At 32.5% G+C, this 72,089-nt stretch overlaps 1 protein-coding gene across 3 annotated transcripts; it reads left to right on the top strand.

Moving 5' to 3' along the window:
• Nucleotides 1–2,532: 2,532 nt before the first annotated feature.
• LOC127729201 (multidrug resistance-associated protein 1-like) lies at nt 2,533–50,721 on the top strand. Of its 3 annotated transcripts, none has more exons than XM_052236893.1 (30): nt 2,533–2,810; nt 10,117–10,296; nt 11,326–11,451; nt 14,262–14,390; nt 15,422–15,550; nt 16,232–16,293; nt 16,733–16,867; nt 19,987–20,226; nt 20,902–21,082; nt 21,959–22,279; nt 22,754–22,891; nt 23,385–23,531; nt 24,455–24,539; nt 25,166–25,235; nt 25,932–26,058; nt 27,338–27,514; nt 28,396–28,563; nt 29,194–29,383; nt 30,203–30,299; nt 30,636–30,732; nt 35,204–35,435; nt 36,300–36,610; nt 37,380–37,579; nt 38,718–38,838; nt 39,674–39,775; nt 41,165–41,308; nt 42,820–42,978; nt 43,240–43,406; nt 44,487–44,681; nt 46,365–50,721. In XM_052236893.1, exons 1-30 carry the CDS (start codon nt 2,769–2,771, stop codon nt 47,158–47,160), a joined length of 5,268 nt encoding a protein of 1,755 aa, XP_052092853.1. In that variant the 5' UTR covers nt 2,533–2,768; the 3' UTR covers nt 47,161–50,721. The 3 variants fall into 3 exon arrangements, with proteins under 3 accessions (XP_052092853.1, XP_052092852.1, XP_052092854.1); XM_052236892.1 differs by having other exon boundaries at nt 2,533–2,793; XM_052236894.1 differs by lacking the exon at nt 23,385–23,531 and having other exon boundaries at nt 2,533–2,793.
• The last annotated feature ends 21,368 nt before the right edge of the window (nt 50,722–72,089 follow it).

A 72,089-nucleotide genomic window follows, 5' to 3' on the forward strand; every position in this document is an offset into this window, starting at 1 on the left:
CTAAAACATATAGTTATAAATGACAAAGTGAATTCTTTTGTTTCGGTTCGTGAAACCCCTCCCCCTCAAAAATAAAAGCAGATTCAAATCAGATTAAAAGTTGAAGTAGCAGGTGCACAACGTCATGTCCCAACTAAAGAAGAATCATTGCACGTTTCTGGGAATTCCGTCATTTTGTTTTCAAGGAGTCGAGCCAATCTGTAGTCATAAGCGAATTTAGAGGGCCTAGCTGACAGAGGTGTAGAGCGTTTTTGGCAGCAACTTAGCAAAAAATTATTTTTCTTAAAATCAATATTCGTATAAAAAAAAAACGTTTGAGCAAACTGATTTAAGTTGAGGTTTCAAATTGTTCCTACTCTAAAAGTCTTTTTGAGTTTGTTGCCTGGGGTATGAATAAATTGAGATCAAGCATATCTCGAATATGATAGCCAATGACCAAACCATATAAACCAGACTGTAATTGATTTTCCAAAACGGTCTTCGTTCGGAATTGACAAATACTAATATAGCTTAGGGTTTTTGAGCTATTTTCAAACTGGCTGCAAACAAATAATCATGATTCATTTCATAAACTTCTTCAAAAGAAAGACTGTTTTCACCTTTACATTTCGACTTTAGCCAGGAAGCTATCTCTAATTTCCAAAATGGCACCTCAGAATTGAACAAACAGTGTTTGCCTCTTATCTAGCATGTTGTACAATCTAATCTAAATATAGAGATGTGTTTTCGTTATCCTCGTATGCTTATATGTATGAGCACCCGAGTTAAGATAGATCTTAATTTTAATTAGATTGCATGTTGTAATGTTATGATCGGAGGAGAGAGGGATGGGAGAGAGAGAAATTATTTCTTTAACAAGAAAATTATACCCCACATAGAACAGCAGCTTCATTAAGAATATATATATCAGTTTTTCTACATTTTATATTAAAAAAATGAGGTAAAATCATGCTTCTTTATGTAACAATTATCTGATCGTTCATGCCAAAAAGGCACCTAGGCAAATGTGAAGAAATTTAATGAAATTAATCATAATTATTTGTTTGTGTACCCAGTTTGAAAATAGTTCCAAATTCTAAGCTGTATTCTTATTTGATTATCCCGAACTATTTTTTTTTTTTTGAAAAATCAACCAATCAATCAACGAACTCCAACCAAACTTTTGGAGTGAAAGAGTTTGAAACCACAACTTTATACTTTAACAAATCTCACTTTTCATTTCTAGCTCGTCCTTTTGTAAGAAAACAAAAATGAAATGAAGTTGTTGTTTTGTTGCTTTTATACGGTTGTAAATCAGAATAAGAACAAAAATAAGAATTTTGTTAGTCTAAAATACAAACAATAGGATTGTTACTTAATAATAAAAAAATCCAACAACATATAAATAACAAAACGATAGAAGAAGACAATACAAACATGTAGCATTGAAAAAAAAGTAAAAATAATTCATATTTATTTCAATACTATTTTTGACAACATGCCTCCTCTATAAAGCTATCATTTCAAATATCTTGATAATATATTACATTATAATACAAGTCATGAATCATTCACTATTCACATGTTGAAATTATAGTTGTTTCTCTCATTATACATTTCCCGTATACTGTTAACAATGATTATCAATATATCATATTCTTCACAAGAAAATGAAATCAAATTTGTTTTCATTACTCATTGAATTAAAACAGGGGACAATATTAGAAATTCCATTAAACATTTTTATCCTAGGTTTATTAAGTTCTGTACATATTATGAAAAATGTAATTCATCTTCCACCTCTTTGTGTGACAGACAGAAGGAAGCAGGAATAAAAGGGTAAATGCAGTGTAGTTCATGTCCAGTACGCAATTAAAAATGCTGTTTTTGCAATCGCCTGTCCGATGAATATATATTGATGTAGATTTAAAGAAAAATAATATGTGCTATTCTGGGTGTGTGTGTGTGTGTGTGTGATGAATTACAAACGATGATTTTTTTTTTAATCGCCTATTTTGTTAACGTATACAAAAAACGCTTCATTCATCTGTAAACTAGACCCTCTAACCGTGGCTTGGCCTATGAATACAGATGGTTGCAACATAGATATAATAGCCATAGATATGGCTATCTATGGTTGCAACTTCTCGAAAATGAATTGATGGAATTCCCAGAAACTTGCAATGATAGATGGGACATGAAGTTGTGCACCTGCTCATTTACTTTTAATCTTATTTATTACGGGGAGGTTCTATACATACATGCACGACAACAAAAGAATTGCCATTGCCATTTTTAAATATATTTCATGATTTGAGAGGGTAGTTGACACAGGTGTCCTTTGGAAAACTCACACATTTCCCCCACAAAAAAGACAAACGCATCTCTAGTTTGATAAAATAATCATACTAAATAATTTTAATCTTCCTGGCATTACTAGTAGGCATCTAGAACCGAACCTCATGTATGGTAAAAATTGTATCAATGATATTTCCCGCCGTTTTAAACTTAAGTAATTAAGGGGAGGTAACCCATGTGGTTGGCCAAAAAAAATAAAAACACAAAAAATGGCACACGTGATAGTTTTTAACCTGTGATAGTTTTTACAAATTTATACATGTTAACCAAGCGTGACAAGAACTTATTATTTATATATACCACAAGAAAGTCGATACAGAAAGAAAGTATAAGTTCATCAGATTAATATACAGGTGAAAGAGGATAAAAAAAAAATGCATGAAAAAACTGCGGAGTCAAACTGAAAGTGAAAGTATACCGACGAAAGAGAGATGTCAAACTTTGAGGAATTTTGCGGTAATTCTTCATTCTGGGTAAAATAATATTCTTATCATATCTTTTTTTTTATTTGGAAAAAACATATTATTTGCTGACACTAAATCTTATCTTGTATATAAATCTATCTTTATTTAAATGTAAGCACTGTACACATTTGTCATCAGTTTGAACAGGAACATATATATTGATAGATAGATATACTGTTCCCAGGTTTGAAATATAAATGAAAGAAGATATTTGAACGACTATTCTATTAAAGTTTTGATTTTATTGGTTATAACTTCTGTAATTGGCTGTAAATTTACTGTTCCAACTAGGGTCCCATGCATGCAGAGTGCAATATTAATTAGATTAATTGCAACAAATTTTGGTAAGCAACTAAAATTCTGGATGCTTATCACAGGCACTTGTCTCTGATTTTTTTGTTGGTACCTATATACCTTAATATGTTAAGGTACATGTATATATAGGGGAAAAAAAAATTCAGAGACAAGTGCCTGTGGTACTTATGAATATAGTCCTTTAACATGTGACCTGGGGCAATATTTTCTTTTTCTGTTTGTTTACTGATATTTTCTTTTTACTCATTTTGTTATTTGTTATTTTCGATTTGATGTTTTTACTGTCAATGTGTTGCATTCCAAAAAAATGAAAGATGAAAACATCAGAATACACACATTAAAATTGAATAAGAATCAATGAGAATGTGAAGTCGAGTGTAAATAGGACTAGGTTCTTGTCATATGTATTATCTTTTATGAAGTTGACTGCACTCTGAGACTAAACCTCAGCTGCACTTAAAGATATTCAAAGAATCAGATTTCAGTTATTGTTGCTAATGATACAAGTTCTTATGCAAAAAGAATAAAATGCAATTGTTTAAGATACCCAACTGACCTTTTAGATTATTTACAACTATGCATCAGGATAAAAATGAAAGTTAATTTAATGCATATATAGTAATCATGGTAATTTCTCTGCTGAAATATATGATTGATTACTATTGATTCATGCTAAAAATTAAAATAAAAATCACAAATTATCCATCTTTGCTTAAATTAGAGAATACAATAGTCACACGAAACTTCAATATGACACATACGATGTCTAGAACTTTTTGTTTGCATACCATTTGAATACATACTATGATGCCAGTGTTATGATAAATTAAGAAAAAAACAATAAACAGCTCCATATATACTTGAATGAATAAATCATAAACACTTATAAATTAGTTGACACTAATGATGAACATAGCTGACGTTGCGGTATGGGCTTTGATCATTGTTGAAGGCCGTACGGTGACCTATAGTTGTTAATTTCTGTGTCATTTGGTCTCTTGTGGAGAGTTGTCTCATTGCATGGCAATCATACCACATCTTCTTTTTATATATAATGTCCTTTAATGCTTTCGTTGATTATAACAATATTGACCAGTAGATACAATAGATTATGTGTTCCAAATTGCTATCAAAATTAATTGTTTTGTGTATATTGTACAACAGATTTTTGTTTGGGTTTCCTATTGCCATTACAATACAATGGATTTTGCCATTGTGTACAGCTGATTTTTGTGTGCATTTCCTATGGCCATTACAATACAGTGAATTTTCTCATTGTGTACAACAGATTTTTGTGTGCATTTCAATTGCCATTACAATACATTGGATTTTGCCATTGTGTACAACAGATTTTGATAATTGTTGCCTATTGCATCTGCTTACCATTATCAGGTAATCTGAAGTGCATGATAGCAGTTCAATGTATTTTACTTGTTAAAATGACCTTCAAGTGTCCTAAATTCAGATATGTTATAAAACTCAAATTTGCATTTTATGTAACTTTTAAAATCTTGACATTTTATTATACAAAATTAAATAGAATATGTTACATAAAAAAAAGAACTGTTTGAAAAAGATGAGACCGTCACATGTTCTGATGTGATGTTCTTGTCTGATGGTTTTCTTAAAAAACGGCCATGTGAATGTTCAGTATTGTGTAAAAATTAGACTATTAATACAAATTCTTTTTTAATTTATGCTTGATACAAAACAGCTAACTTATATAATTTTTAAAAAAATGTACTACCCTACCTTTAAGTCATCTGATGTTAACATGTAACAGACCTGGTTTTTTATGTAAATAAAAATTCATTTACATGTACAAATAAATGAACATTTTACTATTATTTTTTCCTAAAGATGCAAATCAATTTGCAACCAATTCAGGAACCTTATCAGCTGTTGTAATTTTTATACGACCGCAAAAAAATTTTGTGGTCGTATATTGGTATGATGTTGGCGTTGTCGTCGTCGTCGTTGTCGTCGTCCGAAGACACATTGGTTTTCGCACTCTAACTTTAGTTTAAGTGAATGGATCTCTATGAAATTTTACCATAAGGTTCAATACCACAAAAGGAAGTTGGGAATTGATTTTGGGGGTTATGGTACCAACAGTTAAGGAATTAGGGGCCAAAAAGGGGCCAAAAATAAGCATTTTTGTAACTTCCAGACATAACTTGTGTGTTAGTGTATGGATCTCTCTGACATTGTACCACAACGTTTCATATCACAAAGGGAATGCTGGGATTGATTTTGGGGGTAATTGCCTCCAAATTTTAGGAATTAAGGGCCAAAAAGGGGCAAAAAACAAGCATTTTTCTAGTTTCATGACAATAACTTGTGTGTAAGTGTATGGATCTTTATGAAATTGTACTACAAGGTTCCATATCACAAAGGGAACGCTGGAATTGAGTTTGGAGGTAATTGCCCAAAATGTTTACGAATAAGGGGCCAAAAAGGGGCCAAAAATAAGCATTTTTCAAGTTTCCAGACAATAACTTGTGTTCAAGTGTATGGATCTCTCTGAAATTGTACTGCAAGGTACCATACCTCAAAGGGAAGGCTGGGATTGATTTTGGGGGTAATTCCCTCAAAATTTTAGGAATTAGGGGCCATAAAAGGGCAAAAAAACAAGCATTTTTCTAGTTTCAGGACAATAACTTGTGTGTATGTGTATGGATCTTTATGAAATTGTGCTGCAAGGTTCCATATCACAAAGGGAAAGCTTGGTTTGAGTTTTGGGGTAATTGCCCTAAACGTTGAGGAATTTGGGGCCAAAAAGGGGCCAAAAAACAAGCATTTTTCTAGTTTCCAGATAATAACTTGTGTTCAAGTGTATGGATCTCTCTGAAATTGTACTGTGAGGTACCATACCACAAAGGGAAGGCTGGGATTGAGTTTGGGGGTGATGAATCATAAGGGGGTTCAAAAAATTTAGGGGGGGAGGATTTTTTTTTCCTTTTTTTCTTTAAAATTTCCCATTTTAAATTGGTTATTTCTGATTTATATATAAAAGCAAATAATAATGATATGGTTTGAATAGGTAAATTAAAAATTTTCAAGTTCTTAGACCACATTCATTCTGTGTCAGAAACCTATGCTGTGTCAAATATTTAATTACAATCCAAATTCAGTGCTGTATCAAGCTTGAATGTTGTGTCCATACTTGCCCCAACTGTTCAGGGTTCGACCTCTGCGGTCGTATCAAGCTGCGCCCCAGCGGAGCATTTTATTTGCTTTACATCTCGAGTGCTTGTTTTTGTGTGTGTATATGTGTCTATAAATAGTTTTGTGAAAGGTCTTTGTCAGATTTTTTTAACTTATCGAGGTTATGTACAATGTGCTATTGTGCATTTTGACAATAAACCTGGAAATAGTTCATTAATATATAATGTCCCAGAATAAACTGAATATTTTTGAACGTTTGCTACATGATATTTTGTATTTCAATCATAGCCTGGGTAAATGTTGGAAAGCATGAAGAAAATTAATAAATATTTATCTTAGATTGGAAACACAGTGGTCGGAAAGCAGAAAGATACTTAAACAAAATGATTTTTGTAAATTTATCCTTTTAAAATAGAATATATGTGTAGTTGAAATTGTTATACATGTATTAGGTCAAAGAGGTTTGAACAGTGAATACATTTATGAAAATGATATGCAACATTATGAGCACCAATGAGCAGAGATGCATACACATAAGTTAGTATCTAAATTTTAAATGGTAGTGAATGAAAATTGACTTTCATAGTTTCAATTCACAAAATATTTAAATCCTTGCATCTCACAAAAAACGTAATTAATATTTTGCAATAATCATAAAAAAATTTAATCACTACATTAATTATTTTATACCGTTTTAGTATGGTTTTATAAGTTTCTGCTTATATTTTGTATATCAATGGAAAGTAAGACTTTAAGAAGAGATTGATTTGATAAATAAAATGTCCATCAGAAAATACATGACGTTTGTGTTCATTGATATTATATTTTAAATTTCGGAAAAGATTCATTATCAGGAATGTATGTTAATAAAATTTCAATATTTTTTGTTGTTATTAATAGTTCAACCTTATCGATCTAAATCTTTGTATTATGCATGGTACGATTTTGAAAATTGTATATTCATTGTATTGACTAGCTATCCTACATACATCTTGGTTCATTAACATTATATACCACCCTTGGAATTCAACTATTAAACAAAGAAAACCATGTGCCTGCATAAATATTAATTTCACTTGTGAATGTGAATTTTCGCATTTCTTATCTAAATTCAGGACACGGCAGTAAGAGCTTGATATGTGACTTTCAAGCATGGTTATCATTACTTAAGGTATTCTGACCTCTTGTTTTTTCTCTTTTCTTTTTCTTTTTTGAGTGACTGTCCTATTGTAAACTTTGAAATTTTAGAAATAGTAAGGATTTTCTACCCCAGGAATAGATTACCTTAGATGTATTCGGTAAAACCTTTGTTTCGAAATTTTGGGTCTTCAATGCCTTTCAGCTTTATACTTTATTTGGTCTTTTTAACTTTTTTTATTTGAGTGTCACTGATGAGTCTTTTGTAGACTAAATTTGCGTCTGGCGTACAACATTTAAATGCTGGTATCATCATATATCTACATATCTTTTTATATAAATTGGTTCTTCTGAGAGTATGTTCAGGTATTCATAAAACTTAATATGAAAATAAGATATTCTTCAAAACCAAGTTTTCCTGTGGAATATTTGGATTGATTTAAGTAACTTCAGGAAATCCTTAAAATTTGAGATGTTTTATGAGACCAAAATAATTTGCAGTATATAAGAGGTCCCGAATGAAGCCTCTGTGTTACTCTCAAGAAAACGAAACCTTCTTATAAGTTGCATACCACAGGGTTTCACTTTACATTGAAATTGAAATTGGACTTTAAAATTTATCTAAACAACAACTACCATGAGTACAGACAATTTCAATAACAAGTAAACGAATAATTGAAGGCATCCAGGAAACAAAATATGATGATATGAAAAATTGAATAAATTCATCCAGATTATAAAGCAAACTGAGTGCTTAAATTTATATTGTGATTGGTTTGTGCAATTTGAATTAGATATTGGGTTTGCAGAAATTGTGATTTGCAATAGGATTAAGAAAAAATGATGTACACTCCCAAGTAATAAATGAAATAATCAAGCCTTTAAAGGTAAATTCAAATAGTAGCTGTATATATACACTTTTCTATTCCAACAAAAATCCAACATTGCTTTCAATTGACTTGTGCAAGAATCTACACACAATTACATATTTTCAATGAAGGTCTTTTAACATCATCATTACGATACCTTATTCTATTAACAGTAAATTATTTCAAATCGAAAGCAAATAAAATCCAGAAACAATTTTTTGGTGACCAGTCAGCGGTCTCGGGTTCATGTACTGCTTTTCCTTTTTTAAAGAAAGCAACTTGTTTTTTCTGAAACATATGATTGATGTCACACAGACAGCTACAAGTACTTATTAAACTGGCATTTAAGTTGCTAGCTGAACATGTTAATGAACAGCTAGGCTTGATGCGATAGGGTAAATGAGATTTTAATGCAACTTTCATAAATTGGGGCAAATTATTTTGTAAAATTACAGGTGTCAACAGGTATTGAATGACCATGATAATAGGACCTTGACTTCCATTGTTTCTATCCTATCAAAAGATGGATAGGTTTAAATATTTGAATTATTATTTTACCTGAAGAAAATACCTGTAAATATAGTGGTCTAACATTGTGAGAATAGTAATTTTCTAAATTTTTTTTTTTTGGCCTAGTTTAAATTCTCAAACAAATAGCCAATTTGGGTACACCTTTTTCCATGGGTGTCTATATCTTCAATTTGTCACTTGTCATTAGATAATATCCTTTGAAATCCGATTACCATTTTCAACCTAACTTGACCTGAATGATCCTTATGGGATTAAGTGTAAAGTTTGTGTTTGCTGTCCCCGCCAACCAGCATATATGGCTGCCACAACTAGAAATAGAACATAACATTATAAAGACAGTATTTGTCTTATCTCTTGAAAATCTTAATAGAGGAAATCGTCTAGGGAATATATGGTCAGAATGACAAGCTCTACATATCATATATTTCTACTTATTTTATCAGATGACTGCAATATGAGTTATTGCCCCTTAATGATAATATTTTAGCATTGTTCTCTATTATCTGAAACCGAAAAATGGTAAACATGATCAGCAATACAAGATTTACAAAATAACCAATATAACTGAAACCATATATGTTGTTGTTGGTTCATGTCTGTCATATTTTTTTTCCTGTAAATTGTTTTGTTATAAATTAGGCTTTTAATTTTCTCAACTGAATAGTTACATATTTTTCATGTCGGGGCCTTTTATAGCCGACTATACGGTATGGGTTTTTTTCATTTTTGAAGGTCATACGGTTGCCTATAATTGCTTACATCCACACTATTTGAACATTGGTGGATAGATAGTCTCATCATACTACATCTCCTTATTTTCATATACATGTATATAGTTTATAGGAGTTATTTCCCTATATAGTATTTTTTTACCCAATTGTAACATGTATGCCTATTATGTTGAAAAGTAGAACAGAAAGAAACTGTAAACAGCAAAATGGTACGCCATACTGGTACTGTCAACTGGCTCTTTATAGGAGTTATTTCCCTTGGAAAGTTTTTTTTTCCAAGTGTAAACTGGAACTATAGCTATTAAGTATGCACTAGGACTCTTGTGAATAATGATCTAATTGGCAATCATACTATCATCTCCTTATTTTTATATGATATGTGACTTATTGACCAGGGTTATTCAGTACAATATTACATTACTAAATCACATAAAAGTTTTGTAAGTACATAAAAAGAACTCCATGCATCATCTAATTGTAAAACTGTAATTCTATTAATTTATTAGTTTAACTAAAACGAGGTAAATGTTTCTTGACAAATCTGTGTTTTTCTTATTTTCACAGGATGACACAGGTTTTTCTGACAACAGCACATATCCAAACTTCACTAAATGCTTCAGGAACACAGTTTTAGTATGGTTACCATGTGGCTGGCTTTGGTTAACTTTACCTGTAAATATTTATCTTGTCAGAACAGCCAAAAATCAAAGATTGCCTGTAACAGCATTTAATATGTCAAAATTGGTAAGTTTACACTGAGAAGTTCTATAATAGTGTGTACTTAGAGCAAAAATGTGTGCTGTGTTAATCTTATATTTTAGGGGGAAAGTCTAATATTTTTTTTAATAAACTTGAGATTTAAATCATCGAGTCTTGTTTACATAATAAGTTAAGAAAAGTATATGAAATCAGTTTTTTCTTTGCTTCAAATTTGAATTTCTTCTATATTTTATTTCTCACATAGAAAATTCACATATTATGATTTGATTTTTGATTTTTGGTGTTTTAACGCCACTTTTAAGCACCGCTTTTGGGCTATTTCATGGCGGCCAGTTTTTATTGGTGGAGGAAGCCGGAATGCCAGAAGAAAACCACCGACCTTCGATAGGAAAACTGACAATCCTAGTCAATTAAGATTGGAGTTGAGTGCACCCGCACGAGGGGGGTTCGAACTCACAACCTCAGTGTTGACTGGCTAGTGATTACAGTAGTAACTACTTAGACCACTCGGCCACCGAGGCCCCCACATATTATGCTATATATATATATATATATATATATAGACATATACATCAGCGTTAAACATATGCAGTATATGATTCATAGACATTTTGCAAAATAAGGGAAGGGGATATAGCTCCTTATGCATCATATTCATCAGACTTGCTGTAGACTATACTCAGATTTTTCAAGATTATTTATTATGTACAATGCATTTAGTGATTTAAGTTACTGTATTTTCGCCATATATTTTTCTTAAAGTCTCAGAAGCAAGACAAAGGCATGCTGTTTCAGACATCTCTGGCATCAAACAATTGTAAAGGTTTGTGTTAATGTTACACAGACAACACATATCTAAGATGTTAACAGTTTATAATATTTATTGTTAATGCTATATATATATATACGCCTAACCCAAATAATTCAGTAATTATATTCCACTGCTCTACAATAGCGTGAAAAGGAAATGTAGATTATTTGTACACAAAGTTTTTAGTGTTCTCAAAGAATTTTGTTTCTATATTTTGCATATAATTATGTCCTTTTTTCTAGATTTTAGATTTAATATTGGTTGTTATGACTATAATTGATACCGTTAGAGAAGTTTCAGAAGAAAAGCTCAGTTATACTGCACCTAATGTTGTCATTGTTTCTGGCTTGATCAATGCTGTTTCTTATGTGAGTCAATTTACATTTATTTAATTAATCATATAAATTTGGTATGTTATATCATGACTGTAGTATTCACCTATTAATTTATATTATGTGTATGTATAAATAGATGTTCTGTTACATACATATTTCAATTGTTTATTCTTATTTTGTGCCCCCGCCGAAGCAGAGGGGGCATTAAGTTTTACCCTTGTCCGTCTGTCCGTACGTACGTCCGTACGTCCGTACGTCCCAAAATTAGTTTCCGTTCTCTAACTTAAGTTTGCCTCAACCAAATGTTATGAAACTGATACACAATGCTTATTACCACAATACACAGATCAAGTTTGAATTTTGGTGGCGTCACTTTTACTGTTCTAGAGTTATACCCCTTTACAAATGGCAAAATTGCTAAATTTTTCATACTTTTCTAAAAATATCAATTGTTCAAGTAATTTTTAAAATTGGAGTTATCTTCCTTTGTCCATGATTATAGTTGAATCAACTACAATCAATGCTTTATACAATGCAATGTTTAATTTTGCCTTCCACTGATAAAACACAGATCAATTTGAATTTGGGTAGTGTCACTTAAACCATTATTGAGTTATGCCCCTTTATAAATCGAAAAATTGCAAAATTTTTAGTTTCCGTTCTGTAACTTAAGTTTGCCCCAACCAAACATGAAACCTTTACACAATACTTATTACCACAAAACTAAGATCAAGTACAAATTTGGGTAGCGTCACTTTTATTGTTCTTATGTTATGTCCCTTTATAATGTTGTATGCAAGCGGGGCATCATCTGTGTCCATGGGGACACATTCTCCATTTATTTGTTTAATTTTTCTGTTTATTTTTTAAGAATTACCTGTAAGGAACCTCATTAGTAGTTATCTTTAGTCATAATTTAAATATTTTGTGTAATTTTGAGAATCCATCAGTGATCTGAGATTTATGATAGTCTCAGTTAAATTATACACTTTTTAGACAGGGATGATTTAGACATATTGACTATTAATACCTGTCTATATGTCAACATCTAGTTGTCTTTTTAGGGGGTGGGAAGGGGGTGGACTTTTCATTTCATTCAAGTTTCCAAGGTGAACATTATTTATTTTAGAATGGGGGAAATGTTAAATTGATGAATTGTTACAAATGAAAAATGATGGGACAGTAGGGAGGATCAATGTAATTATGTTGTCTTGACCAAAAACAGTAGTAACAATCTGTTAATAATTAAAGAAAAAGGTAAGAATTTTAAAAACGCCAAGAAGATTTTTCTGCAGACCATTGGACTAAATTTAATACAGAAAACAGGGAAATGTTATTAATGAGAAGATACATGTTAACTATCTTGTAAAATTTGTATGCTTGGTCAGGATTTATCTATTATCAATCTATTTATATAACAAATACTAGTTGTTGGTCATTTAGAAGTACATACCTTAAATGCTTTTATCCTGTTTATACCATAGTGTCAGATGTAAACAATATCATTTTACAATTTAATAGTTTTATTTGTATGGAGAGTGTAATTTGCTAAATGAATCGTGCACACAATACAATAAAATCAGTATAGTTTTAGGTAATACTGCTATATGATTAGACCAAATTCATCTGTCCCTAGTTATCCAAATATTTCCTTGCTATACTTGCTTCTTACATTTTTTTGTTTTTTCTATTAATTTCCATTTTTGTCGAGCCTTCGACTTAAGTCGAAAAAGCGAGACATAGCGATCCTACATTCCGTCGGCGTTGTCGTCGGCGGCGTCCACAAATATTCACTCTGTGGTTAAAGTTTTTGAAATTTTAATAACTTTCCTAAACTATCCTGGATTTCTACCAAACTTGGACAGAAGCTTGTTTATGATCATAAGATAGTATCCAGAAGTAAATTTTGTAAAAATAAAATTCCATTTTTTTCCGTATTTTACTTATAAATGGACTTAGTTTTTCTGCCGGGAAATATAACATTCACTCTGTGGTTAAAGTTTTTAAAATTTTAATAACTTTCTTAAACTATCCTGGGTTTGTACCAAACTTAGACAGAAGCTTGTTTATGATCATAAGATAGTATCTAGAAGTAAATATTGTAAAAAAATAAATCCATTTTTTCCATATTTTACTTTTAAATGGACTCAGATTTTCTGCCAGGAAACAACATATTCACTCTGTGGTTAAAGTTTTTAAAATTTTAATAACTTTCTTATACTATTTTGGATTTGTACCGCGGAACCCTTACAAATTTTTTGATGGGCAATATTGCAAGGGTCAACAGACACAAATAAAAATGTTAAAAAGCAAAAAAATCAATTAATTAAGACAGTGTACAAAAGAATTCAGTTTTGCTATATAACAAGCTATAACCAATATATCATTCTATAGTTCTTTACTGTAACATTTATAAGAAAATTGTGATAGTTATCTCCCCTGGTTTTTTGTTTTCTGTGCAATATATACAAATTATATCCCTACATGCAATATGGAATATAGAAATTGTTTTTTCTAATTGTTAGTACATGTACCCCAAAAGTATATGACAAATCAGAAATTTTATAAAATATAAGGCCAAACTAATAAGAATATGTGTGTTTTAAGGGTTTTCTCCTTTAGAAAAATTGGGTAGATACTAGATTGGTAGAAATTTGTTCACATTTTTTACCTCAAGTTTCTCAAGTTTATGACAACAACAGACAATTTTGTCACTTTTCACTTCCAAATGTGACAATGCAATATTAAGGTAGTCATTTTGAGGCAAAAAATATAGGGTATATATGTAAACTAAACATTTTTTTAAAATTTTTTGCTTAATATCTTCACTATTTGTTTTGTAGGGTTTGGCTGCAGTGTATACTCAGTTAGACAGAATACGAGGGAACATAACATCTACTTCTTTGTTTGTTTTCTGGTTACTTAAGGTTGTGTGTAATATTGTTGATTTTTACACAAGAGTTGTAAATCATGTAAGTATATATAGGGTCAGAGATTAAGTGTATATGTTGACCTCTACAATCTTCAACCATAGAACAATGTCTATATCAAATGTTTTAAAAAGCTTTAAATTGCTCTGAGACAAAGGGAGTTTGTAAATACATTTGTGGAGATAACCAAAGATTTTCCATCAATACAAAATTCTCTTTAGACCAACAATGACAACATGCAATATGCATTGATTTATTTAAGTTTAATTTATAGAAAATTACAGGTTGTACACTGTTTTTGCATCAATTGCATAAAGCTTGTAACTTATTGTCTTGTCTGCAACATATATGTGAAAGAAGATATAATGATCCTACATTCCTTTGTTATGTAGTATTGTTAAACATTAAGGTTCAGTTTGTGGTTTTTTTTAGACATCATTAAGTTCATTGAATTTTTTTAAACTTGGACTAAAGCTTCTTTAAGATCAAAGGCAGTACATAGAACAAAATTTTCAATTTTTTTTTTTTTTCATTTTTTCCGATTTTGTCCCAACTTGAAGGATTCAAAAAGCAAGAGATAACTATGCTGTTTCCCGCGGCTGCTTTATAAACAATGTATTAGTTTGTGATTAGGTCAGTTTATGGGAAACAGCTAGTGGTAGGTGGATGATATTTGGTATGCAGTTGTATTAGCATTGGCACATCTCATTTCCTTGGACCTGTCCCCTCAATCATGGTCTATTGACTTTGAAACTTTTGTTTAGTTTACATGTATTTGTTTGTAATCGATTAGGTCAGTTTATGGGGAACCACTAGTGGTAGGTCAATGGAACTTATTTTTTTTTTTTTTTGCAGTCTAACATTTATGTACAGTCTGTGTATGAAATTTTATAACTAGAATAATTATGTCAAACATTCATTGAATTTTACAAAACTTGTGCAACAGCTTCTTGAATCCATAAAGAATTTTTTATAGGGAATTTTGTTTGAAAAAGCTAGTGATTTTGATGAAAAAATGATAACAAAATTTGTATTTGCTTACAGGTTATTTATGATTTGAATTTGTTTTGCAGACATATGAGGAGAACCTATTTAGATGTATACTATTTTATATTATATATTCCATTCTGTTTGTACAACTCATCCTTCATTCATTTGCCGAAAAACAGAACATAGTTAGCGAAGATGGAGACAGTGGTAGAGTAAGTATGTCAATCAGTATTTCCTGTAAAAGACATGTGGGCCCAGTGTGTGAAATTCACAAAAGACCCATTGCCAATGTCTATTAATTCTGGTTAAGGTCTGTTATTAAACTATTTTTCCTTTAGATCTACATGTATAATCTATGACAAATTTCACTTATTAAATGTATATTTTCCTGTTTGAATTGTTTTACACTAGTCTTTTTGGGACTCTTAATAGCTTGCTGTTCAGTGTGAGCCAAAGCTCCGTGTTGAAGGCCGTACTTTGACCTATAATTGTTTACTTTTTACACATTGTGACTTGGATGGATAGTTGTCTCATTGGAACTCATACCACATCTTCTTATCTATATATAAAACATTGCTACTTTGTCACATTTTAAATGGTCTAAATAAATTTCTCATTCAGCAAAAGTTTCATTCATTTTAATGCATTTACTTGTAGTTTCAGTAAACAACAACATCAATGGCACTATTATTGTCAGAGTAGGGCTACTTTTACATGGGTTCTAAATGTGAGTAGATGAATTGGTTGTATGAAACCTATAGGCAGAATTTATTAAAACTGAAAAATCAAGAATAAACTTATTTAAATATGCAATTTTTTCCTCAATCCACAAAAATTAGTACCAACAAAAATAGATAAAATTTACAGTACTTTTTAAAAATTTTATTTTCCAGGAACCTTGTCCTGAAGAAAAAGCTTCTATACTCAATCTTTTATACTTTTGGTGGATGAACTTGTAAGTATAAACATGAAATGGTGACTAATGAAATAAAAACACTATATCAAATATAGAAGTAGCTGCATAGGGGTTAAAAATCTTTCTTAAACTGTAGATACAGAAGTTCTTAGATTTATGAGTGCTATATTTTGCAATGACCTAGTCCCTCTATTCATCTGTCTATCTGGCTAACAAATACTTTCATCTCTTTTTTCTCAAAAACCACTGAACAGAGACTTCATATTAGGTCAGTAGCTAGAAAGTGATGATATATAATGTGTGAGTGCTTTTCAGATCTGTTAGACACCTACATCCTATTTGCTGATACCTCAATTGTAAAATATGTTGGAAAAAAAATTTCTTCACATTTTCAGGAAATATTTAACAGAATGATTTCATATTTGGTTAACAGCTTGACAAGTAAAGAATATGTCATAAGAGTCCTTTTTTTTTACAGGATTATTGTAAAAGCTTATAAGAAGCCATTAGTAGAAAAAGATTTATGGCCTTTGATGTCTCGGGATCAAAGTCTGAATGTAGTGAAAATATTTGATCGGAACTGGAGATATGAACTGTCTAAAGCTCAGAGCAGGTAGGAAGTATGCTGATAATAAAAGTAACAGTTCACACCAAGATATATATGGTAATGTTACTTATAAAGCAAACAAGTTTAGGAATTGTCCTTTTAATCTTTTGTTTTGGTTTAATAGACTTATTGATAAGATTGTAATAATGAAATTGATGTAACAATTATTGCATTTTGAACTTTGAAACAATTCGAAATATTTTTTGTTTTGTTTTTTTAAGAGTTAAGTGCTTTTTCTGTACTGATTTTTGTCCGGCCTGCGACTTCTGTTGCAGAAAGCGTGACATTGGGATAGTGATTCAGCTGCAGATGTGTTAACTAATTACCTAAAAGCTTAATATTTCAGTAGGTAGAAGAACTGGAGGTTTCATACTTTGTATATTGATGCCTCATGTTATGAGGTTTACGTCTGTCATATGTCCATTGTCCTTGACCTCATTTCCATGGTTCAGTGACTTCTTGAAAAAAAGTTTAAATTTTTTGTAATGTTAATTTCTCCATTATTTTGAATAATAGGATAACTATATTTAATATGTGCTTACCTTGTCCTTGTGCCTGTCAGACAGTTTTCACTTGACCACGACCTCATTTCATGGATCAGTGAACAAGGTTAAGTTTTGAGGGTCAAGTCCATATCTCAGATAATAAAAGCTAAATTTCTACTTTATTTGGTGTATGGAATGATTGTAAGGTGTACATTTCCAACTGGTAGGTGTCATCTGACCTTGACCTCATTATCATGGTTCAGTAGTAAAAGTTAAGTTTTTGTGGTTTGGTCTATTTCTCAGATATTATTAGTGTAAAGTCAAACTATATTTGGTGTATGGAACGATTGTAAGGTGTACATGTCTGTCTGACAGGGTTCATATGGCCTTCACCTCATTTTCATGGTTCATTGGTCAATGATAATTTTTTTGTAACTTTGTCAATTTATCAGATACTATAAGCTATAGGTCATTTATATTTGGTGTATGGAATGATTGTAAGGTGTACATGTCTGTCTGGCAGGGTTTATGTAACTGTGTTCTCATTTTCATGGTTCATTGTCAGACACCTTCTTCCTTTTCCCCAATATTTTGAATTTGTCAATATGTAGATTGAACATAAATATTTTTGTCATACATTTCTCCAGTACTATTGAACAAAACTACTTCATATTTGATCAGAAGATTGACAGTGATGACTTGTAATGTATCAGACACCAGTCCTGCTTCCTGTTTTCTGATACTTTGAATACAAGTTGAGGAATGCTTACTACTACAACTTGTGCAACTTCTTGTTGTTCCACTGATATAGATGAAAAAGGTTTAGATAAAAAAAAGTTTTAACTTTGACTCATGTTCAAGTGCCTGTCTAAAGTAAGGAAACTCATCAGTGGTTGTCTTTTGTTATATTTAATGTATTTATTTATATTTTTATGCCCCTGCTGTAGCAGAGGGGGCATTAAGTTTTACCCTTGTCTGTCTGTAGTACATACATTCCAAAATTGGTTTCCGTTCTCTAACTTGAGTTTGCCTCAACCAAATGTTATGAAACTTATAGCCAATGCTTATTACCACAAAACACATATCAAGTTTGAATTTTGGTGTCGTCACTTTAACTGTTCTGGAGTTATGCCCCTTTATAAATGGAAAAATTACAAAATTTTTAGTTTCCGTTCTCTAACTTAAGTTTGCCTCAACCAAATGTTATGAAACTTATACACAATGCTAATTACTACAAAACACAGATCAAGTTTGAATTTTGGTGTTGTCACTTTAACTGTTCTAGAGTTATGCCCCTTTATAAATGGAAAAATTGCCAAATTTTTAGTTTCTGTTCTCTAACTTAAGTTTGCCTCTACCAAATGTTATGAAACTTATACACAATGCTTATTACTACAAAATACAGATCAAGTTTGAATTTTGGTGTCGTCACTTTAATTGTTCTAGAGTTATGCCCCTTTATAAATGGAAAAATTGCCAAATTTTTAGTTTCCATTCTCTAACTTAAGTTTGGGTGTTTGCTTCAACCAAATGTTATGAAACTTATACACAATGCTTATTATCACAAAATACAGATCAAGATTGAATTTTGGTAGTGTCACTCTAACCGTTCTAGAGTTATGCCCCTTCATAAATGGAAAAATTGCAAAATTTTTATTTTCCGTTCTCTAACTTAAGTTTACCTCAACCAAATTTTATGAAACATATACACAATGCTTATTACCACACAATAAAGATCAAATTTGAATTTTGGTGGGGTCACTTTAACTATTCTCGAGTTATGCCCCTTTATAAATGGAAAAAAATGCAAAATTTTTAGTTTATGTTCTCTAACTTAAGTTGCCTCAACCAAATGTTATGAAACTTATACACAATGCTTTTTGCAACAAAACACAGATCAAGTTGAATTTTGGTAGCATCACTTTAATCATTATCGAGTTATGCCCCTTTATAAATTGAAAAATTGCAAAAATTTTAGTTTCCGTTCTGTAACTTAAGTTTGCCCCAACCAAACATTATGAAACCTATACACAATACTTATTACCTTAAAACTCAGATCAAGTACAAATTTGGGTAGCGTCACTTTTATCATTCTTGAGTTATGTCCCTTTATAATGTTGTATGCAAGCGGGGGCATCATCTGTGTCCATGGGGACACATTCTCCATTTATTTATTTTTGAATCTGATGTTGGTGGCAGATTTTTAATGATGTATATTAAATGAATATATTTTGCTCAGGTTTATTAAGAGCTTGACATATTATATAGATACCTTTCTATTGTTGTAGATGGTACGTTGGCTTCTAGATGACCTTTAAATTTTTGTTTCATTTGGATGCTATTGACTTATACCCCAAATCTCCTATTATTCATACAGTTACTACACAGTACTTGAATATTTTCATATTGGCTTTTCTAGGTCTAAAGTTTATACCTGCTGACTGGAAACCCCAATAGAAAATCTGGATATCTCTATTACACGATTTACCTTTGAGTGAATAAAGTGCTAACACTAATAAAATAAAATTTGTTTTCATCTTTATCATAAAAGTTAACCAGTTGTTGCTTTTTTTCCCTAGTTGTGATTTTTGTGCCAATTAATCAATATATTATGTATATCCTTCTGATTGTTTTATTTAGAAATGCCAGAGAGAGAACTCAGCATGTGTATGATATTCAACAATCTACTTCAGCAACTGAGAAAACACCACTACTTCAAACGAAGCTTTTACCAACCAAAATTAATGTCCAAAAATCAACAAGACATAAAGGATCATTGTTCAAGGCCCTGTTTAATAGTTTTGGTTGGACTTATTTATTATCATTATGGTTTAAATTTATATCTGATATTCTTCAATTTGTTGGACCTATACTCATTAGGTAAGTACTTTTTATATTGCTTAAACTGTTTTTAAAAAGAAAATGATTTTAATAAAAGTTAATTGTTGTTCACAGTTTATTAGGAACACTAGCTGACATGTATTTTGACAATAAATTTTATGCCAATCTGAAGCTCTTGTTACAAAAAATCTTACGATAAAAATTGAGTGTAACTTTTATTGAATGTTCATGACGTAAGAGTATTTTTTCTCGTAAGTTTTTCTTGTGAAATTGATCGCATATGTATTGAAATATTTATCTGAAAATTGTAGCAATAGTTCTAGATATAAACTTAAAACAGATTTTTGGGCCAATATTACCCTAGAGTTTGATATATCTATAGTCTAAAGACTCCTTACTACCTTAACTACATGATGTACTGATTATCAGGCTTTCAAGCTGTTACTGTATGTAGTAATTGAAATTCAAATTTATTACATAAGAATATTTTATTTTATCACCTTGCACTTTGTTGACTTGACTGTGGTTTTCTACAGCAATTGGTTCAAATTTCTGACCAGTTGAACAGTTTGGTTTGATAAAACAAATTGCAATTGGGTCAGAATTTTGTTTGAACTACAAGAGGTGGACATCAACACTTAAGATCAAGTCACATTAAGGCAGTTGTACAATGTACTGTATTCTCTTTTAACTAATAAATTAATTTTTCAATAGTTTTTTGATAGCTTATGCAGATGACCGTGAAAACAAGCCGTCATGGAAGGGTTATCTCCCTGCTATTGGATTATTTGTCAGTGGAATGATACAATCTGTGTTTTATCATCAGAATTATAAGCTGGGAATGGCTGTTGGAATGAGGGTCAGATGTTCCCTCATATCAGCAATATATAAAAAGGTACCCTTACTTTGGTGGTTTAGGGGTCTACATATTTAGCAATATGTATACACAAAAAGGATGACAGGATTCACCAAAAATAGAAAGTATATATTCTAAGTAAAACAAAATCAATAAGGTTTATAGACATGCTTACTGGTAGACCAATGGTGTATAATTTTTTTTAACATAAATGATAGCAAAAGTAGCCTGTGAATTGTTTTTCATTGAAATATTTATCGTTCTAGTTAGTTGTGCAAGCACTTTTCTATGTTAATAGAGGTAAAAAGAAGCTGTTAACAACAAAAGATTGTATTTGAAGTCTTTGTCAAAACTGCACCCTTTTGGAATTTAGTCAACAACAATTTACTATAAGATATACTACCTGACTAATTTACTTTTGTATTGTTCAAAACATACATGTGTTAAAACTTAAATGTTCCTGTTTTAACCACTGTTGTATGATTGCATACATCCAATAAAAAGAATAAAAAATACAGAATACATTAGAAAAAAGATAATGGCATACAAATCAGATTCAAAACTTTTCTAGACTTTGGGTGATTTAGAGAGATTGACACACTGTAAATTCAGAAATTTCTGCAATGTTTTTGTTATTACACAAAAATAAAAACTCGCAATTTGTAATTTTGAAAGCATGATTTGTTTGCAGCATTTTCTGAAATCGCAATAACTAATCTTGCATTTCTGTCCATTTTCCAACAATTGCAAAAATTTCTGAATTTACAGTATTGTATAGACTCTTCCATTGCTGAAGACTATTTTTTTTTACCTCAAGATGTTTGATTTTTTATACTGTCAGGTTGTTGTCTAATTGAAATTTACCCCACATCTCCTTTTAATTGTATCCTACATTTTTCTAATTTGTTATTTTAGTCGTTGACAATGAATAGTGATGCCAAAAAAGAGACAATGTTAGGTCAGATAGTCAGCCTAATGTCAGTGGATTGTCAACATCTTCAGGATATGTTCACCTATCTATCCACCGTAATGTCTGTCCCTGTACAAGTAGCTATCGGCATGTATCTCCTCTGGGGAACACTTGGAATTTCTTGTCTTGCTGGGTTAGGTGTATTGCTTCTACTGATACCGCTTAATTCCTTTGTGGCTGCAAGACAACTGACTCTAACAGCTGATGTTCTGGCTCTCAAAGGGGAGAGAATCAAATTGATGAATCAGATTCTCAATGGCATGAAGGTTTGTGTCTCTCTTTCTGTCTTATAGCTTTCTCTACATCTTCTTAGCAAGATTTTATACATTCTTTCATTTCAATAAATTCAGAAAATTTATACATTGAACATGTTGAATGATATAACTTTTTCATTATAATAAAATGTACAAATGGTGAATATAAAACTAGTTTATTTTTGATCATATCAATCTTTGGATTATTGTGATGTTTTTGTAATAAGATTAAGATAAAATGACTGCACTCACCCAATTCTGATTATTTTAAAATACTTTGTAGTTTGAAGTACAGTGATATTTTTAGATTTTATAAGGTGTTTAATTTTCTGGTACACAAAAGTTGATTTACAAGCATTTTAAGCATATTTGCTAAAAAGATAAGGTGAATATATTTTTAGACTTTATAAATGCTACTCAAAGAACTATTATATAAGCCAAGTGTACTATCCGTTTAGTTCTATGATTTAAATGTATGAATTGTAGGTATTGAAGATGTATGCATGGGAACCTTCTTTTACTTATCAAGTATCAGTGATCAGAAGGAGGGAGCTTGACAATTTAATGAAAGTTGCCTATCTACAGGGAGTGGCAACATTTGGTTGGTTACTGGCACCATTTGCGGTAGGTAATATGGAAATAATAATACATGTTAATTCAAACAAGCAAAGCTAACATTTTATAATTGTACCCTTTTAACTACTCAATGGCATTTATAAGAAGAATGACCATATATTGTGCAGTTGTGACATAAAGATTGCAATTTTAAAATTTTGCTTTCATCTTCACTTTTAAAAGTAGCAAAAGGTTTCTGCCTGGTTTACAATTCGCCCTTTCAGAAACTACCAAATTCTGGGAAATATTTTCAAAAGCATGGACTAAAATATTGCCATTGCCTAACAATGTCCTCAACAATGAGAATTCAACCAATGACATAACATTAATTTCATTTTGGGGTACAAACAATGAAATTCCCCACAATCTTCTGAAATGCTGAATGCTTATATACTTATGCAGAATAGTATTAAATAAAATTGTCACTTGTAGTAAAATAAGTTCTGAAATCAATGAATGCTTGATAAATGCTTTGCATTCTACAAATTTTTTGATTTTGCAGGTTGCTTTGGCAACTTTTGCCACGTATGTCAACATCAGTGATGACAAATATCTTAGTGCTAGCAAAGCTTTTGTTTCTCTTGCCTTGTTCAACATTTTACGTCTGCCAGTCATCTTGTTAGCGCAGTCTATATCTGCCATTATACAGGCAAGTTTAAAGTCTTTCATTATTTCCTGTCATACCAGATATTTAATGACTACTAAGCAACTTGCTGTCTACCTCTAGTTCATTTTTACCTCATTAATTAAAAATAAATGGGGAAATGAAAAAAGGAAGAAAAAGTAATTAACATACAAATCTAATAATTTTGTTTATTTGTTGAGTCTGTACTTTAAGTTGACATAATGTTAAATAATTCGACTTATGAGGCAATTAAGTCATTGTCTAGTAAAAAAAATGTATAACAAACAGGAAATAAAATTAGGGTTCGACCAAAATAAGTCAAATTAGGTATGGTTTTATATGACATTGTAAAGATTTTATTTTCCAGAAATTTATATGTTTGCTCTATATATTTTCATGCCTACTTTTGATTTGAACACTGTCTCCACATGCATGAATCTACTTATGTTTATCTTTGCTTGAAATATTTTGCAAATCTGTAGAGTATCTTTTCAAATTAGTTATTTCATAATAGGTTATAATGTCTTCATTTTTGCTGTCATCATAACATGAGTTGTTGTTTATTTCTTTTCATAAACTAAATATAATTTATTTTGTTTAATGTGTATGAAAGTAGGACAACTCTTACCATGCTCAAATTTCATTGCCAAGTACAGGTCTTTTTTTAAACACTCTAACCCATTCTAGGTTATAGTTGTATTTCATTCAAGGGAGACCCCTAAACAGGCATGATACATGAAAAAAAAAATGAGTTGGGATAAATATTAATTTTCCATAGAATTTCAGGAACATTTTAAATTGTCATTGCACTATTGGTTCATTTAAAACTTTTAGTTTGTTGTAAAAAATTCATATGTTTTTTTCCACATCTCCTTTTATTCATTTAAAATGCATTGTTGATCAATACTATAATTAAATTGAATAATCAAGTATACTGTTAAATTTAGGGGAAAGTTTCTTTGAAGCGAGTTGGTAATTTTCTGTGCAGTGAAGATTTAGATCCTAGCAGTATACAACATGTCTTTGATACAGGTATTAATTATATTTAGGGTTAATACCATATATATCGAAAGATTGGTATCATATTTTTTCTTATTGATCTCTCCTTTTCTGCATTTAAAGAAAATTTACAGAAATTTGTGTGATTTCAAATTTATGTGTTCGTCTGGTCATCTTTTTGTGTTTGTCCATCCATTCTTTGTCCATCTGTTCTTTGGCCATCCATTATTCTTTGTATAGGAGATACAGTCCTCTAAAACTGATGACTGGATTTCAATGAACTTTTCAAAATATATTAAGTATCTTATGACATTGTTTACCTCCCATTTTTTATTTTCGTTTGATTGATTTTTCAAGATTTTTATTGTAAAACATGAACTTTGGCCACATATATAAAAAAAAAAGGGGGAAGCAGGGTAAAATTTGAGTTCTTTGTTGCATAGTAGATCTAGATTTAACAATAGTTCACCATTTATCTATGTAGGTAATAAAAGTCCCAAAAGTCCCTTGTACTGAATTTTCTACTTATTAACCACTTTTCTGGATTATACTCCATTAGGAATGTTCAAATAAAAAATTGGGAAAGCTGATAATGTGTAACCAGAGCTTTATAATCAATAGAAACCTTTAAAACAAGATGAATTTTCTTTCCCTTGTAGAACATGCCATTAAAATACAGCGAGGTACATTTACTTGGGATAAAGAAAATCCACAGTCAACATTGAGAGAGTAAGTACTAAAAGTAAGATAAACCTTTAAAACTGGTAGGTTTTAGTACATTGTGTATAATCAGAATAAACTCAATGTCAAAGTTTCATCATAAATGGAGTATATAGTACCCTCAAGACATAATTTATATTTTTGGAAAAAGATTATACATTTTCAAATGATTGGGTCTGTCTCTATTATTTGGTTCTGCTCTTATTGGGTGGGTCTAGGATTTCCAAGAGTACATAATATACTCCATCCCAGGAATGGGGCTATATTGCATTCACCTTGTGATGTCTATCCATTCATCTGATTGTCCAACAAATATTATTGGCACACTCATGTACTACCAAACAGAATGCATTCATGTTTGGTCAACAACTTGACAGTGATAAGTTGTAAGGTGTGAATATGCACCTTGGTCTGTGTAATAATGCTGCTTTTGTTCTGAAGTTTCCATAATGAAACAAATAGACAGAGGATGTGAAGTAGTGGGCCAGTATGTGTTTCATCAATAGATCTTTCAAATACAAGTACTTTTCTAAATTAGTTGTTTAAACTGAACTCTTGATCAAGACATACAATGAATATTCAGTTATAAAAGTAATTTTACCGATTAAATTGTATATTTGTGTATTCCTGATATAATTTTCAATCCCTAAAGTGTTCATTTTTGACAGGTTTCACTGTATTTGAATAGCACTTATTTTGTTATAGCATAAACCTTACAATACCTGATGGACAATTAGTAGCAGTTGTAGGCCATGTAGGGGCAGGGAAGTCTTCACTATTTTCTGCAACACTTGGGGAGATGTTGAAAATTGATGGCAGTGTAGCACTTAAGGTAATCTATTTATTCTTTTTACATCTTCCAATGAGAAAAGGTTTGATTTTATTTATAAAGATCAGAACTAGTTTGGATTACAGTCGTCATCTTAAAGGCAGACCTTTCAAATAAATAGATTTAGCTGGGAAGAGGAATTCAGATATATTGCTGATTTGTTTGGATATTTTCCTTTGTAGTTTGATTATACCCCTGAAGTGGAAGATATATAGTAATTGGGCTATCCATCAGTCTATTCCTCGGTTGTTTTTTTTTTGTCCAACTTTTGTAACAACTACTGCTTGAAACTGCTTGACAGAATTTTTGTAACTCTCACTGAATCCTGCTCACAATATGTACTTGTGCACCTATTTCATTTCATCACCAGAAAGATTTTTTAGTTAACTTTGGCATAACATGAACCTTGTCATATCCACAATCTACAGTACAATTTATATCTGTATCTCCTTCTAAACCTCTATCAAAATTAAATGAAACATTCTCAAATTTTAACCATATAATGCCATTGTGCACCTATTTTGTTGTAGAGCAATCATTGACTTTGCCATTGGTTATCTTGAGGTACCTATTTTATATCAGCAAATGCCTCTGCCCTTAACCTCAATTAGCAGAATATATTAAAAAAATTCAGAATCTAAACCATATAATACAATTGTGCACCTCCTATTTTGATTTTTTATTCAATTATTTTTGGGGTTTTCTCTACAAATTATAGACTTTTCCATTGCTTCATGTTGGTTCAGGTGTATCATTTTGTGAGCTTTTCTCACAGTACCTCTAATTTAAGATTGTCTCATAAACATTTACCACATACTTACTTTAATTCATAATTTTGTTGATGATGAATTAATTTTCCTGTAGCCTTCATTTTTGCCAAAAATTTGAATGCAATTTTGGACAAAAGCCTCAATAAAAAAATACTATTTAACTTAAGTTAAACAAAAGATATTAAACAAACATGGCCGTATGGTTACCTATAGTTGTAAACTTCTATGTCATTTGGTCTTGGGTGGAGAGCTGTTTCATTCGCAATCATTTTACATCTTCTTATTTTTTATATGGATATATTTTTGTTTAGGTGAGTAAGGGTTGAGGTAGTGTATATTATCAAAAGGAGAGGGTGAGGTATACATACATCACAGGAACAATAAACCAACAATGCAAATCTAAAAAAAAACCAATAAAAACACCAAAAGAATTATTGATTAATGCGCATTTTGGAAAAGAATTTGCTTTTGCTGAAAGAACTCAAAAAGTTCAATTTGTATGTTTCTTTAAGGGCTCAGTGGCATATGTACCACAGGAAGCATGGATACAGAATGCCACATTGATGGACAACATATTATTTGGAAAAACTTTCATGCAAAAAAAGTATAAAAGAGTGCTAGAAGCATGTGCTCTGACCTCTGACCTTGACCTTTTACCAGGCAGAGATCTAACAGAAATAGGCGAAAAGGTAAAATTAGTTTAACATGACTTTTTATCACAGTAAGGACAATAAAGGGAGGTTATTTGCATGGAAGAAGGTGAAATGAAAATGTGAATTCACAATGACCTAAAAAAGACTTTTCTGCAAAACTTGATGAATAATGAATGACCTCTAAGCCAGAAAACATAAGTAATTATATTGTCAAAGTCGTTACATGAAATATTTCTTTATCACTCTCTTTTTACTGACAAAGTACAAATTGTTTTACTATTGATATGCCGCCTTCTGTTCAGAATTGTGTTTGTTTATTATAATAGTAAGTAGATGTTGTATGATTTCCAATGAGATTGTCATCTACCAACAAATAAAGAGAAAGAGTGTATGGTCACCCTTTTTCCACAGTGGATGGCTGTGTCCTATACATTTGCAATCAATCTCCTAATTATGCCCCCGCCGTAGTGGAGGGGGCATTAAGTTTTACTCCTGTCAACAGTACTTCCGTCCGTATGTCCCGAAATTGGTTTCCGTTCTCTAACTTTAGTTTGCCTCAACCAAATGTTATGAAACTTATACTCAATGCTTATTACCTATGGTAGGGTCACTTTTACCGTTCTTGGGTTATGTCCCTTTATAACGTTATATGCAAGCGGGGAAATCTTCTGTGTTCCATGGACACATTCACCATTTTTTTTCTATAAAGATAATAAAGTTTTTTTTTGTCTAAAGAGATTAAAACTTTACAATTCATTTTAATTTTTCATTCAAAAAAATTTAACTAAAAACTTGCAACAACCAAAAGTTTCTTCTAATTTGAAACCCAACCCTCCAACACACAACCACAGATTTCTTGGTCCAACCCTTCTCCTTTAAGTGCTACATTTTTAAGAATATTTCTTATCTTATTTTAGGGTATCAATCTTAGTGGAGGACAAAAACAGAGAGTTAGTTTGGCAAGAGCAGTGTATAGTAATTCTGATGTGTATCTGATGGATGATCCTCTTAGTGCTGTCGATGCTCATGTTGGAAAACATATCTTTGAAAAAGTAATTGGAAACAAAGGCTTGCTTAAAAATAAGGTATACTTTTTGTTATAATCATCTGCATTTATTTTTATATCCCTCACAACCATATTTTCTGCAAAGTTTTGTTGGGTATATAGAAATCACCATGTCTGTTTGTCCATGTGTCTTGTAAGCACAATTCTCCTAAACTGATGAACAGATATTGATGAAACTTTAAACAGTTGTACAACACTACCTGCAGATATTCGTTAAGGAATATAATCCTTTTTCAACATGTTACAGGGGAGATAATCAATTTAGTGAGACACTGGTTATGCTCTTGTGAGTTCATTCACAGATTATGATAGTTGTTACTATTCTTCAAACTATGAGCTGTTGTCTCATCATATTTCATATACCATTAATAGAAAGTGAAGTGGATTGGGTCAACATCAAGTGGCAAATATCACAGTCATATTCAGGGTAACATATTACTGCTTCATTAACATACCAGACTTTGAACTAGATCACAGCACTGTCTGTCAGATTATAGTTTGCTAAGTCAAAAGATAAAGTATTTGATCCTTCCAGGACACAATATTTTCACTTTGAGCTGATAGAAAATATTGCTGACCCCTTTGATATTGTTGTATTACTTGAAACTGGAAACATTGATAAATCCAGAATAATTATATATTTTTATAGACACGTTTACTTGTAACACATGGTATCCATTGGTTACCAATGGTAGACCACATAATTGTAATGACAAATGGTAGAATAACTGAAGTTGGAACCTATGATGATTTAATCAACCATGACGGCCCATTTGCTCACTTCCTGAAGCAGTATTTTATAGAACAAAATGAAGAAGAGGCTATTGATGATCCAGAAAGTTAGTATTGATAAAAAAAGTTGTTTTACTCCTTTTTGTTTGTCTTCTATGATGGCTGATTGCAGATTGACATAATTATCAGGGACGAATTTGCTCATGGAAATTAAAAGTGGAAATAGACTTATTGTAGGCTTATCACTCTGTATGAAAAAGAAATTGTGAGATGTAAATCTGAATGGACAAGAGCAGAATGGACTTTACCCTGAACAATTATGATTTCAACTGACTTTTGTATAACTGACCTATTGCAAAATAGTTTTGACCAGGTGTCAGATTGGAAATTGAACCAATGGTTTGGAAATCCAACCAAAGGTTGTCTGAAATTGGAAATCATGCCGTAGGGTGTTTGAGACTGAATATCTAAGCCAAAGAATAACGACTGGAAATATTGCTCAATGTTATAAGAGACTGGAAATATTTCTGGAGGGTGTCAGAGATTGAAATTCTTCCCAAATGGTGGAAACCTCACCAATAGATGTTTCAGATTGGAAATATTATTTATAGAAGGGTTTTCAATAAACTGAAAATGTTGTCCCACTGTGTCTTAAACTGGAAATATTTTCCAAGATTTTTAATGATGTAAATACAACCCAGTTTTTGCTTATACAAAAAGTCTTAGACATCCAAGTCTTGCACACTTATCCAGTTTTTGAAGGTTTTTTTATCTCCTGCATTTCTACTACTGGTCTTGAGTTTTTATTATATTCAAGTAGTTAGTAACATTAATATAAGATGTCAACATTACTACAGTAGTATCAAAAAATTTATTTACAGTTACTTGATTTTTTTTAACATTATTATTTCCTTGTTTTTTTACAGTTCAGCAAATTAGAAATATGATGTTAGAACAAGTTGAATCAGTGACCTCAGATGGACTGAACTCTGATGAACCAGCACTAAGTCTGATTAGAAAACAGTAAGAATTTTGATATGTTTAAATGATTCTGAGGTGTTCTAGTTGTAATACACAGTTCTTGGTTTATGGACTTAAACATGAGAAAACCAGACAGAGGATAAAAGTAAAAAACACAACCTTAATAAGATGGAACCACAGAATTTACAATTGTGTTAATATTCAAAAGTTGCATTTTTTGCACCTACAATATGCTTCATTGATATACACGTATATGAACATTCTTATAGCAATTGAATGAACTAAATATTTTGTTTGAAGAAGCTAACATTCTGAAAGAATTGAATTTAAATTTCACACACATATTTTTGTAACAATGAAAGCTTTCAAATGTTTTAGGAATAAAGAAATAAAGAAGAAAGAGCATATAGCACAAACCCCAGCCTTGTTACTTCAGACAAGATTGACACATGATGAGCAGCCTGAGACTGGTGGGGTAAGATCATATGAGTAGCTGTCACCAAGGGTCTGAAAATGGCCTGGCCCCCCTTATTTACTAGACAAATCTGAATCTGAAAGGCCTATGAATGAAACTATATTTTTGATTTCGGTCTATTACAGTACAGAAATAAATTTGGTCATTCCGTTTTGATGGATTTTCTTTTTATCAACATTTTTCAGTTATATTTACTTGCCCTCGCAATGCTTTTCTGGTAATAAAACTGCTACTCAGTGTTGTATTATAAGAGACGGGACCCTCCAAACTACTGTTTCGTTGCCCAATGGAGATAGTAGATTATTATATCATGTTGACACATATCCCGCAATGGTGGTAAGTCGTGCACTTAAGGCCATTTTTTATTTTATTTTTCTGTAGACTTAGCTTTGATTTTTTATTACTGTGTATTGTCAAGCTTGGTTACTCATTATTGTTTCTCAGTCACTGAATATACGATGTTGTTCCATACTGCAGCAGCTGACCCGGTTTGTTTACATTCAAATTCTAATGGCTTCAAAACCACGTGACACATTGAATCGTTATATCCAATCAAATTGCTCTACTGTCAATTAGGTGATTTTTTAGTACAAGGCAATTATATAATTTGTTTGTATGATATTGCTTTGAAATAGTTTGCAATAAATTGGGGGTTTATTCAATAGGAAACCTCATTATTAGCCATGAAATTTGATATCAATGGAATTTTATATGAATATTTACTTATGGTCAGAATATCGATCTCTTTATATTGAACCAATTTTTTTTTAATGAAAAATATATGTATATTGTTTTTTTATTAACCTACTCTATATTCCTGACCAAAAATATGGCATGATTATCGTTTGTTTCCCAAAGTTTTTCTTTCATTTTGGATGGGTTTTTTTTGCGGGAAAATCGATTAAGACGTAAGGTGTTTGCCATTTTGAAATTCTTGAAAATACGATTTGCTTGGCCTGTTTGGTCTGCCATTAAGATTGATGACGCTTAATGGAATGTAAACAAAGCAATGGAGGCCAGAAGAGGGGATTTCTGAAGTTCTGGAATGTTTTTAGGCATTCGGAAGTCAGGTTTGAAACGGCCATTAGAAAATTGGCATTTTTGTACAATTCTTTAGAATAACAATGAAAACATATCTTTAGAAATGTTTGTTTATTTCGAAGAGTAGAAAAAATGTATTCTGTACTAATTTTGTACGCTGGTATTAGCGTAGTGACGTCAATGCGGAGTTTTCCCGTGTGATAAGTACAATAACAAAATCCGAACGAACCAACATTATGACCGATTATAGACTACGGTAGGATACTCTGTATTTTTTTTATCCTAAAAACTGATGATTAAATAGAAAAACAAAGGATATGGGGTATCCATCCTAAAAACTGGTGATTTAATAGAAAAACAAAAGATATGGGGTATCCATCGTAAAAACTGGTGATTTAATAGAAAAACAAAGGATATGGGGTATCCATCCTAAAAACTGGTGATTTAATAGAAAAACAAAAGATATGGGGTATCCATCCTAAAAACTGGTGATTTAATAGAAAAACAAAAGATATGGGGTATCCATCGTAAAAACTGATGATTTAATAGAAAAACAAAAGATATGGGGTATCCATCCTAAAAACTGATGATTTAATAGAAAAACAAAGGATATGGGGTATCCATCCTAAATTTATGCTCATTTATACATCAGAAAAAATAACACTTGGAAATAAAAAAAATCACAAGAAAAGAATTTCCTTTCTAGCTATTGTTTTAACTATGACGCATTGTGAAAATGGCCATTAAATCCTAGTTACCTCAAAAGAGGTGTCATATTGGGCTTTAACCAAGCTACTCCTTTGTTTAGTGGTTTTTACATTATTTCAATAATTGTGTAAAGCATTCTCAAGGCATTTTGTGGAATCGAAAAAATAGATATCTTCCACTTAATAAATGGTCATAAATATAAGTCAAAATGAAATTTTTGCCTGTATTTGATGGCTCCAGAATTCATGTTCAATTCCAAATAACTCAAATATTTTGAACTTCTGCAAAATTTATTGGTTTGTTTATTGTATTATTTGTATACGACCGCAAAATTGTTTGCTTTCGTATTATGTTATGGTAATGTCTGTGTCAGCACTCTAAGACATTTTGGTTTGCAGACAATATATTGAGTTTAAGTGTATGGATCTCTATGAAATTATAGCACAAGGTTCCATACCACAATAGGAAGGTTGGGATTGATTTTGGGTGGTATTGTCGTAGCCGTTTTGTAATTAGGGGCCAAAAATGGTCCAACAATAAATTGGTTCGCAGATAATAACTTAAGTATAAGTATATGGACCTGTATGAAATTTTAGCACAAGGTTCCATACCACAATAGGAGGTTTGGGAACAATTTTGGGGGTTATTGTCATAGCTGTTTTGTAATTGGGGCCAAAAACAATTATTTTTCTGGTTCACAGACAATAACTTATAAGTATAATGGTATGGATCTCTATGAAATTTTAGCACAAGATTCCATACCACAATAGGAAAGTTGGGATTTATTTTGGGGGTTATTGTCGTAGCTGTTTAGTAATTAGGGACAAAAAGGGGGGCCAACAAAAACAATTATTTTTCTGATTCACAGATAATAACTTGAGTATAAGTGTATGGATCTCTATGAAATGTTGCCACAAGGTTCCATACTTCAAAAGGAAGGTTGGGATTGTTTAGGAATTAGGGGCCTAAAAGGGACCATAAACTAGGATTTTCTGGTTTCTGGATTATAACTTGAGTATGTGCCACAAGGGATTGATTTTGGGGGTTATGTGAAAAGAGGCCAAAAACAATACTTTTGTAATACTTTGTATAAATTGCTTATTTCTTGACCAATTTCAATGGGGTTTAATTCAAAGTTTTGAATAATTGGGGTTCTTTAATATGCTGAATCTAGCTGTGTATTTAGATTTTTAATTTTGGGGCCTGTCTTCAAATTGGTCAACATTAAGGTCCAAAGGGTCCCAAATTAAACTTTGTTTGATTTAAAAAAAAAAGATTTCTTGGAGGTACTTCGATATGCTGAATCTAAGCATGTAATTATATTTTTGGCACAGTATTCAAGTTTGTCCAAATTGAGGTCCAAAATTTCATCAAAAATTGAATTATAGGTGTTCTTTGATATGCCCAATCCAACAGTGTTTTAGATTTTTGATTTTTGGGCCTGGTTTTCAAAGTTGGTCCAAATTGGGGTCCAAAATTAAACTTTGGTTGATTTCATCAAAAATTGAATTATTGATGTTTTTTGATGTGCCCAATCCAACAGTGTTTTAGATTTTTGATTTTTCAAACTGGTCCACATTAAGATCCATAGTATCCAGAATTAAACATAGTTTGATTTTAACAAAAATTGAATTCTTGGGGTTAATTGATATGCTGAATCTAGGCATATGATTAAGTTTTTGATTTTGGGCACAGTTTCCAAGTTTGTTCAAATTGGGGTCCAACATTAAACTTTGTTTGATTTTAACAAAAAATGAATAACATATGGGGTTCTTTGATATCCTGAATTTAAGTGTGTTTTTAGAATTTGGGTCCTGTTATCAAATTGGTCCACATTGAAGTCCAAAGGGTCCAAAATTAAAGTTTGTTGGATTTCTTCAAAAATTAAATCATTGGGTTCTTTGATATGCCGATTCCAACCATGTATTTAGAATTTGGTTTTTTGGCCATAATTGGTAAATGTCCAATTTTAAATCATTTAAGTACTTAGACCACATTCATTCTGTGTCAGAAACTATGCCATATCAAGTATTGAATCAGAATCTAAATTTAGAGCTGTATTGCACAATTAACAGAAATTTTAAGTTGAGTCATAGTTAAAAATAGATATAGCATCATATTCTAATTTTAGAAATTATGTTTAAATATAGTTTGAAATTTACTGTTCATTATTATGTATTTTGAAAAGAGGTAAGTTTTCTTTTGGAAATTGTTTTTTTTTCATTTTTTTTGTACATTTTTTTGAAGAACTTCGTGGAAGGTTTGTTTGTTATTCTGTATTAAATAATTTTCAGAATGTTATATATATAATTTTTTTATGAAGAATACCCCTATAAAAACTTAGCTAATATTGATCATTAACAAATAGATAAATTAAATGATAGGTTTACTTGGATATGTTTAATCTAACTGTGTATTTAGATTTTGGATATTGGACCATTATAGGTTAAATCCAATTTCAAATTCTTCAGTTCTTTGACCACATTCGTTCTGTGACAGAAACATAGGATGTGTCAAATATTTAATCACAATCCAAATTCAGAGCTGTATCAAGCTTGAATGTAGTGTCCATACTTGCCCCAGCTGTTCAGTGTTCGACCTCTGCGGTTGTATCCAGCTGCGTCTAGCAGAGCATTTTATTGAGAATATTGCATAAAATATCTACCTGAAAATAACCCAAATTTTAGTACATTCTATACATTGAAGTTTGTCATTTTTTCAGGTGAAATGGCCTGTGTATAAAGCCTACACCAAAGCATTAGGAATAGGAGCGTCCATTATAGTGATGTTTGTGTTTTCTATGTACCATGCTGCCAGTGTATATGCTAACTTCTGGTTGACTTTCTGGACTAATGATCAATATTTGACCAATCAAAACAACTCTGGTACTGAAAAGTTCATTGACAAAACTAACTACTATCTACTGGGATATGGGGTACTTGGTATTATACAAGGTAAGTCAGAATACTTTTACTGAAGGCCATGAGGTATGCAAAACATACTGAAATAAGCGGTAATACTAGTGCTGATTTGTTTTCCCTTGCCTGAACCAACCTGCATAGCATTTTTTAAATCCCATTTTATGGCCTTTTGAGGTTAATTTTATTTTACCTGACCTTAAAAACTTTAACATGGACTTCATACTTTCGTCATAATGTTTGAGCTTTATTTTTATTATTATTATTATTATTATTATTATTATTATGGGCTGAGGTTGATAAGTTTTACCAGAATTATCAAGTCATGTTACCAATAGCTTTTAAAAGCAGAAAGGAACTATGGTTTCAAGCAGGAAATCCTTACAAATACTTTTCATTACGACGATTATAATATATTCCTTACTGTAAAATATCCGGTGATCTACATAATATGAAGGTAATTTAATCTTAATTGCTGTGTCACTTTCCAACAAAAGAAGTTCAATTAGTGATCAAAGCTGATATTTTATATAAAGTTAGAAATAACAAGATTTATCCTTGACAAACAGAAACATTGACAGACGTTAGATTGGAAATAGCAATATATATCATTTTTCCTGTTCTTAATGTTTCCATAAGAAAATATGACTTCTGCAAGTAGAATTATTAAAAGATTGGCATGGGTTGCAAACATTAAAAACTCTATAATCACAGTAATACTTTCATTACTTTAGGGGACCCTGTACTTTAAGATAAGGGCTTAGATTTTATCAAGGTTTGTTTTAGGGTAAGGGTTAGTTCTGTATATCTCTATATGGGTAACGATGGGATGGGTTCCCTAAAGTAAAATGATGGCCCTTTCTACATTATGTTTTAATTTTGTTCCTTATTTTATTGTAGCTGCCTTTGTTTTGATATATGCAACCCTAGTGTCAGTGAAAATGGTTCAAGCAGCTGGAAAAATTCATCAACACATGTTAGACAAGATAATGAGAGCTCCTATGGAATTCTTTGATACAACACCACTAGGCCGTATAATTAATCGATTTTCAAGTGATGTAGAAATGATGGATACTGCACTGCCATTAACCTTCCGTATCACTTTGAACTCACTTTATCTAGCTATGACCACGGTTATAGTCATTTGTATTAATACACCAATAATACTAAGCACAGTTGTACCTCTTATGATCTGTTATGGAGTAATTATGGTGAGGATATGCCGACAGATTTTGTTGTGATTTTGGTTAAGCTTATGCCACATGTATTCATTGAAATAAGAAGATGTGGTATAATTGCCAATGAGACAACTCTCCGCCAGAGACCAAATGATATAGAAGTTAACAACTATAGGTCACTGAACAGCCTTCAACAATGAGCAAAACCCATACCGCATAGTCAGCTATAAAAGGCCCTGAAATGACAAATGTAAAACAATTCAAATGTGAAACTAACGGCCTAATTTATGTACAAAACAATGAATGAAATACAAATATGATATACAGCAACAAACAAAGGACAACCAAATAACTTGGGACAGGCACATACAGAATGTTGTGGGGTTAAACTAGTACAACATAAGAACAGACTATAAAAATCAGTTGAAAAGGGCTTAACTCATCAGATCAATACAATGCAGAAAAAACATCTAACAAAAAACAGACCGGATGTGGCAGGATATCTATACATCCCCACAACAAAAAAGACACTAAGTACAGATCTGAGAGTACTTGCAGCTACTGACAGCTAGTTCACATGTATTTATTGAAATGAAAATTTTGGATGAGTTTTGAATTTATGAATAATATTGAGCCAAAATATGATGCTGAAAGAATATTTTTTATAGAATGTTATGTGATACCAAGACATGTTAGAAAGCAAGAATATTATCATTGACTCAGACTTTTGCACCTTGCTTGTGTTTTAACTTGTTAATGCTATCTATCTGCTAGTTTTCTGTTAAAACTTATTCATTTGTAGAGGTTTTACCTGCCTACCTCCCGTCAGTTAAAGAGATTAGAATCAATACATAGATCACCAGTCTTCAACCACTTCAGTGAGACCATTGCTGGTGCTATTGTTATCAGGGCATACAAAGCTTCAGAGAGATTTATGAATGAAGCCCTAAAGAGACTTGATAAAAATATGGTTTACTACTATGCTTTCTTCAATTCTGCAAGGTAACTTTGGTAATATAGTATTTAAACTTTAGAGACAATTGCTGCCCCGTTGACAAAAATGAGAGATTGGTTACTGCAATGTCAGAAACTACTGCAGAAATTATGCTAAATTTCAAACTTTAGTCATTTGAGAAACTTATTTTTCCATAAATCAGAATTTCTTAATTTTACTGAATTTTTTTATAGCACGCTTTGTATCTTTCCATAAAAGATATTTCAATGAGTAATTGATTAGTGACTGATATTGATTGGTCACTGAATACAGAAAACCCCCAAAAACATCTAGACGTTAACATACCATTTTTATGATTAGACAAGCGTCTAAAGAATATATCAAGCTCTAAATTTCCCCATTGTAGATAAAAGTTATAAATATAATTTACAGAAACGATAATGTCTATCAAAGAACTGTCATAAACACCAAATTCTTTTAAAAACAAAGACGCATTAAGATACAAATGAAGAGAACCACTGATGACTTTACTTACTCAGGCAAAGTTGACATTAGACAGTTATGGAGGTTATTTTTAGGACAATTTTGGTCATATGGCTAATCAAATATTTATACATCCCTTTCTTTTAAAATGTTGGATTTTAGCATTCCCAAAGTTAAATCAAGAAAAGTGCTGTGGACTCATGAAATTTTATTAAGTGTTTCATGTATTTTCAGTGGTATATAAGGCACTTGAACATGTGGCATGGTTGCACCAAGTTTAAAATCACGACCCTCCCCCTTTTTTAATCTGGAGTCCATTTTTGTTTTGATGCTCTGTAATGTTTGATGTTTTTGGCTTTAAAGTCTTTTTGTACTTAGTGCAGTTCATTGAAGTGATTCCAGAAATATATGTTATAAACATATAGATTGGTGTTATACATATATATTTCTTTTACAATTTGCTATTCCATATACTGTTCAAACACCCACTTCAGGGATTCCTTGCATTTTTTTACGAGTGTGTTTCAACCAAATAATGTAAATATTTGTAAAAATATACATAGTTCAACTAAAATATGAGATTTCTAGAATAAAACTTATACACACTTAGTGAATTATTAGATGTTTATACTTGATCACAAAGAAATAAATTGAAAAATTGGGATTTCCTTTTAAATGAAATTGATAATTCCTTTATTTTAGGTGGCTTGGTATAAGATTGGAACTATTAGGTAACATCTTTGTGATAGCAACAGCTTTGTTCAGTATTTACTCTGACTTGGATGGATCTTTTGTTGGTTTGTCTGTTGTTTACGCAATTCAGGTATATATCCACAAATACAAATTATAGAGCACATCATTTTGTATTCATATCCTTAAGTTATGCACCTTGCAGTAAAGTCATTTAACATAATTTTATGCTTTTAATGTATTGTAAGTTATACTGAAAGTAGACCTTCTTAAGTGTCAAAATTAAAGGATGGTGGGGGAGATGATACCAAGCATGCAATCAGATCAAAAGTATAAACAAAGACAACACCATGGCCAAAAGAAAGAAGATAAACAGACAGAAAAATACATAGAAAACTAAAGACTGTGCAACACAAACACCATCAAAAACTATGGGTGAACACATTTACCCCAGAAATATAAGTATTTAGTACACCAGGTCATCTTGCTCCATTTTAAGTAAAACTCTTGTGATAAGTCACATCCATTGACGTCATAAAAGTCATTTTGCCAGCCCTGCAAATGAGCATCAAAATAGGTTTTGAAAAAAATTTGAATATCCACCTGAGATGGCATTCTTAGGCAGACACCAAACTCAACTCCTTTTGAAAAAAACAAATCATATAATCAGTCATGATACTGATTCTTTCAAATATTTAAGGTAAATGACATTAGTCTACACAATACAACACTATTCATATTCAACATAAGATTTAGAAACAAACTGAATGTAGATTATACAAGGCTGTTTCTTTGAATGATGAGCATCATTTTTTAATGCAATGTCAATGACCATAACAGATAATGTGACAGTGATATATGGAAAACATAATCAATGCCACACATTTGATTAAGCTAATTGATTATCTTGATACTGATGACATTGAATTGTTTACATGCTATTACATATTTGACTTTGTGCATTTTAGGCTACTTACATATTGAATCTACTGGTGATAAACATGAGTGACCTTCAGAGCAATATTGTGTGTGTAGAAAGGATTAAAGAATATACAGAAATTGATTCAGAGGTAAACATATTTTCCTATTTACCTCAACTTAGTCATAGACGATGTTTATGGTACAATAACTTCCACATGTAAGTCTATTTAAATTCAGTTTTCAAAAAACTTTCAAACCATTTAGGCCCATAATTGCTGGCTATAACACAAGCCATAATATACAAATATTTAAACCCTCACAGGTATTTAAGGAATAGAGATTAGTGACCATCAAATCCCAAATTGATAGATGCAACTCTTCAAATACAGTACTCACATTCTAATGCAGTACTCTTAAAATGTTCAAAATGATACATTTGAAATATCCTTCAAATGTTGACTGGTATAAAGATGAGGAGATGTAGTATGATTGCCAATAAGTCAACTATCCACCAGAGTTCAAATGAGTGGTAGTAGGAAGTTATAGGCCACAACCCAGCCTTCAATAATGAGAAAAACCCATACCATATAGTTGCCTATAAAAGGCCCCGACATTCAAAATGTGAAACAATTCAAAAGAGAAAACTAACAGCCTCATTTATATCAAAACAATTTATAAAAAAAAAAATATGACAGACATGAACCAACAAAAACCACTTTAAAACAGGCTCCTGACTTGGGACAGGCACATAAAGAATGTTAATCATGTTTGTGAACGCTCCCCCTAACCTTGGACAGTAGTGTAACATCAGAACATAAGAACAAACTGTAAAAATAAGTTGCAATTGGCTTAACTCAAAAGATCTGTACAAGACACAAAAGCAACTAACAAAAAACAGTAACGACACAAATCACCGAAATGAGAGTATCCACAATTATGGAAAGCATGGTTTAAAGCCAATTATGATCAATTACAACTTATAAATGAATCATGTTTTCCCAGACTGAAGTGTCAATCAGAACACATCCAACAGATTAAGGTGAAAGAATCATAAACAGTCTGAGAAACACATGACTTTATGCAATGCCAAAATATAAGTAAACAGTATAATAATAGGATGTAGGATCAGGAGTTCTCATAACTGTACATGTTAAGTTATGTTTTATATTGTTACCATAAGACTCTATTAACTTTGGGATTAACAGCAGACACCATTCAATCAAAAGTGGCATTATTTGCTTATTGCATTTCAATGGTTAGTTTATGGTGAGAGTCCATATTGAAAATATAGGAAAGTGATTAGAATTTGTGAATTCCGCTTTGTTTTTCAATTTTTGTGTTATATTAGGATTCTTTTCTCTCGAGTTCAGTGTGATAAAATTTTTATAAAGTACCTTTGTTTTTGTTTTAGATCCAATTTTGACCACTTTAAGAAACATTTACAAATGACTAACATTATATTGATGAAATGAATACTGATAAAATTAAGACACAATTTCAGTTGCATTAATACTTTAATAAAAAATTATAAATTAAAGGCTAATTGGAGATCTGCAAAGAAACCACCTGACAATTGGCCACAAAAAGGTGAAATTGTATTTACAGACTTTAAAATGAGATACAGAACTGGAACAGAGCTTGTTTTACAAGGAATTAATCTTAAAATACATCATGGAGAAAAGGTAATGGAAAGGAAGAGGGAGGGTAGGAGGGGTCTAATCCTAAAATCCTGAAAATAAAATCCAAATCCTGAATTCAGGTGAAAATAATGTGCTCGTTCCAGCATTGCTATATATCCCGAAATCCTAAATTCCCGCCGATTACATGGCTATTCCCAAAATCCTGTGAATTAAACGGCTCAATCCCAATGTCGGGAAAAAGGTCCTTCTGCCCCTCAAGGAATAGGAACTTCATTCGAATGTATGAAGTCATCAATTTATCTGATGTCTTTTGCGTAATTCAAATAATTGTTTATTTCATTTCCAATTGTAACAAAATTTAAAGGCTAGTGAACAATGCAGTCCAGGCCTTAAATCTTAAATTGATAAAAATGTCACCGCAAATAGAATATCTACATAAGGCAATCAAATAAAGATCACTGTTGGACAAAATAAAAATCCATAATGAGAGATTGTGGAGTGTAGAAATATAGATTCTTTCACATAAAAATAAGCATTCAAAAGTTTGAAATTTAACCATTGAGAGTGGATAAATCTAGAAGTCAACAGGATAAAGTGATAGAACCTTTTTAATGATTGAACGGAAAATGTTCTAATGAATATTGCCAGGGAAATTACACAAGACAAATTTAATCAAAATGGTTTATCAAAACTTATTAAACAGAACAGAATCAGTTTGAATGCATAAAGAATTGGAGATAATTAATTATAAATTGTGAAATTTTTGCATGAAAATTAAAAATATCAAATGTCAATTGTTTAATGGATTGTAACTCATAACCAAGGTTAAAGTGAAGTGAAAGAAGAGACATGATTACAAAAAGTCTTGATTTCGATACATCTTATATAATAGGGTGAAACTTACCTTGATCAAACATAATAAACATTACTTTTTTAGCTCACCAGTCGCAAAGGGCCAGTGTGAGCTTTTCCTATCACTTGGAGTGCGTCGTCTGTCATCGTCCGTTAACTTTAAAACAAAGATCATCTCCTCTTAAACTACTGGGCAAAATTTAATCAAACTTGGCCACAATCATCAATTGGGTATCTAGTTTCAAAAATATGTCTGATGACCCCACCTTCTAACAAAGATGGCAGACATGGCTTATAATAGAACATAGGAGTAAAATGCAATTTTTGTCTTTTATCTTGAAAACTGCTATAGATAGAGAAAATCTAACATAGGCAAAAATGAAGAAAAAAATGTTCTCTCTACCTGTTCCTCAAAAGATGCATTTACTACATGTACTAATTTTAAAAAGCTAATTTCAGTTGTGAAACTAGATACACAGAAAAATATAATCCAAAATATACCAACCAAACTAAAAAATTGAGGCATGAAGGTCCAACGAAAAGACATGGTAGCTCTTTGATATGACTGAAACAGATGAGGCAATTGTTCCTAAAAATAAATGAAAAACTATTTTGTGACAAGTTCAACTGTAACTTGACTTTATCTGTATGATGTTCATGTCAAGTTGTTTCTATCTTTATAATTGAATGTCATTTTATAGATTGGAATTGTGGGGCGAACAGGTGCAGGGAAGTCATCATTAACTTTGGCTCTCTTCCGTCTGGTAGAGGCAGCCAGTGGGGACATCGCTATTGATGGAGTAAATATTAAAACCATTGGTCTTCATGATCTTAGAGAAAAAGTTACAATTCTACCTCAGGTAAATAAATAAATTAACAGAATCAGGGTTTAAATTATCTAATAAATCAGAAAGTAGTATTTTGGTCAAGATGATTTGAAATGACATTTTCTAGTTTGATTTAATTGTTTAATTTGATGATGAAGTTTTTAGGGAGAGGTTATAGATCTTAAACTTGTTTATGCTATATCAAGAGGCAGTAGAAATAACCTTTTTAGAAAATATTTTGTTTTGAATGTGTAAAACCAATTTATATAAAAAAATATCATTGATATATTAAAGGATCCGGTCCTATTTTCTGGATCTCTCAGGCTTAACCTGGACCCTTTTTGTTGCTATGGTGATGATCAGTTGTGGACTGCTCTGGAGCATGCTCACCTTAGAGAATGTGTGAATAATTTGCCTGGAAAATTGGATTTTCAATGTGGAGAGGGAGGTCAAAATCTGAGGTGATTATATGAACAAAAGAAGATGTTGGATAATCATTAATGAAACAGCAGCCCAGCAACACTCATTTATCATAAGTAGACATCTAAAATTTACAATATGGCATTAAAAATGACTAGTTTTTCCGTTTCTGATTATATTTTACACACAAAATTCAAATGATAACATCAGAAACCTATGCAGTATGAAAACATGAACTTATGAGTGATGTCACCCTATAATAGGTTTTCATCAGGGTAAGGGGGTCAAAATAAAAAAGTGTTGTGATATATTTTAAGTGAAAACCTATTAAAATCATTCTATTTGCTTAATTCGCCTGTGTGAAAAAACTCCACATTGAAACAACTACAGTATCCATTTATTGTACAAAGGTTAAAAAAATTATTCTTGGAGATCAAGGGATAAAAAAAATATAAATCATATTACATTTGGGTCATTATTGGTCAATGCATCATGTAAAGCAGTCCCCCTCTGGAATATAGTTTTAACTATAAATGTATTTTTAAACTCCGTTACTCTTTAAGTATACAAATACTGTAAGACAAACAGTAAAAAAAGCCTTTAAATTTTTCTGTCAAAGAAAGAATTCATTTTATAATCATTAGGTACAAACATATATGCATGAATACCTACTCTCTGACATACGTGATAAATTAGATAAACAAAACAATATTGAATTTGAAAAAAAAATGCATTGGATTATTTCAAAAACTAGGGCGCAATTACCAGTTGGTAAGTCGTCCACCAAAAAATATAACCCTAACTGTTATATTATCATTTTACCCAGAGAAATGTATATATGACATTATGTATATTTTTATAACATTGGCAAGAGAGTGAACTTTCCATGGAATAGGAATTTTAGAACCCAAAAAAATGGATAGCTGTAACATATTTTAAGCTTTGGGGAGGCAAACGTTGATTTTGTAATGAAAAAAAAAAAATAGTTCACATAGCTCTGCAACACAGCTATACATATAGGTAAGCTTAATTTGTGACAAATTAAATCAAAGATTTATATCTGCAAGTCTAACATATTGATACAGTTAACTCTCAAGTTAATAAATTGTTACTGATTACAGTGTAGGACAGAGGCAGTTGGTATGTCTGGCTAGAACGTTGCTGAAGGAAACCAGAGTTTTGGTTCTGGATGAGGCTACTGCTGCTGTTGATTTGGCCACTGATGATTTAATACAGCAAACAATTTTCAGAGAATTCAAGGAATGTACTGTACTAGCTATAGCTCATAGACTGAAAACTGTTCTGGATTATGACAGGTAATGTCTGTATTCTAACAGACTTCAAACCAGGATCTGATTTAACATTTAAAAGGAAATAATGATAAAACCCAGGCCATATTTCTTTGCCATTTTTTTTCTCTGCTGATACACATAATTAATATAACTTCAACTAAAGAAATCTCCACTAGAGCTATTTTGTTTAGAGACCTATTGATGTCAGTATGCTCTCTTTATTTGGACTTATATAGTAAACATCTACAAAACAAACACAGAATGGAAATTTTTTTCTGTTTCCTACACAAATGTAGGTGAAAAAACTGTCAAAATATGTGCAATAGGCTCTCAAGTTAGTCATATCTGCACACTACAGTACACAAATCTTCCTTAACCTTTTATTTCAAATTATTGAAACTTTCTCACAATCGTAACCATATAATGCTTTTGTGCATCATCTATTTTGTTTTTTTATTTGAATATTTTGGGACTTTTCCTTACCAAAGCATTGACTTGCCATTGCTTTATTTGAGGGGTACCCATTTCATAAGTGCAACTCCTCCTTAACCCTGTATTACAGTTTATTGAAATTTTTTATGATCTTAACCTTATAGTGCTTTTTTGTACCTTTTTTTTCTTTTTTAGTCCCCTACCGACGAAGTCGAAGGGGACATTAGGTTTGCACTCCGTCCGTCCGTCTGTCTGTCTGTCCATCCTTCAGTCCGGGCAAATCAGTTTTCCACACTTTTTTTCTTCATGCTTGAAGATATTGATTTGATATTTGGTTTATTGTTTTATTATGACAAGTTACGGATCAATTTCGATATTTGTTCCTGTCTGATGATTTTGTGCAGAGTTATGGTCCTTTCACTTAGAAAATTCATTCAAATTATCAGTTTTCCACACTTTTTTTTGTCATGCTTGAAGATATTGATTTGAAAGTTGTTTTACAGTTTTATCATGACAAGATACAGATCAAGTTTGAATTTTGTTCCTGTCTGATGATTTTGTGCTGAGTTATGGTCCTTGGACTTAGAAAATTCACTCAAATAATCAGTTTTCCGCATTTTTTTTCATCATGCTTGAAGATATTGATTTGAAAGTTGGTATATAGTTTTATCATGACAAGTTACAGATCAAGTTCGAATTTTGTTCCGGTCTGATGATTTTGTGCGGAGTTATGGTCCTTGGACTTAGAAAATTCACTTAAATAAATTCACTTAAATATATAAATTATCAGTTTTCAACACTTTTTTCGTCATACTTGAAGATATTGACCTGATATTTGTTATATAGTTTACACCATGACGAGTTATAGATCTAGTTAGAATTTTGTTCCAATACAATAAGTTTTTAACCGGTAGAGGACTATGTATTGCCATGCAATACTCACAGAATGCTTGTTTTAAGAATCGTTTTTGCAGTTTCCTTCAGCCAAATCATGTGCACACTACAGTATACATTTATATCATATTCTTCCCCTGCAGGCAATTTAAATTAAATTTAAGTCTCTTTAATCTAGTATACTATGATTTTGAATAAGTATAATTATGCACTTAAATGTACATTATATTTCACTAATTTTAATGCCTGTGTTTAGTTTATATGATGAAAGATTTTAATAGTCAGGTCAACATCTCTCATTGGGGACATTCCCCATAAATCAAAACAGTTGGCAGGTATGTGTCTAGTATAGGCACTCTATATATTTTCACACTTTTGTAGAATTGTTGTAATGGATAAAGGAAAGATAGTTGAATGTGACAACCCAGATAATCTGCTAGCCAATGAAAATAGCATTTTCTATGGACTAGCTAAGGAGGCAGGTATAGTGAATAATGGAAATAGCCAAGAGCAATTGAAAACTTCTATCAGGTATTTGACCAATCAGCAACCAGTTCAAAATGTAATATCATCCAATAAAAATTCACATGACAACCAGATAGCAGAAGTTATATCACAAATAGACAAAGAAGATAATATCTCAGAAAAAAGTTCAAATGGTTGGTCTAGTTATTCAGGTAGATCTGGCAATGAAGGGAGTGCTGAATTATCAAATGGTGTAGGGAAAAATGTTAAACATTTTGTGGATACCATCTCTATTGATTCAGTAAGGTTTGGAGATGTTACCATAGTTACACCACAACAAATTCTACCTCCATCTTTAGAGACTGAAATTGCTGAAACTACTGCAGATTTAGAGTACTTCACTCCTGAGACTGAATCTGAGTGTAGCAAATCAAAAGAGGAATTAGAAGATTCAAAAGGAAACAACTCTGGCTCTGACAGGACTTTAAAAATTCATGTACCAGTAAAACAAGAACGGTCGTTAGAATCGTCATTAAATGGTTCAGAGAGTAAAGGCAGTAGTGAAAAATCAGAATATTATTCTGCTAATTCACAATGTCCTGATGATCTTTTACTTCAGAATCAAGTCCAGCAAGAAGGGGAGGTAACTAGTCTTCATTCGTTTGAGAAAGAGCCTTCTCAGGAGGATTCAGAGAAGAAAGATATGTGTTAATGGTCTATAAAATTGATAATTTTTAGCTCACCGGGTCTGAAGGGCCTAGTGAGCTTTTCTCATCACTTGGCGTCCGTCGTCCGTCTTCCATCGGCGTCGTCGTTGTTAACTTTTTACAAAAATCTTCTCCTCTGAAACCACTTAGCCAAATTTAACCAAACTTGGCCACAATCATCATTAGGGTATCTTGTTTAAAAAATGTGTCCGATGACCCCGCGAACCAACCAAGATGGCTGCCATGGCTAAAAATAGAACATAGGGGTAAAATGTAGATTTTGGCTTATATCTCTGAAACCAAAGCATTTAGAGTAAATCTGACAAGGGTAAAACTGATAATCAGGTCAAGATCTATCTGCCCTGAAATTTTCAGACAAATCTGACAACCCGTTGTTGGGTTGCTGCCCCTGAATTGGTAATTTTAAGGAAATTTTGCAGTTTTTGGTTATTATCTTGAATATTATTATAGATAGAGATAAACTGTAGACAGCAATAATGTTCAGCAAAGTAAGATCTACAAATAAGTTGCCATGACCAAAATTGTCAGTCGACCCCTTTAGGAGTTATTGCCCTTAATAGTCAATTTTTAACAATTTTTTGTAAATTTTTGTAATCTTTTACAAAAATCTTCTTCTCTGAAACTATTGAGACAAATTTAACCATACTTGGCCATAATCATTATTAGGGTATCTAGTTTAAAAAATTTGTCCGATGACCCTGCCTTCCAACCATCATGGCCGACTTGGTTAAAAATAGAACATATGGGTAAAATGCAGTTTTTGGTTTATATCTCTGAAACTAAAACATTTAGAGCAAATCTGACAGGTGGCAAAAATGTTCATCAGATTTAGATTTATCTGCCCTGAAATTTTCAGACGAATCCGACAACCCGTTGTTGGGTTGCTGACCCTGAGTTAGTAATTTTACAGAAATTTTACAGTTTTTTGTTATTATCTTAGATATCATTATAATATCTAATATCTAATACTATTAATTATGATTTTAACCTTATTTACATGATTTCCAAAGCATCAGTAAATACAGGTGAGCGACACAGGCTCTTTAGAGCCTTTAGTTTTCATTTGGCAGCCCTTTCTCTATCATCTATTGGTTCTACAGAAATATTAAATTCAATTTTACTGAAAAAGGTGGAATTGCACTTGAATTATTGTATCAGATTCACAAAGGGGGGAGGGGGGGGTCTCAACATTAGAGTTATGATACAGATGTGCTGCTGGGATTTCAACCAAGAAACCTTACGGTTCAAAACATTTTTTACAATTCTTTAGTCAAATGCAAATTTGATCTTAATAGCTCTTAGCTATAGATAGTTAATGCATGTGTATGTTCATAGTGCCATATTAAACAAAGTTTCCGTTAATGAAGGTGTTGTATGATATAATTTTTGTATCACCTGCGATGAAAGTCACAGAAAGCCAGACATAGGGATTGCTTTGTCGGCAATGGCTGCAGCAAAGACGGCGTCAACAATTGTTAAGTTTTCTGCTTATGTTAGTTTGATAGGAACTACTTGTGATAGATCATTGATATTTGATATAAAGTTGCATTTCTATTAGTACATATCAGTTTGACGACTATTTCAAGGTCATGGTCCAGTAACTTTGAATTAATTAGTAATTTACAATGTTAAGTTTTCTGCTTAAGTTAGTTTGATAGGATGTACTTGTGATAGATCAATGATTTTTTGTATGAAGTTGCATTACAATCAGTTCATGTCAGTTTGACGACTATTTCGTGGTCCTGCCCACTGGATAATGGTCCAGCAACTGAATTAATAAACTATGTTGCTGTCCATTAGATTGTCTTTTTCTAAACTTAATGCCTATAGACATATCTCTGTGTCAACAGTTTATTAAACCCTATTGTTGTGAAAATTAGTCAATTTACACAAAAAAGTTTGACAAAACTTGAATGTATGATGTTATGATTGAGTTCCAAAGATTTTTTGTATTATTCAAATGAAAAGATTTTTGTAATATCCTTATGGTAAGATTAAATGTAATTAAAACAAGAAGCCCAAATTCACAAATAACAAAGGGAGGAGATACACTTAGAGCATTAATTCATTTGTTGCAGAGGTATTGGACATTAATCTACAAATACTCATAAAATCATCACCAATATTTTGTGATCACCACTTTTCCTACAGTATATATGCTTTAGAATGTAGTGAAATATTAAACAAATGTGAAATATCATGCTTATATGTGCATATAAGTTTTTTAATAATTTATACCTTGCTTTATCTGGAGATTTCTCTTACAGTGTCAGTTATTTGTGTTTTCCCCAGTTGATCTATGCTGAAATATGTCTTTTTTAAGACTTTGAATTTTGCATTCTGAGAGAATATGAACACAAAGCCAATTAAATTTGTCCAAATTCAATACTGAATCTGCCAATGAATTTTTTTTTCAACACATCTAGTTATTTTTACATGCTTGTTTATTTGCATCTGGTTGTACCAGCTCTTGTCACTTTTTGTCAGTAAAGCTTTTTTTGCTAGTAGGCAACCAAATAGTATTGGAAAGGTAAATTTTCTGATGAACTAACTTTTAAGTCTTTTGTCCAATTAAGTTACAAAACTTTCCATTAGGCTTTATTCATGGAAAGATTCTATCTTTAAAAATGGGCATATAAGTAGGGCATCCTTAATCCCTTGACGAATTCCGGAGTTATGTCTATTTGAACGTAAAAATTTTTTACCAGTCAGTAACTGCAGCTCAACTTACATGCTTCATGAAACTTGTACATTGGAATTGACATTTTCCTGAGTTATTAAGCTCTGAACTTAGAAATTTTGAACAGCAACCAAAATAAAAGAGTGGGGTATATAACCTACACCTCCAACACCCTGTTATGTTGTATAATAACAATTTTACAAAGGTCAGATAGTTTTATTGTAGCATATTGTCTGTTTGCATAGTATTATGTTATACAATCAATAGTTTCTCATTGCACAAATTTAATTAATGTTCAAGATAAGAATGAGAATAGCTGAGGGTTTGATAAAGTTTTCAATGTTTTACTTTAAAAACTAAATATTGATCTCTTGGAATGAAGATTTAAAAATAGTTATATACAAAAAACTGATAAATTACAAGAAACCATACAGATGTACAAATATTTCTTGAAGATTATAATTTACCAATAAATTGGAATTAGTTTTTTAACATTTTATGGTCCTCAGATTAAGTGTTGCATTCATAAAAGTCCTTCAGTATGATAAATAAGATAAACCATAAACGTTAGTGCTGCAAATCAGTTGGGGTTTTTTTTTTTGGAAGGGGGGGGATGAAGATGAGTGTGTGATTACAATGACATTTATCTTTCATACATTATATCATGATAGGTTCAAAACACAGGGTACACATTCATTTTGTCTCAGCTTTATATGTTGGTAAAAATTTAACATTTACCTGTAGTTTGTGATAGTTATTTATATAATTCAATATTTTTGTAAAAGTATGAATATTTAGATCTGTGTGTTTTTATATTTATTTAGCTTTGTTAATGTTGTTGCCATTTTAATAAACTTTGAATTAATGATACTTTTCATTTTCTGATTGTTTCTGTACAAAACCAGGTAACTTATTGGTTTAACAAAAACCTTACTTTTGTTACTTGGTAATACTGGATCAATCTCTTTGTAAGTTTTACAGGAGCCATCATGATAATGGTTGACTATTTGGGATTATCTATGTCGTAGATGGCCATAAATGTGTATAATTTGTGGTACACACAATCCTACCACTCAATGTGACTTGCCACTGACACATATTTGCCATAACCAACAGAACATTCACTATTAGTTGAGCAGGAAATCTTTTATCTTTCTAGAGTGTCAGAGTTCAACCTGGATATTTTATTAGTTTTTATGTGTTCTGTTGCTCAATTTTATGTTTTGTGTTGCTCAACTTTATGTTTTGTGTTGCTCAATGTTATGTTTTGTGTTGCTCAATTTTATGTTTTGTGTTGCTCAATGTTATGTTGTGTGTTGCTCAATTTTATGTTTTGTGTTGTTCAATGTTATGTTGTGTGTTGCTCAATTTTATGTTGTGTGTTGCTCAATGTTATGTTTTGTGTTGCTCAATTTTATGTTGTGTGTTGCTCAATGTTATGTTTTGTGTTGCTCAATGTTATGTTTTGTGTTGCTTAATGTTATGTTTTGTGTTGCTCAATTATGTTGTGTGTTGCTCAATCTTATGTTTTCTATTGCTCAATGTTATGTTTTGTGTTGCTCAATTTTATGTTTCGTGTTGCTCAATTTTATGTTGTGTGTTGCTCAATTTTAGGTTGTGTGTTGCTCAATTTTATGTTTTGTGTTGCTCAATGTTATGTTTTGTGTTGCTCTATTTTCTGTGAAGTGATTTGTGAACTATTGTTTGTCTATTTGGTTTTTTCCCTATTGTCATTGTATTGTCTGTCTTTCTTCGACTGATGGTTTATGTTTTGTATCTGTTTCCCTTTTACAAAGAGATAGATATAAGAAGATGTGGTATGAGTGCCAATGAGACAACTCTCCATCCAAGTCAAAATTTATACAAGTAAACCATTATAGGTCAAAGTATGGTCTTCAACACGGAGCCTTGGCTCACATCGAACAGTAAGCTATAAAGGGCCCCAAAAATTACTAGTGTAAAACCATTCAAACGGGAAAACCAACGGTCTAATTTATATAAAAAACGAGAAACACTTATGAACCACATCAACTAACGACAACTACTGAACATCAGATAGGACAATTTCCCCTGAATATATTTCACACTTGGGCCATTTTCTGAATGCTTTTAAATATTTAAGCATATGCACAGTATTACAGTATAATTTGTGTACCTTGATATGTTTCTTAGATAACTTTGTAAATTCAGAACATATGATAAAATTGAAAATCCCTATAGATGTTGATAGATAGCTCAAGACTGCTTTAAGATATTTACGAAACTTTTGACTATGTGAAAAAAAATTATAGGAAGCAAATACCTAACCAAAACCAAAATTGAAACCTTATCTGTGTATTATCTTCCAGATACAACTTTATTAAAAGATGCACCATTTTGCAAAAACATGTAAAATTCAATATTATATAAAATTGTCTTCAACAGCAATGTGTAAAGCTTATTAACAATTGATTCATGTAAAATATTTTAAAAATGTTTTCAGTGTATTTCATATATTCAGACTCTTTCTGATTTAGACATCTTGAATGAAATAAATACAGGGGAAACTGGTTTGTCATTTCTCATTTGTAAGTAAATGTTTCACAGGTAATAATTTGATCGCCTATATCTTGATGTTTGTAAATTTCATGACAATATGTGAACATCAACTTTAACATGTATACTACCAAGAATAAGACCTTATGTTATACCCCACTGTAGGAGGGATATAGTGCATTCACCTTGTCAGTCCATTTGTCCAACAAATATTTCAAAATGGAAATGCAAAGGCGTATTCTGTGATGATTGTGTGGCACCATGGATCATGTATCGAATTGATCTTCTTAAAAGATCAAATGGCCAATGGCTATGGTGTAAATGCGACAATATTAATGTGTCATCCTTTATTTAAAAAGTTTTAACCGGTAAGGTATGTTAAAAAAATGAGTGTTCGGTAAAAAAATGATAGTTCAAACATGTTATTCTACATTTCTTATTCATTCTCCACATTTATATGGTTTTACGGTGTCCTGCCATTGCTGTATGTGTCATAGTACTCTCATCTGTGTCCAAGGATTCTACTAGCCTGGTAGCTTAAATACATGCAAAATACATGTAGTAGAAAAAGAACGAAAACACTGGATGGCACGTCAGCAACTCCTAATGCAATAGGTGTCCCTAGAATAAACTTAAAGGATGTCATGATTCCTCTTCGTGCTTCAAAAATTCGTACAAGTTTGTTTATATTTTGCCATGTCCAGTGCAACTGTCCTATATATTTGGTTCCACAAAGGTTACAATCCAGTCCCTCTCCGAACTCTCCTCTTCGGAGAGGATGGGACTGGATCGTAACCCTTGGCTAGTGAAGATGTTGATTACAATGACAAAGTGCAACTTGGTTTCATTTCTAAATGTAATCGTAAAACTTGTGGAATACTTATTTCTGAAATCTGTTTTCAAAATACTGACTCAACCACTAAATGTTACAATACAAGTAGTCATAAGGATCTGAACTACTGCTAATATTGTGTACGGTAATATAAATTTAAACATGGTAAACAGTTAACAAAAGATCACCTGTCTTATATTCAGTAATGATCCTGATAACAAGAAATTTCTTTATAAACACTAACCAGTCTGATCATTCCAATTTTCTATAAAAAGAGAAAATTAAGATACCAAGGAGGCATTCGAAATCATAAGTCCAATAAAAACAGACAATACCCTGGCAACAATATTCAAAGCGCGAAAGCACCGGAAAAGGTATTTGCTGTATATTTAGCAATATGCTTGCGTGGGGCGGGCAACGTGCAGGTGTTCCCATTTTTAACTATTATCAGATTAGATCTTTTATAAGTATCACAAGTCACTAAATAATTCCATAACAATTTTAAGTTATGTAAAAAAACACTTTTAATTTGGATACTAAAAAAGATCTGTTAGAGTACATACAATTTAAGTCTCTTTCCTCTTGCAATAGTGACAAGACATTTGAATTTTCTAACCTTTACACTAGTATTTCCCATTTCAAACTAAAAGAAAAAATCGTACCAGTTAAACAAACACTCGGATTAAAAAGAAAATATTCTCTAAACCTGACAAGATATTTGTTAGGTTTGGAGGACGTGTGTTTCAACAAACAATCTGCATTCCAATGGGAACAAACTGTGCTCTCTTCTTGTTGACTTGTTTCTTGATTCATATGAGGTATATGAGACTTCATACAGGAGCGTCTTCAAACGAATGAAAAGTAGCTAACCTTATCCTTTAATTTCACGTTCCGCTATATAGATAATGTCCTCTCACTAAATCATTCAGTGTTTAGTGACTATGTTGATCGCATTTATTCCATCGAGCTTAATTAAAGATACAACAGATGCAGTCTGCCTTATATCTTGACTTACATATAAGACCATGAGGGTCGGTTGAGAATAAAACTTTACGACAAAAGAGTTGGAGTTCAGCTTCCCATTTATGAACTTTCCATATTTGTTTTGTAGCAACATTACAGTACCTCCTGCATATTAAGTACATATCTCCCAATTGATACGACATTCAATACTGTAAGCCACCCGAGAGTATCCTGTCCTATACTGGGCAGTTTACATACGAACACTCATAAAATGCAGTATCTGCTCCCCGAAGCACCTCAGTTTGTGTTTAAATATAGTTCCTCTGTTTGGTTAATGTATGTGTATTAAACGACTTCCTTTGTATTTATTTGTTACTGTGCTATTTGTGTTGCTAACGGCTTTCCATAGTTTTTAATTTCGAACGAGCGTCCTCCAGCTCAAGTTGTTTTACCAGTGTAAATGCATTTTCCTTTTTATATGTATCCAAGATTGATAAAGATAGAATATCATTTCAATGTTAACAGTTTTATTTGTGGGACTGTTTAAATATATTTGAATAAATAACGAATTATGACAATTCTTATACTTGCATACAGTACAATATATCATAGTGCATAGGAACTAAATTACGATCTAATTTTGTGGTCTCCGACGTGGTGGGAGATAGCTTACTGTACAAAAAGACGGCTGCTAATATTCCATATTTATCCTTATGCTCACCTTAAACTTATTTGACTGCTTTGTTTACATTTTTAATGATAGTGAACGTTTTGAACTTGCCGCCAGCAGAACTTTGGGCTATCTGCCATTACTGAATGCTCACGCGTTTATATACAAAAATCGTAGGTGTCACGTGACATACTAATCCAATAGTTACTTGTCCTTTCCGGGAAGCCGGAACTATACAAAATTACGATATTGAAAAACATAGAATTGAAATCATCTTGAGTTGTCCTATGATCGTCTTTTAACATTAAACATTAAAACTAAACAATAGAGCTCATAATATCAATAAAATAACTTGAAATATGCAATCGGACACCACTGCGTGCGCATTAATTTAGCAGACGATATTCGCAAGTACATAGAAGTAAATAACATAAAACATAGTTCATCACAACCATCTAAATATTTACAATATATTTGTGTCCGGCAGGGTATAACCATAAAATATTAAATGTGTGGTATTAAAAATACAATATTAGATCAATTGTCCAGGGGACAAATTGGTATTTAGAGAGATAAAATCGACGTTTCATTCCCCACAAAATGGCAGACGGCAAAGTCGCCGGTCAGTAAACAATTGCAGTTAAAGTATTTCCATATGTATACCAGGCATATCAGACGTTAAAATATGAATATTTGGTTACCAGACATGATCCTTAATACAGGAATTACATGATATATAGCATGAAGAAGGTAACCCATGAGTAATTACAAACATTCCCTGTCGTAACACTTGTACACAAAAAAAAATGGAAACAATGATTAACTCATTTCAAATTCCAGAGCTTTCACATAAAATCAATTGCTTTACTGGATATATATAACCTTTGTACCAACATATGTACACACCTCACTTGTAAAACTATGTTTTGGCTAATAATATGCCTCCCCCTATAATTTATTGGCAAAAAGTGAAACTTAAGCCTGTGAAATCCATAAAAATAGTAAATTAATGCCATATCTTGGATTACAAATGTAAAATGTTTCGCTTGCTCGCTGCGAGCCAAGTTACTATGCGTAAGAACACAACCGTTAAGTTTAAAAGATAATATTTGGTAAAAACTTTAATTTTGACTTGTGATCAAAGTAATAAGTATGGTGGATTACTGCCACAATTGTGAAAAATCATTTTAAAATATCTGTCAATCTTGCCACAAATTAAGTATTTTCTTATAAATTACACCGCAGAATTTAATATCTATTTGTTTCAATATAACATTCCCCAGTACCTTACACTTCCCCCACCTTTAAAGACAATGAATTCTCCTGAATTGAAAATTTTAGCACATAATTATAATGAAGTTTGAGATCTAAAATGTTAGTGTTCAATTGTCTTCTCCAAGTCTCAATGGAATATCAAGAGCATCTATTCTTTTTATCACATCGTCTATGGAGTTATCTCTCTCATTCACTGCAGTTTCTAACATCTTTAATGTTTGTACAGTTGATGCGTCTGCTTTGTCACTCTTTATTATGTAAGCCAAAGCTTGATATAAAAAAAAACCGAGATTTGGTTGCCATTGTGTTTTCTTCACTTCCTGTCGGTGTTTTTGTGCCTGGTAATGCTAAAAAGTGGTACTTGAGTAACAACTCTTCCTTTGAGAATTGTAATTGCTTTCCCGAGTTCAACTCCAGAGCAGTACTGGCATACTCCCAATTAAAATAATTTTGCTCTGGAGTCATCTTTTTCCAATTTTTAGGTGGCCGAACTAACAACTGCTGGGATGGTAATCAGTGGGATGACTTCTTCTTGGTTCCACTCTCTTCTTCCAGTTGTTAAAAGTGGCATGCCACCTTTCCTCAGGAGTGTCCTTGCCCGTTCACTTGCGGTAATGTTGCCGTTTAGAGTTGTACAATCTGTGCCCCGATCTTTTGATGCTTCCAGTTCCTTTCTTTTACTATCTGCATTGTGCTTTTCTTCTTCTTGTATCCTCTGTTCCTCCTTCAACCTTTCTTCTTCGTCCTGTTTCTGTTTCTCTGCTTCCTTTGTTCTTCCTCCTTCAGTCTAATTTCCTCATCCTGTTTCTGTTTTTCCCTTCTCTTTTGTTCCTCCTTCAGTCTAATTTCCTCATCCTGTTTCTGTTTTTCCCTTCTCTTTTGTTCCTCCTTCAGTCTAATTTCCTCATCCTGTTTCTGTTTTTCCCTTCTCTTTTGTTCTTCCTCCTTCAGTCTAATTTCCTCATCCTGTTTCTGTTTTTCTCTTCTCTTTTGTTCTTCCTCCTTCAGTCTAATTCCCTCATCCTGTTTCTATTTTTCCTTTCTCTTTTGTTCTTCCTCCTTCAGTCTGATTTCCTCATCCTGTTTCTGTTTTTCCCTTCTCTTTTGTTCCTCCTTCAGTCTAATTTCCTCATCCTGTTTCTGTTTTTCCCTTCTCTTTTGTTCCTCCTTCAGTCTAATTTCCTCGTCCTGTTTCTGTTTTTCCCTTCTCTTTTGTTCCTCCTTCAGTCTAATTTCCTCATCCTGTTTCTGTTTTTCTCTTCTCTTTTGTTCTTCCTCCTTCAGTCTAATTCCCTCATCCTGTTTCTATTTTTCCTTTCTCTTTTGTTCTTCCTCCTTCAGTCTAATTTCCTCATCCTGTTTCTGTTTTTCCCTTCTCTTTTGTTCTTCCTCCTTCAGTCTGACTTCCTCCTCCTGTTTCTGTTTTTCCTTTCTCTTTTGTTCTTCCTCCTTCAGTCTAATTTCCTCATCCTGTTTCTATTTTTCCCTTCTCTTTTGTTCTTCCTCCTTCAGTCTGATTTCCTCCTCCTGTTTCTGTTTTTCCTTTCTCTTTTGTTCTTCCTCCTTTAGTCTGATTTCCTCGTCTTGTTTCTGTTTTTCCTGCTTCCTTTGTTCTTCCTCCTTCAGTCTAATTTCCTCATCCTGTTTGTTTTTCCCTTCTCTTTTATTCTTCCTCCTTCAGTCTGATTTCCTGATCCTGTTTCTTGTCATCTTTTCCTTGCTTTATTTTCTTAGCCTTCTGTTCATGGTGGATATTCTTTTTCTTTCTTTTCTCTCCATTCTTCTCTCCTTCGTTCTCTGTCTTACTTTTCTTCTGGCTTGTTGCTTTCTCGTTCAGAGTCTCTGGTTTCTCATTTTCGCTGTCATCTTCCAATATTATATCTGAGGTTGATGGTGTTTTAAGGGGTGTTAACGGATTTGTGATGGCTTTTGTGTGTTTCCCTGGGAAGAGTTCATCTGATATTTTGATGTCTGCTATGTATGGAGAGTTTCCTGGCCACTACTGGCATCACTATAGACTTTAATTTCCCGTCTATCGAGGCAGAGAAGGTGTGATCCTGTATACTTGATGATGACGAGTGCCGTCATCTTCCTTATTAAAGCATCAAGCATTTTGTGGTCTTTTAGAACTTGGTCCCTCAAACTGATTTGATAGAATCTTATAGTCACTCCAAGGTCTAATTTAAAGATGGCTGTGGAGTCCCCAAGTCCTAATGTCAGTTGCTGGATGGCCAGTCCTTCATAGATGGTGGGGCGTGTTGGTGAATATGACCCATTGGTTTTCTCCTGCTCAACCTCTTCCCCCTGCGTACCCCTAACCATTTCCTTAGGATACTTCCACCCTAGAACCCAATCTTCCTTTTTCCTGTTGGTGTTTCCAACTCTGTTGATGAATTCAAGAACCTCAATCCTGGCTTTCATGGCCTCTTGGGAGTTTTCATCGGACGGTGAAATTACCTTTGCGTATGTCTCTGGGTAGTTTGACATCCAAAATCCATTGTTTTCACTCAGGAAGCTGTATGGCTTTAGCTCTATTTTGCTCCGGTGGTTTGCCATGATGTGTTCTTTGAGATCTACCATTCTCCTATACGTCTTCTCCTCAGGACACCAAACACAAATGACCGAAAGTCGTTTGTGTGGGGCAGCTGCCAGATGGTTCTTGAGTTGTCTTCTGGTCCTAAATGTCATGGGATACAGCCAACACTTCACCTTCACTTGTGATGATGGTCTCATTCTGAAATCGAATCAAATCTTTAAAATCCCTCCACCATTTATATAACATATTACAATACAATAAAAGATATGTATGTAGTGTGCTGTTGTGTGACTATATGTGCTTGTAATATTGAAATCCTCCCCCCATATGGCATATGCTGGTAGTAAATGGATCAGCCTACATTTCAATAAAAAATATGATATCCACCCTCTTGGTCTCCCTATTCCAAAAATCTCAAGCCTCCTCAAGACAAAAGGTTGTCTTTAATTGCTTTCTGCCGCGCGGCTTGCGCTTACAAAAACAAACGTTTGGCAGTACAGTTTAATCTGCCATTCCCCTGGCAGGAAGGATTATCCTTCCCTTACAGCCAATAATATGTCCTGAGAAACAATGGCCATTTGTCTCCATGACATATTCTTCCAGAGTGGATCCAACTCTAGGAATTCCAACATGACTTTCTCCAGTCTGAGATAAGCCATGCAGTTACCCTTGAACGTAGTAACTCATTAAAACAATTAAAAACGTAAGAACTTGTACAACTTATTTCGGCTATTCAAACAACAACGATGAAAGGCATCTCAAGCCTTCCTACTGGAGAACCAAGTGGGCGGATTTCGTCCTTGATAGGGCAGTAGTCTATCGATGTGGTAGACCTTCCCTGGCTGTTTCTTTGACCTTTTCACAAGGTAAGTGATGTCATCAATTTTCCTTGTGACAACATATGGTCCTTTCCATTTTGATGTCAACTTATGACAAATCCCTTTTCTCTTTGATGCATCATAAAGCCATACAGCTTGACCTATTTGTAATTGGCGCTTTACTGCTTTCAAGTCATAGTGACGTTTTAGATACTCAGAATTCTGCTTAAGATGTTTCCTAGCCAGTACATGTGACTTTGACATAGCGTCCTGTAATTCATTTATATATTTATCTGTTTCAGGGGTAGTTGATTCATCTGGGTCATGTGGACGTGGAATATCAGCTTCCATAGAAATATGTTTCTGCCAAACATCATCATGTTAGGGGTCTGTCCTGTGCTGGCGTGGACGGATGATCTGTATGCCATCAAAACCTGTGGCAAAATCTCATCCCAGTTTCTCTGATCATTTTGATAATAAAATGTTAGCATGCTTAGCAGTGTTCTGTTAAACCTTTCTACGCGTCCATTAGATTGGGGTGTTAACTTGTACTTCTAGTTTTGTCAATTTTCAAGAGATCACACAGATCTTGGAACAGCTTTGCTTCGAAAGACCTTCCTTGATCAGAGTGGAGCTGTAATGGTGAACCAAACCTACAAATAAATTCATTCACGAAGGTACTGGCAATGGTCAGGGATTCCTGGTCTGGAATAGCATAGGCTTTAGTCAATTTAGTAAAGCAGTCACAAAGGACAAGAACATAACGGTTTTGTCGTATTGTTAACGGAAGTGGACCAAGAATATCAATCGCAACACGTTCCATAGGCTCGCCAACCAAGTATTGATCTAATGGAGTCTTGTTTCGTTTTAGTGATTTCCTAGCAGCACATTGGTCACATTCTTTGCAGTACCTTGTTATTGAGCTTCTCATAGCTGGCCAGTAAAAAAGCTGCTGGATCCTACTTAGCATTTTATCTGGTCCTAAATGACCTGCAGATGGAACGTCATGGAAATACTTAAAGACTGTCTTTTGGTGTGATTTTGGTACCAGGACCTGCAATTTGAAGTTGTCTACATCATCTTTATCAGAACAATAAAATTTTCTATAAAGCATTCCATTGTTTATTGTCAGCCTATCCCATTGTCGCCATATTGTTGTCTGGAATGATGTTCCTTTTGATACTTGGTCCCAGTCAGGTTTATTTTCTTATCCTGAAGATATGTCACAATGAGTGACATATCTGGGTCTTCCAATTGGCATTGTCTAATACTGTCAGGGTCCCATCCTTCTATGCAATAGCCACTTGGTGTAGCACCAGCCACTTGGTGTAGCACCAGACTGATTTTCTGTCTGACTTCTTGTACATACTCGTACTATATCTATTCTTGGTGTTGGGTCCTCATTTTCGGGTAACTCCTGGTTAACAAAATCAGTTTCTTCAAGTTGGATTTCGTCTGTTTCATCGTCGCTTGTGTGGTTTCCAGATTCTTGCCTCTCGCATGATTTACAAGGTCTTCTTGACAGAGCATCGGCATTTGAGTGTTTCCTTCCAGCCCTGTGTGTAACTGTCAAATTGTACGTTCCCAGTTCTTCGAGCCATCTGGCTGTTTGACCAGTGGGTTTCTTTAGATTTTTCATCCATGATACAGCTGCGTTATCTGTGCGCAGCAAAACTTTCTGGCCATATAAATAATGATGAAATGTCTTTAGTGCTATAATTACAGCAAGTAGCTCTTTTCGAGTTACACAGTATGCCTGCTCATGTATGTTCATAGATTTGCTCATGTATGCTATAACACGTTCAAGACCATCTTGAATTTGTGACAATACTGCTCCGACAGCCTTATCACTTGCATCTGTGTCAGGGTAGGCAAGCACAGGTGTACTTGTTAAAGCATTTTTCAACTGTTCAAATGCCTTTTGACAATCGTCATTCCAAGCCAAACGGCTATTCTTTTCGCAAATTTTGTGCATTGGTCTTGCAATTGCTGCAAATCCCTTAACAAATCGCCTATAGTAAGAACAAAGTCCTAAAAAGCTGCGCACCTGTTTTGCAGATTTAGGGATTGGCCAGTCATCTATAGCTTTTGTTTTCTCTAGATCAATGGAAATTCCCTCCTCAGACACGATATGTCCAAGGAGCCTGACTTGTTTTTGAAAGAAAATGCATTTGGCAGGTTTCAATTTTAGATTTGCATTTTGTAGGCGTATAAAGATTCTTTCTAACCTTCCAAGACCCTCTTCAAATGTTGAACTTACTGATATGATATCGTCCATATAGAGTAATAGTTCTTTCCACTGTAGCCGTCTGAGAACATTTTCCATAAGACGCTCAACAGTAGATGGTGAATTTGCAAGTCCAAAGGGTATGACAGTGAATTGATATAACCCTAAACTTGTCAGGAATGTGGTCTTTTCCTTGTCGTCGGGAGCCATGCTAATTTGCCAAAATCCTGAATTTAGGTCCATTGACCCGAAGAATTTCCCCCAGCGAGCGAGTCTAGGCACTCGTCTACCCTCGGAATCGGGTAAGAATCCTTTTTAGTGACGTCATTCAAAATTCTGTAATCAACACAGCACCTAGGCCTGCCATTTTTCTTCATTACAAGGACAATATTCGATGCCCAAGGACTAGAAGATGGTTCAATGATTCCTTTTTCCAACATCCGGTTGACATCTGATTTTTCCATCTCTTGCTTTCTAAGTGGCATACGTCTAGATCTTTGCCTAAAGGGTATTGCATTTCTTGTATTTATTCTATGTGTTACAAGGTCTTCACTCCCTATGTCATCATCTGTCCGTGAAAAGACATTTTGGTACTGCGAAAGGAGTCTGGAAAGCTGTTGTCTTTGGTCCTCATTTAAATAAGTTGAACTCCTTTTTAATAAGTCATTAAGATGTTCTGGTATTTCGTCACTAGATGTAAAGCAATCTTTTTGTAGTGTTCTAATCTGCTCTGGTTTTAAATCATGCTCAGTATATGATTCACATGTTCGTATTGTTTCCTTTTTATACAGTTTTACTTCGTTGTCACCATAGTTAACAACATTTACAAAGCTTGCTTGATCTTGTGTATTTATAATCCCAAGTATTGTTAATGTAGACTTTGCTGTTCCTGTCGTGCCCTCTATTAATCCGTATTCTGTTAAATGATTGACTCCCGGTATTTCTACAGGCATCATAGTACTCGTCATTGGAGGAATTGTCATGTTGTCTTTGATTTCTACTCTGCAAATCATATTTGCGTTCCCTTCAATCTAACATTGTATTTCTTGGTTGTGGATCGTGTGTAAGACCATTCGCTGATAATTAATTTTACTTACTTCCTTAAGTAAGAAATCCTGTCCAAGTATTCCATCCTGATTAATATTACATATAAAATTTTGACTGAAAATTTCTAGACCAAGCTTTAGTTCTAATGTGATTGATCCAATGACAAAAACTTTGTTGCCATTAACGTCAAATATTTCGGACTTGTTTGATACTAAAGAACACCAAACATTTGAAGGCAATTTTTCGTAAACCTCATTAGATAATATTGACGCTGTTGAGCCACTGTCAATTAAAAAGTTGACAGGAAACCCATAGATTAACCCATTTGTATAAAACCCATTATCCCAATTATCATCTGTTTCCCCTATATGTCCTGTCCGGACATGTTTTTCTCCTTTATAGCAGTCCTCAGAATGCAACAAGTATTCCTCTCAACAATCCTTACCAGAGAAGGGTTCAGGTTTAAGTGTTACCTTTGGTGGGCCAATTGGTTGCATGTTATGATTACCCCTATCATTCCTATCGTCAAAATCATGTCTCTGATATTCATCCCGTCCTTTAGGTCTCTGAGCTACTTCATCACCATGACCTTGTAAAAGATTTCCCTATCAGAGTCGTCATTGTCATCAGTATGTATTTGATCCCCTTGTCCTAAGTCATCAAAATTCCTTTCCCTACGGAAATTTATTTCAGGGTCTGGGGAGTTCCTACCAGCATCAGCCATATTCTTAAATAAAGTGTTTTACTTTTATATGTTGTTTCATATTTTATAGTTATAATTAATTTTTGTACAGTAAATCCACCACTTCGGGCTTAAACCACATTGTTAAGTTGACAGGTTATTCCAAGGTTCGTATCCTGGATGCTAGTTAGAATTTTAGCATCCCACTTCTGACACCAAATTGTAAGCCACCCGAGAGTATCCTGTCCTATACTGGGCAGTTTACATACGAACACTCATAAAATGCAGTATCTGCTCCCCGAAGCACCTGTTTGTGTTTAAATATAGTTCCTCTGTTTGGTTAATGTATGTGTATTAAACGACTTCCTTTGTATTTATTTGTTACTGTGCTATTTGTGTTGCTAACGGCTTTCCATAGTTTTTAATTTCGAACGAGCGTCCTCCAGCTCAAGTTGTTTTACCAGTGTAAATGCATATTCCTTTTTATATGTATCCAAATTGATAAAGATAGAATATCATTTCAATGTTAACAGTTTTATTTGTGGGACTGTTTAAATATATTTGAATAAATAACGAATTATGACAATTCTTATACTTGCATACAGTACAATATATCATAGTGCATAGGAACTAAATTACGATCTAATTTTGTGGTGTCCGACGTGGTGGGAGATAGCTTACTGTACAAAAAAACGGCTGCTAATATTCCATATTTATCCTTATGCTCACCTTAAGCTTATTTGACTGCTTTGTTTACAATTTTAATGATAGTGAACTTTTTGAACTTGCCGCCAGCAGAACTTTGGGCCATCTGCCATTACTGAATGCTCACGCGTTTATATACAAAAATCGTAAGTGTCACTTGACATACTAATCCAATAGTTACTTGTCCTTTCCGGGAAGCCGGAACTATACAAAATTACGATATTGAAAAACATAGAATTGAAATCATCTTGAGTTGCCCTATGATTGTCCTTTAACATAAAACATTAAAACTAAACAATAGAGCTCATAATACCAATAAAATAACTTGAAATATGCAATCGGACACCACTGCGTGCGCATTAATTTAGAAGACGATATTCGCAAGTACATAGAAGTAAATAACATAAAACATAGTTCATCACAACCATCTAAATATTTACAATATATTTGTGTCCGGCAGGGTATAACCATAAAATATTAAATGTGTGGTATTAAAAATACAATATTAGATCAATTGTCCAGGGGACGAATTGGTATTAAGAGAGATAAAAAGTATTTCCCTATGCATACCAGGCATATCAGACGTTTATGAATATTTGGTTACCAGAAATGATCCTTAATACAGGAACTACATGATATAGAGCATGAGGAAGGTAACCCATGACTAATTACATACATTGCCTGTCGTAACACTTGTACACAAAAAAATGTAAACAATGATTAACTCATTTCAAATTCCAGAGCTTGCACATAAAATCAGTTGCTTTACTGGATATATATAACCTTTGTACCAACATATGTACACACCTCACTTGTAAAACTATGTTTTGGCTAATGAAATGCCTCCCCCTGTAAATTATTGGCAAAAAGTAAAATTTGGCCTGTGAAATCCATTGAAATAGTAAATTAATGCCATATCTTTGATTACAAATGTAAAATGTTTCGCTTGCTCGCTGCGAGCCAAGTTACTATGCGTAAGAACACAACCGTTAAGTTTAAAAGATAATATTTGGTAAAAACTTGAATTTTGACTTATGATCATAGTAATAAGTATGGTGGATTACTGCCACAATTGTAAAAAATCATTATAAAATATCTGTCAATCTTGCCACAAATTAAGTATTTACTTATAAATTACACCGCACAATTTAATACCTATTTGTTTCAATATAACATTCCCCAGTACCTTACAATACCTTGCATTTTTCATAATGATTTTCTTGATTAAGGGTTGCTGCGTACAAGGACGTTTTTAAACCAAGAGTTCCAATTTCGGAAGTTGAAATCACCCCTTCGAAAATTTTACGGACGCCATTGCGAATAGGGTGACTGTTATGGAATGTCTGTTTCCCAGATGACGACGGTTATGTTTCAATTGTTGTAACCACAATCCCATCCTCATTTCCTCGAATGTCACTTACCGAATTAGACTTATCATTGGTGTTGTACTTACATGAGCAACACGACGGGTGTTTTTTTAAAGGGATATGTGTTGCTATAGCTTTAGTCTTGTCTATCCTTTGTCTAAAAGAACTTTATTCAAATTTTAAATTTCATATTCGGTCAGATTTCAGGGTAAGCAAATTTACATGACCGATGGTTTATGAATTTGGTGATGTCTTGTGGTTAGATATGAGTCAATTACTAATCCGCTATTGCGTAATGCCTAATCAGTTGATATACTATTAACTTATAAGCATACTGTTGGTTGCCTTTTAATTGTTTTTTCCTCTTTTTGCCATGACATTGCTTGTTTGAGTATCCTTTTGATATCTCGTTGACTGAGTATGGATTTACATGGTGGATGATTCGTACATAGCAGGAGACACCTACCTTGTCGACGCAACCGGTCTCGCTCCTTTCTAAGTTCATGCGATTTTCTCTCTGTTTAGCTCATCTGGTCCTTAGGGCCAAGTGAGCTTTTCTCAACACTTGGCGTCCGTCAGCATCTGTTAACTTTTACAAAAATCTTCTCTGCAACTACTGAGCCAAATTTAACCAAACTTGGTCACAATCACCATTGGGGTATCTAAGAAAATGTGTCCGATGACCCCGCTTGCCAATCAACATGGCCGTCATGGCTAAAAATAGAACATAGGAGTAAACAAATTTGTCTACCATCTTGAATACCACTATAGAAAGAGAAAATCTGACGAGGGAGGAATGTTCACAATGTTGAGATCTACCTGCTGTGTATTTACGTGAAACCTGTCAGATGACTCCTTATAGAATTTATTGGCCTTAAATGACTAATTTTACGAATTTTATTTTTTTCATTTTTGCCTATTATCTTGAAAATTATAATAGATAAAGAGAAACTTTAAATTGCAAAAATGATAAACAAGACAAGATCTACAAACATGTGATCATAGCCGAAATCGTCATACGACTCCTTATTGGAGCTATTGCCCTTTAATGATGATTTTACCATTGTGTTTTTTGCGTTTTTGGCGAGCCTGTGACCGGTATTTTGCAGTACTTGATTTGTACTTAAAATTTAAGTACTACAGATTTTTGGTTACACCATTACATTTTTAGCATTTAGAAAGTTTGTCTATTTCAAATCTCTTAAAGTTATGATTTTCAAACATGGAACATTGTGATCCATGTTGGTATTATTTCTGTACCAAAATTTTAAGTACAAATCAAGTACTGTAAAATACAGGTACCTAAATATTACAATAACTTTAAAGTAAAGAAATAGTACTAAATATCAAAAGTAAATTTCCAGTACTACAGATTTTAAGTACAGAAATAGTGCCTATGCAAAAGTAGCAGTGTAGTATATTTGGTGTATGGAAGGATTGTAAGGTGTACATGTCCAACTGGCAGGTGTCATCTGACCTTGACCTCATTTTCATGGTTCAGTGGTTACAATTAAGTTTTTGTGTTTTGGCCTGTTTTTCGAATACTGTATGCAATAGGTCTACTATATTTTGTGTATGGAAAGATTATAAGGTGTACATGTCCAACTGGCAGGTGTCATCTGACCTTGACCTCATTTTCATGGTTCAGTGGTTATAGTTAAGTTTTTGTATTTTGGCCTGTTTTTCGAATACTGTATGCAATAGCTCTACGATATTTGGTGTATGGAAGGATTGTAAGGTGTACATGTCCAACTGGCAGGTGTCATCTGACCTTGACCTCATTTTCATGGTTCAGTGGTTATAGTTAAGTTTTTGTGTTTTGCTCTGTTTTTCGAATACTGTATGCAATAGGTCTTTTATTTTAGTGTATGGATTGATTGTAAGATGTGCATGTCCAACTGACAGGTGTCATCTGACCTTGACATCATTTATAAGGTTCTGTGGTTAAAGTTAAATTTTTGTGTTATGGTAATTTTTAAAAAAATATATGTAATAGGTAAACTTTATTTGGTGTATGGAAATATTTTACGATGAACATGTCTGCATGGAAGTTCTCAATCTCTACACAGATATCACCTCTAGTAGTCTACACAGGCAGTATTCCATCTCTACATAGATACCATCTCTGGTAATCCATCTCTACACAGACATCACCTCTAGCAGTTATCCATTTCTTCACAGATATCATCTCTAGCAGTAATCCATCTCTTCATAGATATCATCTCTGACAGTTCTCCATCTCTAACATATAGCTCGGTGGTGAAACACTATCAGTTATAACTTTTCTAAACATAATCAGCATACTTGTAATACTGGATCTCCACATAAATATCATCTCTGACATAGCTCCATCATCACAACATTTTATTCTGGTAGTTTTTCATCTCTATATAGATATAATTTCTGGCATTTCTCCATGTTTATCCAGATGTCATCTATAGCAGTTCTCCATCTCTACACATATATCAACTCTGGCAGTTTTCCATCTCTACTCAGATATCATCACTAGCAGTTCTTCGTTCCTTAACAGATATAATCTCTAGCAGTACTCCATTTCTACACAGATATCATCTCTGAAGTTTTCCATCTCTACACAGATATCATCACATCAATGATTGCAGCTCTTTAATTGAAATCCTTTAGAATATTATATAAAAAGATTTAAGCACACTTGTCAAGCATATATCTCGGTGGTGAAACACTATCAGTTATAGCTTTTCTAAACAACATAAGTATTTTTGTGATACTGGATCTCTACACAGATATCATCTCTGATAAAGCTCCATCACCAAAAACATTTCTCTAGCAGCATTCTTGTGATACTGGATCTCTACACAGATATCATCTCTGATAAAGCTCCATCACCAAAAACATTTCTCTAACAGCATTCTTGTGATACTGGATCTCTACATAGATATCATCTCTGACGGTTCCATCACCACAATCATTTTCTCTGGCAGTTCTGCATGTCTACATAGATAACATCTCCGGAAGTTCAAATCCACACTGATATCATCTCTGACAGTTCTTCATATCTATACAGATACCATCTACAGCAGATCTTCATGTCTACACAGAAAACCTATCTTTAATACAGTGCTTCGTGTGTATACAGATAGCAGTACTTCGCAATAAGCCCATTTTTCAACTTATAACTCGGCGGTGAAACACTATCAGTTATAACTTGGACAAGCAATATCAGCATTCTTGTGATACTCAAATTTCTCAGATATCATCTGAAAGATTTTCAAACCTTCACAGATATCAACTTGATGTTGTTCCATCTCTACAGATATGACCTTGAATTTCCTTTATCTCAACACAGATACCATTTCTGACAGTTCAGCAAACCAACATAGATATTAACTAGACGTTGTTTCATCTCTACACAGATATAACCTAGAAGTTGCTTTATCTTAATACAGATACTATTTCTGACAGTTTAGCAAACCTGCATAGATATTAACTAGACGTTGCTTCATCTCTACACAGATATAACCTAAACGTTGCTTTATCTAAACACAGATATAATTACTGACAGTTCTTCAACTCTGCACATATATCTTATAACTTCCCGGGCAATATGAGCATTTTTATGAAATGTTGAACATCATCTGCACTTTTGTGGCATTCTAACTGACATAAAAGATCACACCAAAATTGAGTTACTTGACAGATCAACTTGAACCTTATATGCATATGTAAGTCAGTTTAATTAATTTATATTGAATATACTTTAATATATATATATTTAGAACAATATACATGATACTTTTTGGCAGATTTGTTCCGATCAATGTCCTTTCTAAGGGACCAAAATAAAACTTAACAACAGATACCTTCCAATCATTATTTAGAAAAAGGTGTTACATTGGTTCCAATTAAAATTTTTCAAATAGGTGCAAACGAAAGTAAAATTTAATATATAAACCCTATGGAAAGTTGCATTTTGTATCATATTTCAACTTTTATTGATGCAATATGTATACAATGTATTCAATAAGCATGTGAAATTTAAACAAATACTAACAGTTATTTTTGTTAAGTTAAGAATATTATATGATCAACAATAAAATGTCTTTTTAATTTATACTTTATTGATTGATTACACATCTGTTTTTGATTTGTTTACCTAACCCTGACTTAATGTTGATTTTTAGTTCACTTCTTAAATCTACTCATTGAAAATAAAAACAATTTTGAAGTGATTATAATCTTATAATGTTATATTCATTAGGAATAGGATGAGTGTTTCTAAACTGAAGAAATATGTAAATGAACAACCTGAAAAACCTGAGGGACTCCAATTTGAAATTCCAATATTAGTATCGGACAGTAAAGGATTTACATTAAGGAATAATTGTTTAGATTGTGAATTTCCTTTACAACTGTGGTGATTATCATCAGCAAGGACTAAAGAATTAGTTGATATCATAGAGGAACGTATTGAAAAGGCAATTAAACGCCATAGTCACATACTTTTGTATATTTGGTCAGGAACATGTGACATAAGTTAAAAAAATACATTGAAATTCGATCAACAAATTTTACGGTAGTAGATAGAGTCATTGAACAATATCAAGGAGCAATAGGGATTGGAAAAAAATATCCAAATAAAGCAGAAATAAAATTTGTGGAATGCCCTACAATTTCATTTAAAAAATGGAATAAAAATCATGGAAAATTTGATTCAGATGATAAAATTGCTACAAAGCAAATCAATTATTTAAATCAAGAAAAAAAAAATTTAATCAAACATTGTCAAAAAACAATTTAACGTTTAATCAATATTTTTCTCAGGAGCAGAAAAAAAAGGAAAAAAACAAGTATTCAGTAAATGCAAATATGAATATAGATGGAATACATCCTGGAAAATATTTAAGTTTATCTTGGACTAAATATCTACTGAAAGATACATACAATGAATGTTTTGTATTTCTTCACTCCTCTGATGAAGTATCATTCTCAGTTGAAGAGCCTGATTTCACATGTTAATTAGACAGGTAATATTTTAATCTATAACGAAACTAATTATGTTCATTTTATAAATTCTCAAAATGAGACATGAATTGCCATTTGAATTTAAGCTTTAATTAAGACACCGCGTGGAGTGCCCGCGGTATATAAATAGGCCTCCAATTCCAAATATATCCAAAAAAATATGTACATCCTGTTTCATTTATATGTGCCATATCCAACTCAGAATGCATTTCAAGTGTTGTGTATTAAACAGAATCAATTTGAAACAGCTTAACATTTTGTCCTCTGGTCTTCCAAGTTCGGAGATCATTCAAATATAGATTGTCTGTCTGTAAGTGTCTGATCTATGAAATGCTCTTAAATGTTCAATTCTTGCCAGATTTCTATAAAATATGTATCAAATGTTTATAGTATCAAATATTGTTTGGGACAATATGAAACCTTAGATCACTGTACAACCTTCAACCATTAGGAAAATCCATTTATAAAATGCCCTTATATGATATAAATAAAACAATTAAATGCTAAAACTAATGGTCTAATTTATACTAATACAATTTATGAAATATAAATATAACAGACAATGCAATGATATTTGCTTATTTCAACAGATAAATTCAAGCTTTATATGATTAGCTATTGATTTGATATTTTTGTTACCTTTTTTCATATCATGATTTTATAGTCCAGTTTTGAATTTGCATGAAATGAGATAGTACTAGCAATTCAATCCTCAGGTACTACATAGTGTCCTGTATACACATTCTATTCTTCATATATTACATAGTTCTTAAATATATTGTTTATTTTTTCATGTAAATCATATTTTACAGCTATCAATGTTTATTTATTATTATGATTAATTTTTACTGTCTCTTTTTAATTTACATGCATCACTTCCCTTTAGGGAAAACTATACATTCTATATTACACTTTCAATTTCCAATTAATCTTTCAAAATTATTGTAAAAATATAAAGCATGTGCAATAGTATCATCTACATCCATATTATCTATGCTTTTTTCAAAAAATTATATTTTGAACTAAATTATTTCATCAAAAAAATCAAGGAAAATAGAAGTTAACCTTAAAAACTGACTTTAATCATGTAAATTAAAAAGAGATTATTACTTTTTCTTTATTAACATCTTCTTTTTTTTCAGTATACAATGAGAAAAATTAACAAAGCGCTAGAAAAAGTAAAGCTAAATGTAACAAATTTCCTCAGCAATATTGACCAACTCAAATTGAATAGGAAAAAAAATCCAAACAAAACAGCTGATAGTGTTAATGTAATAGCTGACTTTTGGGCTTTAAATAAGACTCAAGTCGCTTGCTAGGGTTCAGGATATTTATTTATCAGTAACGTAAAACACCCAACTTGTGGAGCAAGGTAGTTACTGTTATGGCACAAACCATTTCAAGCGTTCATACTGGTAAATCATACAGTGAATTTCTATACAACAGCTTACAAATTGTTAAAATGTCAAGTCTTTCATTTAATACAATTCTGACTGTTCAATATAAATTCTCAAACTATTTCAATGGCTACTGGACATAAACGTCTGTCCATTTCGAATCCATTAGTCCTTCTGA

This window comes from Mytilus californianus, unplaced genomic scaffold (genome assembly GCF_021869535.1).
Source record: "Mytilus californianus isolate M0D057914Y unplaced genomic scaffold, xbMytCali1.0.p SCAF_2, whole genome shotgun sequence".
NCBI lineage: Eukaryota > Metazoa > Mollusca > Bivalvia > Mytilida > Mytilidae > Mytilus > Mytilus californianus.

Excerpts from the sequence above, each read along its gene's own strand:
- LOC127729201 (XM_052236892.1), top strand. The coding sequence starts at position 2,716 with ATGAAAAAACTGCGGAGTCAAACTGAAAGTGAAAGTATACCGACGAAA. Across the intron at positions 23,532-24,454 it reads CTATATCTGCCATTATACAG|GGGAAAGTTTCTTTGAAGCG; the intron begins GCAAGTTTAAAG and ends TGTTAAATTTAG. Across the intron at positions 39,776-41,164 it reads ATACAGAAATTGATTCAGAG|GCTAATTGGAGATCTGCAAA; the intron begins GTAAACATATTT and ends TATAAATTAAAG.